This window comes from Argentina anserina, chromosome 1 (genome assembly GCF_933775445.1).
Source record: "Argentina anserina chromosome 1, drPotAnse1.1, whole genome shotgun sequence".
NCBI classification, from domain to species: Eukaryota; Viridiplantae; Streptophyta; class Magnoliopsida; order Rosales; family Rosaceae; genus Argentina; species Argentina anserina.
Genome location: NC_065872.1, coordinates 21,118,878 through 21,190,966, shown reverse-complemented (window position 1 = coordinate 21,190,966; position 72,089 = coordinate 21,118,878). Strand labels below are relative to the sequence as shown.

At 38.2% G+C, this 72,089-nt stretch overlaps 2 protein-coding genes across 2 annotated transcripts; one reads left to right on the top strand and one right to left on the bottom strand.

Moving 5' to 3' along the window:
* Positions 1-27,727: 27,727 nt before the first annotated feature.
* On the top strand, positions 27,728-29,747 carry LOC126803807 (uncharacterized). Its single transcript, XM_050531544.1, has 3 exons — positions 27,728-28,391; positions 28,668-28,944; positions 29,258-29,747. Exons 1-3 carry the CDS (start codon positions 27,728-27,730, stop codon positions 29,745-29,747), a joined length of 1,431 nt encoding a protein of 476 aa, XP_050387501.1.
* Positions 29,748-53,251: 23,504 nt separating this feature from the next.
* LOC126797895 (probable methyltransferase At1g29790) lies at positions 53,252-54,424 on the bottom strand. The gene has a single exon (XM_050524656.1). The coding sequence runs from the start codon at positions 54,422-54,424 to the stop codon at positions 53,252-53,254; it is 1,173 nt and encodes a 390-aa protein (XP_050380613.1).
* Positions 54,425-72,089: the final 17,665 nt, after the last annotated feature.

Here is a 72,089-nt window from a genome sequence, read left to right as displayed (position 1 = left end):
GCCCGTTGCAGTCAGGCCATCGCTCTTGGATGATATTGATAGATCACCAAATATGCAACCTAGGCTCTGATACCAACTGTCACAACCCCGAAATTTCGAATGATGAAAATTCGAATTCGTAGCCATGATAACTCTAAAACAATCTCAAATATAATGAAATAATCTTAGAGCAACAGTGTATCGAAACTGAGTTGACAGTACGACTCAGTCAACTTATATACATAACCAGTTTATACCTCAGTATTAAAACATGAGAACTGAAATTCCCACTCCAACAATTGAAAACCACACTCTAATCCTATTAGTTTATAATATCACACCCCTACACAGTTTTTACTTCCTAAAATGCCCTTTTCAGATTTTCTTTGTTCCTCACTTTCTTTCCAGTGATACCCGACTCTTTATTTGTAGCCTGTCACAACCTCCTCCTCCACAAAAGATATTTGCATCAAATATTAAGACTCCGAATCTGAACTCACTGAGAGTGCAGCTTGCAAAATATTTTGAAGCCAACCCGAAGTTCTGAATGTCAGATTCACGAAACTTACCTAATCTATATCAAATTCTACATTAAGGTTAGATTTGATTGATTATATAATGTGTGGTTCATACTTCTTTAATTTCTATGAGCTTTGTCAAATTTGATTATTTTATGATGTTAGAATGGTTCTCTTCAATTTTGTTAGAATGAGTTATACCAAAATTTGATTCTACACTAATGTTTTTCTTCAAATTTGATTCCTTTTTATACCATTCTTCTATATAATCCCTTATATTTCTTTGAAATATTGAGATTGCATATCTAATTATGACCTCTTGGTCTTTGCAGATTCCTAGCAAAAGGTGAAATTCATTTTTTTTTTGGAATGGAAGAGAACTTGCAGAAGATTGCTAATATGGTGGCATAGGATGACATGGAAGAAGACTTACATTGTTATCATTCTTTTAGTACTATTAAAGGCCTCGTCAATGCTAAGTTTAATTTTTTTGTTGATTTAATTGTCTGTGTTCATGTTTATTTTCTATTGGGAGCACTACTAGTTAATTTACTGGAATAAAAACATAGTAGCTTTGGTGAGGATCAGATAATGTTAGTAACTACAGTATGAAAGTTAGACTAATCTCTTCTTTGCAACAACCAAGTGAGAATAACAAATGGCCTAAATTTTTAGTATCATATATTTAATTGGCTAGTACCCTAACTATAACTCTGGTTATTTATGATTTAGGGAATGAAGAAATGTCTGATGTTTTTAATGAATTCACTTTATTATCAACTAAAGTAATTGAAAAACAAGAAGACCTCATCAGGGATGTTAAGAATATTAGGTTGATGCAGGGGTATGTCATGGTAATCAAAAGATCAAAAGCCAATTATTATGTTGTTATGGGTTGTGATAGAGGTGGTAGTTATCGAACAAAATTTGCAATTGAGAATAGGAAAAATAATTCATCTTCTCGTCTGATTAATTATCGTTTTAAAATTCTGGGAAGAAGGATAACTGATGGGGGGTGGAAGGTCGAGATAATTAGCTTGTTACACAACCATGAGCCTTCTAGTGACATGGCTGGACATCCTTATTCTCGTCGATTTACTGAAAAGGAAGCCTTACAAGTTAAACAAATGAGTAGAGCTGGCATAAAACCTCGTCAAATTCTCTCTTCACTCCGACAATATAATCCTAGACTTCTAGCTGTTTCTAGAAATGTTTATAGTAAGACAGCTCAATTTAGGAAGGAGAACCTAGGTGGTCGTTCAATTATTCAAGCATTATTGGAGGACCTTGGTGGGGCTGGTTTTACTTATAATGTCAAGCATGATTATCATGGTAATTTGACCCATTTGTTCTTTGCTCATCCCAGTTCTATTGAGTTGACTAAGTGCTACCCTAATGTCTTTGTGATGGATTGTACTTATAAGACAAATAAGTACAAGATGCCACTACTTGAGATTATAGGAGTGTCTAGCTTCAACACATCATTTTACTCTTGCTTTATCTTCATGCAAAAAAAGGAACAAGAGGATTACGAGTGGGCTCTTGAAATGTTCAGTAAGCTGTTGGGTTTGGGTAATCAACCTTTGGCAATAATAACCGATAGGGAGTTAGCTTTGATGAAAGTCGTAGAAGTTGTGTTCCCTATGACTTCTCATCTCTTGTGCGTATGGCATATTGAGAAAAATATAGTTGCATATTGTAAGGGTCAGTTTAAAGAAGATAAAGATTGAGTTGCTTTTATGTCTTAATGGTCTGCCTTGGTGAAATCTTGGAATGTATCAACATACAATGAAGTCTGGACTGACTTTCAAATTCAGTATGGAGGTTATGCTTTAGTTTTCGCTTATATTGCAAGTACTAGGATCCCTTGGAAAGAGAGATTTATATATGCATGGACGGGGCAGACTTCACATTTTGGTAATAATGTGACTTCTATAGCAGAAGGGGCTCATGCAACCATAAAGAGATATCTACAAGTTTCACCTGGTGGTATCCATGAAGTGAAGGAAAATATTTGTCTTGCTATTGAAAATCAGTTTCAGGAAATTAAAACTCAACTTGCAAGTGAAAAGATTCGTGTTCCTCAAAACCTTTGCATCCCATTCTTTGAAGAGACAAATAATAAGGTCTCTTTTTATGCATTGTACAAGCTGCATAAACAAAATCTTTTAGCAAATAACAAAGATTATTCATCTCAATGTAAGGGACAATTTTGTAAAACCATGGGTCTTCCTTGTGTGCACATGATTAAGGAGATGGATAACACAATGTTGCCTTTAAACCAGATTCAGATGCAATGGATGATTGATGCAAGATCAATCAGTATTGATAAACATGCAAGCTTGGATCACGAAGATGCTCTCACCAGCCTTTTATCCAACATTAAAGAGAAGTATGACAAACAACCACTTGCGCAAAAGGAGAATACCATAAGGCAACTTTCTCATATTGTTGATGCATCTTGCCCCTTAATTTTTAAACCTACTATCTAACCTCATAAAGGTCGTCCAGTAGGATCAACAAAAAAAAGGCTGCTAATTCTTCAAAGCGAGAACCCTCATACTTTGAAATAGTGGAGAAGACACCTAGGAAATGTGGAGTTTTTGGTGATACTGGTCATTACCGTAACAAGTGCCAATCCATCAACAAGTCTATTGCACCAAATGTGGGAAATATTGCTTAGTTTTTGCACCAGTTGTTTTTGATGTATATGGATAGTAAGTATCTATTAATCTGTTATCATATTATATTATGTTTTTTTCATTGTTTTAGAGTCTGCTTTCTGTATTTAACTTGTATCTAACATACTATCTTTATTTGGCACTATGTCAATTGCTCTATCTAACGTACTACCTTATTCAATTGTAAATATAAGAGTTTTTATTACTTTATATATTCTCTGTATAAATCTACATTCAGTGTGCTCATAAGTGCTTTTATGAGTGGGGTTTAAGTGTTGGTTCAAATTAAATTGTCTTATGTGTTCATTTGTCTAGTACACATGCTTTATTTTTTGTTTTGCAGACTTATTTTGACCTAAAGTAGTTATGTGCAGAGGAGGAGGCACTGATTTGTTTTGAATGAAGACAACTTGGTTTAGAACTTTTTCTTATGCTGAAATGAAGACATGACTTCTTTTGTATCTCTCACAACATATAAGAGTGTAAAAAGACTTATTATTGATGATAAGGGATATAATGACTGATAATGATATATATATATATATATATAAGACTTGTTTTTAACTTTTTATGTATATTTAGTTGTCTGTTTTAATTTGTAATTTTGTTTATAATTTAGATAGTGCAGATCTGGAAAAATGTAGATTTGTCATGCATGATAGCAAAAAGAGGAACTTCTGTGTAATGATCTACAGGTTGAAACGTACGTCAACAATATTCAAAATAATGTGTAAATTTGAGAAGAAGAAAAAAGAAAGGAAGAACATTCAGGAAGAAAGAAAGGAAGAGATTGAAGGAGAAGAAAATGTAGAAGGGCATTTTAGAAAGTAAAAATTGTTTGTGGGTATGATATTATAAAATAATATGATTGGAGTGTGGTTTTCAATTGTTGGAGTGCGAATTTCAGTTCCCTAAAATAAACGGAAATGTAAAATTCACTTAATACTCACCACAAATAGAAGGTAGAAATCTTCAGACATCTCTAGAATAAGCCCTCTGAATATGCTAATCCCGACATGCATAACTATCCCGTACACCATCGAATTGGTGCACCAGGATTGTAAACACAAACCCGGTAAGCTTTACAACTCGTATGAGTAAACCAACAGTATAACATATATCTCACAAAAAAAACTAATAACATTTAAAGTTAAGCGTACTCATGAGACACTGGAAGGCCCCTCTGGTTGTCTAATAATATTTGAAAATATTTGTACTCATAAGACATTGGACAACCCATCTGTTTACCCAATATTAATTAAAAACACGGGTACTCATGAGACCCAGGTACTCATATGTTACCCCTCATGCAGTACGTTGACAGACACTGGGTAACCCATTTTTTACCCAATATCACTCAAAATATGGGTACTCATGAGACTGAGGCAACCCATATGTTACTCCTCATTCAGTAAACTGACACACAGACTAGAGCTCTAACTGATCGTAACTGACACCCGACTAAGACTTGGTTCCGATTACTGCCAACAACGTCCGAAGACCAGAAAAACGTTTTAACAAAAATCAATGTTAAAACCATGTACAATATAACAATCAACACCTATTTATTATACTACAACCAAGCCACTCTTGCACATCAATATAAATATAGTCACCCGAATACAAACTCATTTGGAAATTAAAACCGTAACATTATATAATATAGCAACCCATATATATATATCGTATTTACCATTTTTATACACATACACAACCCACTATATTATATACATGTCATAGTTGAATTTTTTTAAGAAATCGTAAATATGAGTGACCACCATGGGTAGACTCGTTACAGTGAGATTTACTCACCTTATTTCCTGCGTGCAACTTGCACGACACCGAAAGTGTTTCTCTCACTCGTTTAGTCAGTCACCTAATAACATGATAAAGTGCTTAGAAAAACGATACGTAAAATTACAGGCAACGATTCATTACCGTTGAAACACTGTTCATAAACTTACTGTTCATGGAACAATGGTCAAAAAATTACTGTTCATGAAACACTGTTTCCCTCATGCGCCGTCCTTCGGCAGCAGCGTATGGTTCTCACGCGCCACCTCAGTCCCCGCGCGTGGTGCTCACACACCACCTCTATCCACCGTACGTGGTGCTCACACGCCACTTCAGTCCCCGCGCGTGGTGCTCACGTGCAAGCTCATTCCACAGCGCGTGGTACTCACACGCCACTCCAACCATCGCGCGTGAGCTTGCTTTGCGAACACCAATTTCACCTCTCTTCTCACTTGCTTACTCCGACGGCCTAACACCGTCTCTCCGCTGCCCCACTTCCCCCCACGCGCGCCCTAAGCGGTGGCATGTGCACCACCGACTCCTCCGTCCAAACTTCCTCAAATCCACACACATCTAACATCAAAAATGTAGATCACAAGGAGGGAGACATAATAGTACCTGCGTTGCAACCCAGATCACCGGAAATTGGTCGGAAAGTCGCCAGAAAGCTTCGGTAGCTCCAAGCTTGTCTCTGACATTAAAACCTCCGATTTTGATCTCCAAATTAGTGCTAAACCTAGCTAAGTGTTTGAATTCAAGGATCCATCGCTCAAAACTCACCGGCGACGAAGCTTGAATCGGCGGTGGAATTTGCAGAAATTGTCCATCGTCGGCGTGGCTTATCGGCGGCGATGGGGATGCGTCACGTCTGAGGATTGGAGTAGTCGACCGTGCGGTGGTCATGGGACCAGCAGTGAAGGCCACGGTTGCCCGTGGCGAGAATCGGCAGAGGTGAATTGATGAGGGATGGTCGGGGGGAGGGTTAGAGTGCTGCGGGGGGGGGGGGGGGTGGTTTCCTCTTTGGGAAATTAGGTTTTCCCCAAAATCTCCTTTTATACATTTCAAAATTTGGAACCCAACTTCTGTTGATAATAACTTTCATATACAACGTCTGATTAAGGTGCGCAAAACATGTATCCACAAGCTCTACCACTTCCATGAAGAAAGTTTTCAGCATATTGATAGAGCGTTGGTTAAAACGTCTATAATAAACCCTGCAAAACATCATTGTTAGTATAGAATAAGCAGGGATCGTTCAGTCCGGGGAATTGAAGGGAACTCTAAACTTTTAGTGTTAAAAAATAATTGGGGGTTTGAGATTGATTATTAACTACTAAAATAAAACATAAATTATTATTTACATGATCTTAGGGAATGCATCTAAGTACTAAATTCATATGCACATATCTGAAAATTATCTAAAAGTATGAGAAAGATGATTAGAACACAACAATAGAAATACAAACTCATTAATTATAGAAAACCATCAATTCGGCAAAGATCCAAAAATATAATAAAACAATCTGAAAATTTTGATTCTTAATATATAACAATAATCCCACACAAACATCATACTACAATCTTTATAGACAAAGTATTGTAAAAAAATCAAAACGAACAAACCCGTGGAGATGAGTTGCGAGAATCACACGTTGTAGGAACCTTGGAGGTATGTCTTCAATGGTGATTTCGGTGGAGATAAATTTGTATATGGGGGAGAATGACTTGTTGTTTTGGTGAAGGATGTTTGAGGTAGTATTTTGGTAGAGTTTTGGCTCTTGAATGCAAAGGAGAAGTGTTTTTATTTGAGAGATGAAACCATGTATATATAGAGGAAAAAATGAGGGTTTGAAATTGCTTTTTTCTTCCTATAATAATGCCATGCTTTAATCCCTTAAATCATGGAAAGTTTTTTCCCTAAAACATGCCATGCTTTAATTCCCTAAAACATGTCATGCTTTAATCCCTAAAACATGACATGCTTTAATCCCTAAAACATGTCATGTTTTATTCCCTAAAACATGTCATGTTTTATTCCCTAAAACATGTCATGTTTTATGCATTTAATGATCATTTTTAATTGTTGCATGACTTGGCTCCATCTATTTTTCTTTAATTATCTCTTCAATCAAATCTGAAAATAAGAAAATAAAATCATACGTAAGAGATAATTAGTTTCAAAACCTAACAAGGATTCCTAGTCAAACTACGACTCTAGACCAATTATGCGTTTTTAACTCATGTAAGCACAAAAATGCATCCAATACCGCCCAAGACTCTTACTGCGACTTAATGACTCAATAGTACAACAATAAGGGCTAAGCAAAGTAAAAATTGAGGTAAAAAAATGTTAAGAACGTCGCACAAAGTGCTCCTATCAACTACCCCACACTTGGCTTTTGCTAGTCCCTTAGCAAAATAAAACTAAATAAGACACTATTTCCCTTAAATGATTGTCTCAGAATCTCAAAACACATAGTTTTCAAGTTTAAGCATTTGAATGTAAGTAATTAAATTCCAAGTTTCATAAACATGCTTCATAGTATGAATTAGTCAGATACGAGACAATAAGTATTTAACATGTTTAGTCAATCCAATCCTCCTCACAAGGCATACTCTCTTCTTTTCACTCAGATTCATGGTTATCATTCACACATAAGTATATGCAAGAGAAAGGATATTAAGGCATCAAATAACTTTCATATTTCAACAAATGAAAGCACTTTGTGAATAACATAGGAAAACCTCATTTAATAACTAAGTGCACAAATGGACTAAAACCATATGCTCAACTCTTGTGATCATCTCCACAAACCAAGATTTGCTCATTTTAAGAATCATTAGGATAATTAGATAAGGTAAATGTTTAGGCGTAGCTAAAGGAATGGAATATCAAGGAATCACAAAGGTAATCCTATAGACTGAGCAGAGTAAACATCATCCTTATGACACCACACACCATCAGGGGCCGAATATAACAAGTTGGGCACAATCATCCTTCTAACCACAAAGTGAACATGGACAAAGGTCAAGTAAAAATTTTTAGACCTTCAATTACAACTCAACTCCAAATCACAAATGAAAGACAACATAACATTTTTTCTTTTCTTGCCGAGTTCATCATTCTTTTTTTTTTCTTTTTCTTGTTTTTTTTTTCGGCAATGCTGCTTAAAAGCTTATTGATTTTTTTTTTCAAATGTCTTCCACCCCACACTTATTTCATGTATCATCACAACATCATCTCAATAAGAATTCTGCGAAATCTATAGGACAAGGTAGAGGCTAGGAAGCACGGACACGCTGACAAGGGTCCGTATTGCGTGTCTGACACGGACACGGACATGGACACGCTCGGACACGCGCGGACACGCGAACTCAATTTGGACACGGCCCGGACACGCGAGTGTCGGAATCGGACATGCGAGTGTCCAAATTGAACACGCGAGTGTCCGAATTGGACACGCGGACACGCACAAACTCATAATAAAATTGAAAGTGCTTATGGTGAGAATCGAACCTTGGTCATCCAAGGCACCCAACAACTCCTCAACCATTACAACAGATTCAATTTTTGTTATATTTATGCACACTTTAATATATATAATGAGAGAAACTCATGATAAAAATAAGAATGCTTGTGGTGGGATTAGAACCTTGGTCATCCAAATGATCCAACAAATCCTCAACCATTCCAACATATTCAGTTTTTGTTATATTTATGCACATTTTAATATATATACATCTAAATACTTTCAAATTTTTAAATTATTTTTTAATATATATATATATATATTAAAATAATTTTAATTGACGTGTCCACCACGTGTCCGTGTCCAAAAAAATTTCTATATGCCGTGTCTACGTATCGAATCGTGTCCAATACGGACACTCGTGTCCGTGTCCGTGCTACATAGGGTAGAGGTAACTATACTACGCATGGAGATAACATAAGTGATGAATAAAAGGCTCAATGTAGGCTCAAATGTGATTCAACTAAGGGGTCCCAAACATGGCACATATAAGGATACATGATTGTTTGGCTAAAGTGGTGGTATTCCTAGAAATGATCCATAAATCATTTTCAAAATCAGAGCATTTTATGACTTAAAAGTTTCAACAATCACAAAAGTGAGTTCTAGTAAATTCTAGAGTCCATTAAAAGCTATGACACATAGTTATTGAATATGCAAAGAAAAGTGAGGTTCATGAATAATCACGAAATTTCAAATTACATCTCATGAAAAAAAATTACAAATAGGCTAAAAAACTCATAGGTTGTTATGGACTTTAAGATGACCAAAACATGTATATCATAATCAATCAATCCAAATCTCACATGTTCATATCAAATCCACATCATTAATGAAACTTACAATTCAATTCTTATGAAATGCAAAACCATCATCTATGTATTTTAGAGACATAATCATCCTAGACTTTAGGGGCATCCTAAGAGTCAATAAAACAATAAATTTTTTTTAATTCATTTTCGGATTTTTTTTATATCATGACACAAACAATCAATGAACTTGCAACCCTACCCCACACTTAGAAAATTACATTGTCCTCAATGTAAGCTCAATAGTAAGAATGTAATTCACAAGCATAGAATAAGATCACATATCAACACATATACAATTCAACCATAAGAGTGAAGGGATTAGAAAATTCAAACTCCCGTAGACGACTCTTCCACAGATACGGTTGAAATGGGTTGCCTCCCATGTAGCGCTTGAGTTTTATAGTCTCTCAGCCTAGACTCTCTCATGTTCATTCTCATTTAGGCACATCTCTCACAATTATCTCCTCATGCGTGTGCTCCTCAAATGGCTCATAATAGGGCTTAAGTCGATGCTCATTCACGTTGAATGTCTGCCCTGTTTTATCATTTTGAATCTCAATTGCACCATGAGCAAACACGTTAGTAACAACAAATGGGTTAACCCAATGCGAACGAAGTTTCCCTGGAAACAACATAAGCCTCGAATGGAATAACATAACTTTTCTGGCCCACTTGGAACTTCTTTCCTCTAACATTGTTTTTCTTTTATTCTTCATTATTTTTTTCTCTTTTTTTATTTTTTATTAATTTTAAATATTTTTTTAATGTTACGAAATCTACAAGCGTAAAATATTACTAAGTCTAATTGATTTTATTCACACACAATCCTAACATTTAAGGTACGTGGAGCAGAGAAGCTAACTGTGCAATGGACTGAAATAGCCTCAGGTAAGAGTCATGCTTTATCTGATATACCTTAAAAGTTAGAATATTTTCTTTTGAAACTATATACATGTATTTATACCAATTTATTTTCTAAGTTATAAAGCGAGGTGGACGTGCGACCTAAGTATGTTGTCTAGACACAAACTCATTCTTTTGTTTCAGAAGGCTGGATAGCTAGATTCAGAGATAGTCGGAAGGCAGGACTCATTTGTTGGACACCACGGAGGCTACACCCTCGAAAGGATGTTTCCACTATCGACTCCATCACTGAGATGTATGTCAGTCTATGGGCCTCTGAGATCCAATTTTGTAAACCTTGAACCAGGGTAATGAAAATAGCATGCCCCTTACTTAGCTCGGAATAAATTTATGTGTTAGACTGCTCGCAAAGTGTTAATAAAAGCCGCTCTCAACTCCAAGTGACCTTAGCAAGGTACAAATGGAGGGTTAAGGCTAATATTAACAAAATGGACTTTACCTATTCCGTTCACTTTATAACTTATAATAAACTAAGCATAAATAAACATTTAGTTTCCTTAAAAATTATCTAAGTGTAACAAGTATCCTATATGCATACTACAACTAAATTAAAACATTTATCACAAAAAATATATTCAAAAAAAAGTTTAATTTTTTACTGTACGTATTTTAATGTTACCTATTGCTGTACACATACATTTATTTTTTACAATTTTTTTCGATTTACTATTTACTGTACACAAAATTTATTTTTACAAAAATAATTTTTTTTACTTTTTATTTTTACAATTTATAATTTACATTTTTACACTTTACAAAAAAAAAGTAAAAAAAAATGTACAGAGATTTACTTTTTTTTAGATGTAAAAAAAATTGTAATTATTTTTACTAAATATTACTATTCACAGGATTTTATTTTTACAAATATAAAATATAGTACAAAATTAACACTTCAAAGAATTGAGATTTTCTCAATTCCCCGGCAACGGCGCCAAAATGATAGAGCGTTAATCAAAACGTCTATAATAAACCCTGTAAAACATCATTGTTAGTATAAAATAAGCAGGGATCGTTCAGTCCGGGGAATTGAAGGGAACTCTAAACTTTTAGTGTTAACAAATAATTGGGGGTTTGAGATTGATTATTAACTACTAAAATAAAACATAAATTATTATTTACATGATGGACTTCTCTTTAACAAACTTAAACCAAATTTACCATTACACCACATATTTACAAGTTCGAACCTATCATGCATTCTAATTCGACCAATTACATACTTTTTAGACACCAATACAATTAGAGCCTTAGGGGATCATCTAATCGTGCAAGATTTCAATTAACATTTAGATTGACTTAGGGCCTAATCTAAATTTTCATGCAATCGAATTCAATAACACTTAGAGTAGAAATCAAATAAGATTATATTTAAGCACCAAATCTTTGTTGGAGACATGTTTCATGTATGGCGTCACCCACCATGGTTTCACATGCAAATTTCCAGAATTTTTACCACTTTTAATCAACACAAATCAAACCTACTTAGGGCATGATTTGATTTGTGTCAATATGGTTGATGAATATAGCACTCAAACACAATCTTAGGGAATGCATCCAAGCACTAAATTCATTTGCACATATCTGAAAATTATCTAAAAGTATGAGAAAGATGATTAGAACACAACAATAGAAATACAAACTCATTAATTATAGAAAACCATCAATTCGGCAAAGATCCAAAAATCTAATAAAACAATCTGAAAATTTCGATTCTTAATACATAACAATAATCCCACACAAACATCATACTACAATCTTTATAGACAAAGTATTGTAAAAAAATCAAAACGAACAAACCCGTGGAGATGAGTTGCGAGAATCACACGTTGTAGGATCCTTGGAGGTATGTCTTCAATGGTGATTTCGGTGGAGATAAATTTGTATATGGGGGAGAATGACTTGTTGTTTTGGTGAAGGATGTTTGAGGTAGTATTTTGGTAGAGTTTTGGCTCTTGAATGCAAAGGAGAAGTGTTTTTATTTGAGAGATGAAACCATGTATATATAGAGGAAAAAATGAGGGTTTGAAATTGCTTTTTTCTTCCTATAATAATGCCATGCTTTAATCCCTTAAATCATGGAAAGTTTTATTCCCTAAAACATGCCATGTTTTAATTCCCTAAAACATGTCATGCTTTAATCCCTAAAACATGGAAAGTTTTAATCCCTAAAACATGTCATGCTTTAATCCCTAAAACATGGAAAGTTTTATTCCCTAACACATGCCATGTTTTAATCCCTAAAACATGACATGCTTTAATTCCTAAAACATGCCATGTTTTATTCCCTAAAACATATCATGTTTTATGCATTTAATGATCATCTTGAATTGTTGCATGACTTGGCTCCATCTCTTTTTCTTTAATTATCTCTTCAATTAAATCTGAAAATAAGAAAATAAAATCATAAGTAAGAGATAATTAGTTTCAAAACCTAACAAGGATTCCTAGTCAAACTAGGACTCTAGACCAATTATGCGTTTTTAACTTATGTAAGGACAAAAATGCATCCAATACCGCTCAAGACTCTTACTACGACTTAATGACTCAATAGTACAACAATACGAGCTAAGCAAAGTACAAATTGAGGTAAAAAGATGTTAAGAACGTCGCATAAAGTGCTCCTATCACATATTTTGTTTTTCCATTGAATACAAATACGGTCATACTTACAGAACATTCCCAACAAGCACAAGCTGAACCTGAAAACCAGTTCATTAGGGGAGACAAATGTGACAAAACTGCAGGAATTAGCGAATCATTATCTATGCTGTTTCCTCCAATTTAAAATAAAATCTTTAATGTAAGGATATTTGCTTCTATTTTCATAACCGTATATTCAATCTTTTGAAGGCAATAACTTTAAAAATATTTTGTTGGTGTTTTTAAATACCTATTATTGCAACAAGTTAGGCAAAATCGAATTGATAAAAAATACCTGACCAACTTAATTTTGCTTTTACTTGATTTGTTTACATTCTCCTTGAAATTAAGAAATGAATACACTATCATACTGAAATAACAACACGAAGTAAACTGGAACCAAGATACTCGATACCAACCTTCTTTCTTTGAAATGAACTGATAGTTTCTTTGCATTTATAAATATACTAATGATCACTACAACAAAGCTCACTAGAAACTGACTTTGAATATACAAAGTTCGTCAACACAATTTACAAAAAAAAAATTACAAAACAGACTATACCTGCCGCAGCAGCACGCAGCTACCTACCTAGTATATATTGCATATTGCAATTTTGTGAGCATGTTTCCCTGATTTTGTTACTGTTCATATACCACTGTTTATATAAATTGGGCACTACATTTATAATTATGGGATATATGCCAATCCGAAAAATGGTTCGTGAAGCTTTGCTCCGAATTTTTATTCGTTGAAGTTTGAACAATGTTGGTCTTAACCATTAAAACATCAAAGTTCATATCTAAACCAAAACAATTATTGGAAATTAATTGGTAGCGGATTATGCTCAAAAATAATAATATGTGGAAGGAAAAACATTATTACCCAATTAGTGTGCCTTTGTCAAAGTAACTGACAGAGGCTATTAGGGAATTAACATTTGTATTCATGGATCTAAATTACGTAACGTATCAATCAGTGTATATTCTCTTGTAATCTTTCCCTATATAAAATGGACTCCATAATAATATGAGTAGACCAATTTAGTTTTACTTTTGCACGTTATGAGCTATTTAGCTTTATTCTAAGTTTTTAGCAATAAAAAACCCTATTTTTTTCGGCCGTCGCTAAGCATTGCTAGTAGCAGCATTGCTCGGTGCCGGTAGGCTCCAAACCGGAACCCACGTGCTCCTCTGCTAGTGCTATTCCCCTCTAAAGATCCACACTGATGCTGGTGCCCTGAACCTGACCAATTTATTCACCTCGATGCCGCAACCTAGATTTGTGACAACCTAGATAGGCGATTCTCTCCACTAGCACTCCACCATTGCAGATCGGCGACTCATATCAATCCCCGGCAACGTAGCCCAACACCGACGTCAACATTGCCACCTGTAGACCAGCCCCGACGAGCCCAGATCGGCAACGACTCTCCCGATCGGTGAAATTCCGACGCGATTTCAAGGTGCAGCAAACCTGACCCATACCTGTTTTGCAGCATATTTTGACCGGACTCGTGTTGTAGCAGTGCTCGGCCCAGATCCGATTCTAATCGGAAAAAAAAAAAGAAATTTTTTATTGTTTCTAGTAAATTTAGGTGAGTTTTCATAATCTTACTGCCTACTAGCTTAAAGTTATCATTTTTTTATTGTTTTGGGAAATTTAAGTGGTACATGTGTTGTTTTTGAGTTTTTGATTTTTTACATATTTACTGTTATGTTATAGTAATTATTTATATCGTGTCAGTAGATATGCATGCTTATATTATGTCTTACCATATTATTACTTGATATGATCACTAAATACATATTAAGCATGTTATGTTACAAAAACAATTGTTTTTTTTTCGTTTATGTGGCATAATTAATAATTTTGTTGCACTATAATGACATGCTCCAGAGTTGATTATATGCATGTTAATTATCTTGGTTTTTACCGTTAAATGTTATTATTTTAGCATGATCTAATATTATTTATTTGCCATGATAATGAAAATTCATGTGTTTTACAAACTTTTTTAAATCAAATACGTGATAATATATCTTCACAAAAGCATCGAAGGAAAATGTGACCACTATGAATTTTGGTCTTTAAATCTAATTCACATTCTTGGAAATTTAATTATCGTGGATGTCTTAATGACTGCGTAATTTTAATATATATTCACTCTTGTTTTTGTAGATAACTGATCCAACTCAACTTGAATTTGCAATATTGGACTCAGAAAGAATTGAGTACCACCGTTGGGTTTCTAATGTTGAAACCACATTTGTGGAAAAAGATTACAATACCACCATTTACCCTCCCACTGAAAAAGAAAATAAACCTTATGTGAAAGTTTAAAGCCAATGCCCTAATGTTTATGAGGCGACATATTGACCAAAACTTAGTATGGGAGTACTTCCAGTTGAAAACACTCAAAGAATTGTGGGATGCCCTAAAGGGATGTTTTTGGATTATTCATGACACTTTACTTCCAAAATTGACTGTCAAGTGGAATGAAATCCGCTTGCTTCACTACAAAAGGGTCAATGACTTCATCAAGGACATTTTGCGCTTGAAAGCATGTCTCACTTTCTGTGACAAGGAAATCACAGATGGTGATATGATCCGAAAAAGTCTTTCCACTTTCTTGACATCAGCACTTGTATTAGCGAATCAGTATAGGTTGGAGTATGACAACAAAAGAATCACTACATTTCATAAGCTGATCACCATGCTACAAGTAGCTGAATGGCATGATTAGGTTCTTTTATACAATAATGTCAGACCTGTTGAGACAAAAAAAATTCCCGAAGCTAACTATAGCAAGCTAAAAGATGGAGAGAACCCCAAAGAACAGGGGACTGGACGTGTTGACCCTTTCCCACGAGGAGACAATGCACCACATGGAAAATGACATGGAGGTCATGGTATGGGCAGTGAAGGCTCACCCAATGTATGGCGCAAAAATGATGGTGCTGGTCATAGTGGCCATGGTAGTGTTGGACCTAGTAGTCATAAAATGTGCAAAAGTCACCTTGAAACCTTCAGCAAAAAATGAAAGAGTTGGTAATGCGCTCGTCCTTTCTTCCTAGATGCTTTGAATATCCTTGTACCTGAACCTTGCTATAGGTGTGGTTTATTGGCCATTGGTACTCAAACTACCAGGCAAGCAACAGAGTCGCGGCCAATTATGAGAGGTATAGGGAGTCTATGGAACAAGAGGCTCACTAATTTAAAGAAGAAGGCTATGACCCAATGTCAACCACACAATCGCTGACGGTGATGGCAACATGAACCCTGCCCACTCAACAGATGTTCTAGATTCTGATTGATCTGTGTTATTTATTATTCAAAGAAAATTATGAAGGCGTAATACCTTATTTTGAATAATGGTTTGTTGGATAAAATTGTTATGATACCTTAATTTTATTATTGTTGACTTTTTAATAAATTTCAGATTTTATTCTAAAGCAAAGAGTTTAATCGATTTTATTTTCTGGAAAGTATTTGTGAGAATAGAATCAAAAACATGAATATTTCCTCTAATGAATGTGACTGGAAACACATTTTTAGAAAAACTTACATGCCACGTTTAGTGAACTACACCTCACTACCATTGAGATCAATGGTACAAAAAAAAAAGTTAAATTTCCACTCTTACCAAGAATATAATGTGATTTTTGTGGACTTATACATCTAGAAAAGCGGACCATTAAAGTACTGTGATTTTGGTGTATGCTTAGACAAACTGGTCACATGTAATGTTATATTTGCAAAACTCCTAGCACATACGAAAGGATTTAAGGGCTCACCACCCTAATAATCATAGGCATTGGTTATGCGCACTAACATGCCTATCTCTACATGGAGTTATGCAATATTGCACGCAGCCTTATTCGTTTCAGACCTACTGCTAGCTGACCAATGTATAGCATACCAGTTAGTTACTGGATATAGATCTGACATTTTAAACTTACGAATAGTTAGTTGTCTAGTGCATGTGCCTATTGCGCCTATGGGTCTTTACAAATGATTAGGTGTTTATGTTGGATATGAATCACCAACAATAATCATCCACTACAAAGAAACCTTGACTGACGATCTTTCAACCGCTAAATTTACGGAGTCATTTTGATGAGATAGTCTTCCCATCATTAGGGGGAGATCAAAAAAAAGATTTTCTAAGAAATCAAGATGGATTGCAAGTGAAACTGTAATACTTAAAGGAAATGTTAATGGTAAATGCGCCAACCCCCTATAATGCAACAACACGCGTCCTTCAAGATTCAAGTAAGATCAAAGGAGAATGTGACATAATTGTTTACCACATCATTGTCTAATATTGCATTTGAGAAATATATGAAAATATGGAATCACGAAGGATTTCTAAGCTCCCTTGATTGATGTAAAAATCAGGGGAAGTTGTAGATTTCAGGAGGAGTCTAACACATATTAGTGCATTGTGCTCTTTTTTCCCTTTGACCAAATTTTATTTTATCTCATTGGGTTTTGTTACTTGACAAGGTTTTTGATGAGATAACAGTTCATGCACTACTTCACCTTTGACTTGGCACAATGGGCAGTGTTGAAGGAAAAATATTATTACCCAATTAATGTGCCTGTGTCAAAATAACTGATGGAAGGAATTAGAGAATTAGCTTTTGTATTTATAGAATCTAAATTATGTAACGTATCAATCAGTGTATATTGTCATTAAACTGATTGATACATTCCCTTGTAATCTTTCCCCTATATAAAAGGGACTCCATGATAATACGAGTAGACCAATTTAGTTTTACTTATACATTATCTTATTTTTTTCGTTGAAGCTTTTAGCTCCGAAACTAACATGTACTTCTTTCCCTTTTTAGGATGTTAAACTTGCTTAACAAGCTCGATTTGAAGCTCTTGGACTCATCATGCCTCGGATATCACAGTTGGATTTGTGATGTCAGGAACCACATGACTGCCCAAGGAATCTTAGTAGCGATCCAGGAGCCAAATGGTGATGTGGTTGCTTATGGTTAGAAAGCGCCAGAAACTTATGGGTAGCGCTTCAAGAACATTTTTGAAATATTCGTGACTCCCTCCTTCCAGATTTAGAGGTTCAATGGACTAGTCTCCCCTCCTGTGACTTCAAATCATTATGGAATTCAGTTCGGAAGCCCTTCGCATCAAATCTTTGATTCACTTCTATGGAAAAACTATCACATAAGCTCAACTGATTGAGAAGACTCTCCACCTTCCCATTCTCCGCATTGATGTCAAGGAACTATCGGATTGATGTTAATGCAAGATGGATCACAAGGTTGCATGAGCTCATTACAGCTATGTCAATTGCTGAGAAACACGACAACATCCTTGTGAGGAATTATAACTCGCGTCCTGTTGGAATCAAAGCTATTCCAGAGGCGAATTATAATGGCGGGCCCAAAAGAGGTTGCCGCGAGCGAAACCCTAAGGCTAAGGAGAATAATCAGCGGACCATGGTGGATATGCTACAGGACATTATGGCACTACGACTGCTGCTGGTCTGACAGATCGTTCAACTCGTGCCAATGCACCTCGCGCTAGTGCGCCTCAATCAAGGGACTTTCCTCACAATTATATGTGTTACTGATGTGGAGCATCTGATCATTGGGCCAAATTTTGCAATGCTCCTAAGAATTTTGCAAAGGCATACACTGCATATAGAAATGTCAGAAAAGCTCATCTCGTGGAATATGAAGACCCTAGTATCAAGTTGAATGTTGAAGACTTCAACACTAGCAATAAGCGAAGGGACATGTGCTGCTGATTATGCTTAGTATTATTATATTCCAAGGACATTTGTAATGGCATTTGCCATAACCATTTTTTTCATTTGTTGGTTTGGGTTGGAGTAGATCTCATTTGGCAAGAAACTTTGGTGTATTTTGTTGGTTTTAATTAGGAATACAATTTTAGTTTTTATTCGATATTGAATTATATTACTGTCGCGTTATTATCCACACGAAAGGCTGCATACGCTAAGCTCCTAGCCAAACTTCTTCGTTTACGGGCTCACCACCCGGATCATCCTATAAGTCAATACGCCTTGACTATGTTGGAGAGTTTACATCAAAGTCTTTCGATGATTATTGCATGTCCATTGGAATAGATGTTGAGTACCTTGCTCCTCATGTACACACCCAAAATGGTCTCATAGAAGCCGCAATTAAGAGACTTCAATTGGTTGCTAGAACATTGATAATGTGTGCCAATGTTCCGATTACTACTTTGGGTTATGCAATATTGCATGCAGCTGTACTAATCCACTTGAGGCCCACTATACTCAATCTTTTATGCGTTACAATTGGTGATAGGGTACGAGCCTAATGTCTTGCACTTACGCATATTTGAGTGTCTAGTTTACGTATTAATTGCGCCGCCACAACGCAGAAAAATGGGCCCTCAACGTCGAATGGATATTTATGTTGGATATGAATCAACGACAATAATTCACTATATAGATACCTTGACAGGCGATCTCTTTACCGCTAGATTCGCAGATTGTCACTTTAATGAGACATTACTAAATGTAGTAGACTCTATGCTTGATGCATTTGCTAACATTGCTAAAGTGACGAGATCACACATAATTGTTGCAAATGTGCCTGCAAGGATTGACGTCCCTGACAAAGGACATGCAGTTGCTGGAGTAGGTGCCAATGTGGCAACCAGGCCACGGGTAACACTAGAATGCGTGGGAGACCTACAAGTTCGACGGATTCTCGCCCAAGGAAAAAAACGAGCTTGGCACAACATGGTCCATTAATCATCGACATGCAAAATCCCTCTCATGAGAATATTTTAGATTATGGTTATGTCCAAGAGACATCATTAGGGGACGCCTCAACACCAGAACCTCAGAATATAGAGATCTATGTTAACTACACTAGTATACATGGGACGTGGGATAGAAATTTCATCATAATTGATGATATATTCACATACTCTGTCGCATGTGAGATTATTAATTCAGATGATATCGAACCTCGCTCGGTTGAAGAATGCCAACTTAGAGTAGATTGACCAAAATGGAGAAATGCGATCCAGGCTGGATTGGATTCACTAGCGAAGAGGAAGGTCTTTGGGCCCGTTGCACCAACACCTCTTAACATAAAATCAGTTGGATATAAATGGGTCTTTGTTAGAGAGCATAATGAGAGAAATGAGATTGTATGGTATAAAGCTCGCCTTCTCGCGCAAGGCTTCTCACAACGCCCTAGAATCGATTACGAGGAGACTTATTCTCTCGTAATGGACATGATAACGTTCCACTACCTTGTATGTTCGGTAATGAAAAAACAAACTAAATATACATCTAATGGACGTGGTCACTGCGTAGATACTAAATTATATATGAAGGTTCCTATTTGACTTCAAATACCTAAATCAAGTAGCTCTAGACCAAAGAGCGCATATTCAATTAGATTGAGACGCTCACTATATGGATTGAAACAACCTGGACGTATATGGTATAACCATCTAAGTGAATACTTGATAGGGAAGGGATATGTGAATAACGAGTTGTGCCCTTGTGTTTTTATTAAGAAGACAAGTTCAGGGTTTGCTATTGTTGCTGTTTATGTTAATGACATGAACTTGATTGGAACTCTAAATGAATTAGAGGAAACCGCAAAGCAACTCAAATCTGAATTTAAGATGAAAGATCTTGGGAAAACATGATTTTGTCTCGGTTTAGAACTTGAGCAACATACTGATTGAATATTCGTTCACCAATTGATTTATACAGAAAAATGCTCAAGCGCTTTAATGATGATAAAGTCAAACCTGTTTGCATTCCCATGGTCTCTCGGAGTCTTGACCCCAAAAAAGAGCCGTTTCGTCCTTAGGATGACGACGAAGACGTGTTAGGGACAGAAGTGCCCTACCTAAGTGTAATAGGGGCATTATTGTACTTAGCACAATGCACAAGACCAAATATCTTATTTGCAGTGAATTTGTTAGGTAGATATAGCTCTGCACCAATGCAACGCCATTTGACTAGTGTAAAAACCATCTTTTGCTATCTAAAGGGTACAATAGATATGGGCTTATTCTATCCCTACAAAGAGAAAACAAATGATGATTTGATAAAGTCGGGCTCATCATATTTTATAAGTGGCTCTAGCACTTTTGTATCCGTCTGAAATGATGTCCAACATCCCTCCTCCTTAAAATGAAACCTGAATGATGTTTTGATCAGGTTTGCTGACACTGGGTATCTCTCTGACCCGTATAAAGGTCATTCCCAGACAGATTATGTATTCACTATGGGAAACACTGCGACATCTTGGAGGTCTACTAAACACACCCTTGTTGCTACTTTCTTGAATCATGCAGAGATCATAGCTATTCATGAAGCTGTTCGTGAATGTATATGGCTGAGGTCTATAAGTAGGCATGTCCGGGGCACATTTGGTTTGAAGTCTACCACATATGAACCTACATGCATTTATGAAGATAATGTTGCTTGCATTGAACAAATGAAGCAAGGTTACATCAAAGGTGACAATACCAAACATATATCGATCGCTTAAATTCTTTGATAGTCAGCAACAACAAACATTCCTGAAGATCAAAGTGAATCAATTTCGATATGAGGACAATGTGGTAGACATATTTACTAAGTCATTGCCTAAATCCACATTCGAGAAGCTAAGCATGTGAAATGTATAGGAGTATGGAAGGGGGAGATACAAACATGAGGGGGAGGATTTGATGTCCACATGCTATGAGTCAAAATGTGAAGGGAGTGTTGTGCTCTTTTTCCCCTTCGACCGAGGTTATTTTTATCCCACAAGGTTTTTGTTACTTGGCAAGGTTTTTGATCAGGCAACGAGAGAAGTACCACATTTGGTGTCATTACCTCAAAATTTGAACAATACAATTCAAATTCAATGTTGTGAATTCAAATAACTCTAAAATAACCTCAATTATATTGAAATCATTTTACAATAACAGTGTAACAAAACTGAGTTTAACACGAATCATACATCACCAATGTTTACAAAATAGTAACATAATCTGGATAATGTAAAATTCGCTCAAGTCTTCACCAAACAAAAGGAGAACTGCTTAGCGGTCCTCAAACAAGAAGCTCCTGATGCTTGCTAATCCCCACATGCAAGTCTATCCCATACCCCATTGACTGGTGCACCAAGATTGTAAACACAAACAAGGTAAGCTTAACAACTCGTATGAATAAACCACAGTTATATAATTTCATCATTAATCTCACCAACAAGTGTCATAACTACTTCATATGAGAAAATTAAACTTCATTTCCCCAATGCAATAAGAGACGATAACAATTAACTATTTTTAAAATAAGTGCACTCATGAGACCCAGATAACTCACTACGTTACCCCTCATGTCGTGCACGACAGACAGACTAGAGCTCTAACTAATCGTAACAAATCACCTGGCCACAGGCTTTGTTATGACCGAATCTTTTACGATTCGTTGCGAATAGTTTTATCTGTTACTCGGAACGAGAGTCGTACTACGTGTGACGACTCTAAAAATTGACTTTTCGATGCGTGAGTTTTTTGAGAAAACTTCCTTCATGAAAGTCGTAGATCTCGTCGATACGAATTCGTGGACACATGGCACGCCTAAATCGGAGTTCGTATGTAGGAGATACGAATCAAGAACGTATTTAGGCATTTTTGGAAATAGGTATAAATAGGGGTAAAAATCAGAATTTGGGAAAAAGACTGAAAATGTCGGGTCGGGTACTGTTCACTCAAACAAAACCCAGAAATTTTCCAACTGGCTGATCTCCGCCGTCTGGCCACCGATTGGCATGTCACAGGTTCCGTTCGAACCGCCTCACCATTTCCAGTCGATCGGTACTGAAATCACCGGACGCTGACCACCGTGCGGGGAGCTACAACGATCGGAAACCCAGTGGAGTTGGCGACGCCATCTCCAGCAACTTCGGAGCTCGGGGTTGCTTCTACCCAACCTAAATCCTTCCTCTCGTTCTGATTCCATGCTGTTTGTAGTCCAGATCGAGCCGCAAATCAGAGTTTCTGAGAATCTCATTCCTGAATAATTATTGAAGTAATTATTATCCTAGAAATTTAATTTTAGTTGTCGAATATTTATTTTTGTTAGTTATTTAGAAATGAGGTTTCCAGAAAACTATAATTGTTGAGAAATTACCGAAAATGGGATTTTCGGGAAAATGTGGGTTTTAATTTATTTTTCTTGATTATTTACAATGTGATTTCTATTTATTTTCTTGGAAATGAATTTGAGACATATATATGTAATGCCTATGGGATATTCGGAAAGTGGTTGACTAATTATTCGGGAATGAGATTCTCAGAAATTTGTTGTGTATATATGTGAGATTTATACGTACGGTTGGGAACTGTACTCGCTCTATCTATTCTTATCCGGTATCCTCTCCTTTAACTATTTAAAAGGGGCACGATCAACGGATAAGAATGATTTTCTATTTTATTCCGGTATCCTCTCCTTTAATCTTTTCAAGGGGATCAACGGAATCATATGTCATTCTATCCGGTATCCTCTCTTGTAGCAACATCAAAGGGGGCATGATCAACGAATATGAATGATATCTATTTTTGTGACTATGTTAGCATACTATATCACTTTTCCGCCTGGAGGGCGATGCCGCCCGAGAGGTGAGGTTACGTGATATCACTTTTCCACCTGAGAGGCGATGCCGCCCCGGGAGGCGAGGTTACATAGCCGGAAATGAGATGATGATTCAATACCCTCTCCGTGAACGTGACGTGATGGTACTGAAAACTTGAGATTGTTTAGGCATATTGTATGACGTTGTCATTTATTTTGGCTAGCAAGGCTAGCTCACTATTTATTGATTATCCTATTTGACTAGCGGGGCTAGTCCATTTCCGGATATTTACTATATTGTTGCGAGTAATGGGACCAGTCGGCTTCTAGCTATCCTTAATTATTGGATAGTATTATTTTGACTAGCGGGGCTAGTTTACAGTTATGATCTGACAGTATTATTTTGACTAGCGGGGCTGGTCCACATTATACGGCCTGGTATTATTTGGACTAGCGGGGCTAGTTTACTTTACGGCCTGAGATATCTTTTCCGCTAGTCTAGTTTATATTATTGAATTATTAGGTTGACTAGCGGGGCTAGTCCAGTTCTATTTTCGAGTTATTGGTAGACTAGCGGGCTAGTCTACTTTTTATATATTTTTTCGAATATTTATCCGAGATTGGAAATCTCGTAATATGATTAGATAATTCGGGCATTTTAGTAATTATTTCGGGAATTATATTTTACGTAAATAACGACTTTGGTGGTCGTAAAGTGGGTTGGGTGGTTGTGGTAAGAGGAGCGGAAAGCTCCAGGGATCGATCGATGTTTTGTGTCCTAACGTCTCATAGCGTAACAGACGTCTTTATGAATGTTATAGGTTGAGAATTATTATTGTTGATGCTTGAATTTGTTTAAATGTTGTGGAGGCCGTTTTGATTGGAGGAGCAGATGGCTCCAGGTGTTGGGGTGGTTTTGTGATTATTAGTAGTGTTGTTTTGTGTAGGTGGGGCACGTTATTTTCAGGGGAGAATATGCCGAAATTTCGGTATGCCTCTTTTGATAGTAGCCCCGGCACGACTCGACATAGATGTAGGCTATTTTAGTAAATCTCTTTTTGATAGTGGTCCTATTGGTTGAATGTTATACTTCACCAATGGATCGATGTGGCGCCATTAATTATTTGAAATTGAATTTTAAGCTGAGAACTCTTAGGAGAAAATGTTCACATTGACTCGAGAGGTATTTCGAGGTTTAGCTTGTCTATGGTGTGGGCTAATGGAGGTGCTACATATTTCGATATGTATTACCGTATCCGTATTTGGTGACACCTTTTCATTGGATCGTAGGGTGGTGGGAGCGCTTATGGATTCAGGTATGACCTGAGAGGTCATGATTTGCATGGACGGTTGTCCTTTTAATTAGGGGCTAAAAGATCTTAAGAAGTAGGCGACGAGTTAATTTATACTTGATTATTCCTCGTGAGACGAGATGATAAGGATGACTTTCCTTCTGTATGGTCGTTTCAGAAGATTTACGTGAGGAGAATCAATAATGGAGGTTGACATTGTCGAAGTTAGAAGTCAGGGAATTTAGGACTTTCAGAGCTCAATATACATAAGGCTATTAATGTGAGACGTCCTTATGTACTGCAATAATTGTAGTACTTTGATCCTCGAATTTCAAAGGACTTGCTCCAAGAATGGATATGAGCTATATCTCTGCAGTTATGGAGGAACTCAATTGGGCAAGTGGAGGAAGAGAGAGGATCATGGATATCAAACATCCACATTTGAGTGGAGAGCGAGTGTATATGGAAGTGTTGTCTACCTTCCGAGAGTAATGAAATGTGGTGGTGAGCATAATTTAGAATTTGAGGTGCAAATTTTCTGTAAATAGTATTGCAGTAACGGTAGTAAAAGCAGAGCATATAGATGCAAGTCGCATTTCTCTGCCTGATACGAGTGAAACTTGTGCATACAAGTGTTCGCTCAAGTAGCTATAGTTGTGAGAAGCATTTTCTAGAGTTCTGATGATAACCATTGGTTTTGTCAAACAGTTGGAGAAATCCAAGAAAAAGGATTTTGCACATTTCCAGCGGCATTGGAAGAGGGGAGTAGTACCATGAGTGGTACACATTCTGATATATAGAACAATAGTCGTATTCTGAGATGTATGTTAATGGGTCATAGTGTGGTGGGATCACTTACTGATTTAGTTGTGACCCGGGGGGGTCATGAATGTTGTGACCCGGGAGGTCATGATCCTCATGGACTTGTGTCCTTTCCAATAGGGGTTAACAAATCGTGAGAATTTGACTAGTGAGTTAATTTATAATTTTAGCGATTCCTCGTAGGACGAGGTGCTAAGGGTAATTTTCCTGCTATCTTGTCACTTCGGAAAAGCTCATAAGGGAGTTCGATATTTTCCACCGAGGCCTTATTTATCTGAATTAATTTCTTGGCGCTTAGGCGGTGAGTTTTTGCGATTTATCAACAAGTCATCAGGGTTTTTGTTATCAGTTGGGTTTAGAAGATTTAATCCCTAAACGACGACCAACTTATAATTCTATTTATTTTACCGTCGTGTATGTGTGGTTAGAGAGGAAAAAGGGAAGAGAGGCTACTTGGGGGATGCAAGGTTAGATGAGTCAATACTACCCTATCCTCTTAAGTAGATAAAATTTCAAGGGCGAAATTTTTCTAAGGAGAGGAGAATTGTTACGACCCGAATCTTTTATGATTCGTTGCAAATAGTTTTATCTTTTACTCGGAACGAGAGTCGTACTACGTGTGACGACTCTCAAAGTTGATTTTTTGATGCATGAGTTTTTCGGGAAAACTTCCTTCACGAAAGTCGTAGAGCTCGTTGATACGAATTCGTGGACACGCGGCACTCCTAAATCGGAGTTCGTATGTAAGAGTTACAAATCAAGAAAGTATTTGGGCATTTTTGGAAATAGGTATAAATACGGGTAAAAATCAGAATTTGGGAAAAAGGCTGAAAATGTCAGGTCGGGTACTGTTCACCCGATGAAAACCCAGAAATTTTCCGACCGGCCGATCTCCGCCGTCCAACCTTGGTTCCATTCGAACCGCTTCACCATTTCCCGTCGATCGGAACTGAAATCACCCGACGCCGACCACCGTGCGGGGAGCTGCAACGATCGGAAACCCCGGTGGAGTTGGCGCCGCCGCCTCCGGCGACATCGGAGGTCGGGGTTGCTTCTATCCGACCTAAATCCTTCCTCTGGTCCTGATTCTATGCCGCTTGTAGTCCAGATCGAGCCGCAAATCGGAGTTTCGAAAGTCAACCCTCTGTCGGCATCTTAACATTTTCCGGCCATGTATGAAAGTTATCTATCTTGATGTGATCTACAACTTTAAGGTTGGTGTCGTACGTTTTCGATCATCTTAGTGGCGGATAATGTTCTCGTACATATGATTTTAACTGTGCAGGGTGATGAAGATAAGATGTGAATGTTTGTTGTCCAAAGCTTGAGAAAAACACTAATGGCGACCACACTCACTGTTGGAGAATGTTGGGGTAAAAATAGTAAAAATCAGATTGGTTTACTTTACCTTAATTACCATATGCTATATTCTTATTACTCATAATAATAATTATTATTAATGATAATTATTAGTATTGTGATAATGATTATATCTATCCATTGATAGAATTGTGGGGATGGAACAAACCAAAGAAACGTGTCTCCTGGGAACGTAAGAACGCGATTTCTGGGTTTCAACCAAAGTGAATGAAGCTTTGCTACTGATTCGTCATACCCTTTCAAAGCAGATGCTCAATTAATTTTCTCCTCTCTTATTTCCTCAATATTTCTGAGAAACACAAAGTAGAATTTTCCAGGGATTCAATTGAAGTGCGTAATTGAATTCGATAGTTGTATCCAGCAAGACAGACGTCCAAAGATCTACAAGCATAAGTGTAGGGGCGAATTTCTGTTTTAGGAGATTGCAACAAGCAAGCCTCTATCAAAATCAACAAGTCAGTTTCTTTGTTTTTAATCTTTTTTATTTCAGTTTAATTGAAATTGATATTACTGTATTCATAGAATTGAAATTGTGTTCTTCAAATTCATTTTATAGTTGTAATATTACTGTATTTGTAGAATTGGAATTGGGTTCTTCAAACTCAATTTACTGTTGTAATTAGAAGTATAAATTAAAGGATATTTTATACAACATCTGGTGTTGACTAAGTTGATTTCATTACTTACTGAACCTTTGTTCTAACAATCTAAAACAAAAATTATATTTGTTGAAATGGATCAACCTGCTGTTGTTGGTGTTAAGAACCACATTGAGAAGCCTTTTGTGTTCAAAGGTGTGGATTTCAAAAGATGGCAGCAAAAGATGTTGTTTTATCTAACAACGTTGAACTTGGCACAAGTGATTACATCTGAGGCTCCTGAATTGCCAGCAGAGGGTGATATCCCTGATGCAACTATGAAAGCTGTTGACGCTTGGGAGCACAACAAATTTATGTGTAAGAATTACATCCTATATGCATTAGATGATTCTTTGTATGATGTTTATTCTACATTCAAAACTGCAAAAGAGCTGTGGGATTCTTTGGATAAGAAATACAAGTCTGAAGTTGCAAGTGCCAAGAAATTTGTTGTTGGAAAATTTCTGAATTGTAAGATGAATGATGCCAAGTCTGTGGTGAAGCAAGTGGAAGAACTCCAAATTACTGGTCATGAATTAGTTGCTGAAGGTATGGGACTCAATGAGACTTTTCTTGTTGCTTCCATTATTGAAAAGTTGCCTCCCTCTTGGAAGGATTTTAAGATTTATCTCAAGCACCTATCTGAAGAGATGAACCTTGAGCAATTGATTCTTAAGCTTCGTGTGGAGGAAGAGAATCAAAAGAATGAAAAATCGGATTGGTCCTCAATGGAAGCAAAAGCCAATGTGATTGAAGGCAGTACTTCTAGGTCCAAGTTTTCTCACAATCAGAAGAAGGGAAAAGCTAATGCCAAGAGAGCACTTACTGCCCCAAAAGCTGTTATGTTCAAATAGAAAATTCAAGGTGCATGTTGGGTGTGCGGGATGCCTAGTCATAAAGTTATAGATTGTCGCCACAAGAAGGACAATCCAGCTGAAAATAAAAATCAGGCAAACATGGCAGAAGACCAATTTGTTGCTATTGTATCTGAAGTAAATTTGATGACCAATAGCAATGATTGATGGATTGACACAGGTGCATCAAGGCATGTGTGTGCTGAAGGAAGCATGTTTGCAACATATGTGCAAGGATCTGGTGGAGAGAACTGTTATATGGGAAACTCTAGCACTGCTGCAGTTGAAGGAAAAGGAAAAGTGATACTGAAACTCACTTCTGGAAAAGAACTTGCACTCACCAATGTGTTCCATGTTCCTGAGATTAGAAAGAATCTGGTTTCTGGTTCTCTTCTTATCAACAAAGTCTTTAAGTTAGTGTTTGAATCTGATAAGTTTGTACTCACCAAGGGTGGGATGTATGTAGGAAAAGGTTATCTTTCTGAGGGGTTGTTCAAACTCAATGTAATTCCTACTACTGATATTAATAATAATAATAATAATAATAATAATAATAATAATACAGGCAATAGCACTGCTTCTATTTACTTCCTTGATTCAGTTGATTTATGGCATGAAAGATTAGGTAATGTGAATTATCATTCTCTAAACAGGATGATAAACTTGGGTTTGTTACCAAAATGCAAGCCTAAGTTTGAATGCATATCAAATAGCAGAAATAATGCTGATAAGCATAAATGTGAAGTCTGTATTGAATTAAAAATATGCAAGGCACTTTTACAAATCTGTTGAAAAATCCAACGAAATGCTTGGACTGATTCATAGTGATCTTTGTGACTTCCAATCAACTCCAAGTAGATATGGAAAGAATTATTATATTACTTTCATCGATGATTGTAGCAAATTTTGCTATGTCTATTTAATAACAAGTAAAGATGAAGCTTTAAGTATGTTTAAGATATATAAAGCTAAAGTTGAAAATCAATTAGACAAGAAGATAAAAATACTGAGATCAGATCGTGGTGGAGAATACATTTCAAATGAATTCTCTGAATTTTGTTCTACACATGGAATTATTCATCAAACAACAACACCTTACACTCCAATTCAAAATAGAGTTGCTGAGCGTAAGAACATAACTCTCAAAGAAATGATGAATTCCATGTTGAACAGTTCAGGTGCTCCACAAAGTTTATGGGGTGAAGCTCTATTATATGTAAACTCAATATTGAATAAAAATTCTCTTAAAAGGAATGATTAGTCCCCATATGAAATCTCGAAAGGAAGGCCACCTTCATATAAAACCATGAAAGTGTGGGGTTGTCTTGCAAAAGTGAGAGTTCCTCCTCTAAAAATGCTAACGGTTGGACCTAAAACAATAGACTGTGTATATATTGGACCTGCAATTAATAGTGCAGCAAATAGATTTTTAGTTCACAAATCTGGAAATGAAGAAGTTCTTGTGAACACGATTCTGGAGTCCAATGAAGCTCAATTATTTGAGGATATATTTCCATATAAAGATAGATTAAGTACTCCAAAGAAAAGAATACATGAAGATTCAAATACACAGAAAGATAATAACAATGCTTATACGTCAAAGGTTCAAAACCAAGAATTAGAACCAAGAAGAATCAAAAGAGCAAGGGTTGCAAAAGACTTTGGTCCGGATTTTGTGGCTCTTACTGAACAAGAATCTCAAACATATAAGGCTGCAATGACATCTACAGAAGCACCTTATTGGAAGGAAGCAATCCAAAGTGAAGTGGAATCCATTATGAATAACCATACATGGGAGTTGGTTGATTTACCACCTGGATGTACACCAATTGGTTATAAATGGATATTCAAAAAGAAATTAAAACCAGATGGTTCCATAGATAAATATAAAGCAAGACTAGTCGCAAAAGGTTTTCGACAAAAAGAAGATCTTGATTTCTTTGACACCTATGTTCCGGTCACTCGAATTACTTCCATTCTAATATTAATAGCAATTGCTGCTATATATGATCTTAAAATACACCAGATGGATGTCAAGATGGTATTCTTAAATGGAGAATTAGAGGAAGAAATCTATATGGAACAACCCGAAGGCTTCAATGTTAAAGGGCAAGAGAAGAAAGTCTGTAAATTTGTTAAATCGTTATATGGACTTAAACAAGCCCCAAAATAATGGCATGAGAAGTTTGATTATACAATGATGTCTGCTGGATTCAAAATAAACGAGTGTGATAAATGTGTTTATATCAAGCAAACTAAAAATGCTTGCATCATTGTATGTTTATACGTGGATGACATATTGATAATAGGAACTAACAAGGACATTATCAACTCCACAAAGAAGATGCTCAGTTCTAAATTTGAAATGAAAGATATGGGATTAGCATATTTAATACTTGGAGTGAGAATTAAAAGAGATAGTAATGGCTATACACTCATTCAATCTCATTATGTGGAGAAAGTACTAAAGAAATTTGGACACTATGATGATAAGACGATGATGACTCCATTTGATCCAACATGTAAGCTTGCAAAGAATAATGGTGAAAGTGTGTCTCAATTAGAATACACACAAATAATAGGAAGCTTGATGTACATTAAGAATTGTACAAGACCGGATTTGGCTTATTCTATAACTCGATTAAGTCGATATTCAAGCAATCCTAATAAAGAAAATTGGCATGCTTTGATAAGAGTACTAAGGTACTTCAAGTATACAATGAACTACGGTCTACATTATACAAAATATCCTCATGTTTTGGATGGATATAGTGATGCAAATTGGATTTCGGGTAGCACAGAAAGTAAGTCCATAAGTGGTTATGTGTTTACACTTGGTGGAGGAGCCGTGTCATGGAAGTCATCCAAACAAACTTGTATAGCACGATCTACAATGGAATCATAATTCTTTGCTATGGATATAGCTGCCGAAGAAGCCGAATGGCTTAGAAATTTTGTTGAAGATATTCCATTGTGGCCTAAGCCTCTAACACCCCTTTGTATTTCATTGTGATAATATGGCTGCCTTACATAGAGCCAAAAACAAAATATACAATGGGAAATCTAGGCATATAAGGCAAAGAAATGCTATAATACGACAATTGCTCTCCAATTGAGTAATAGCATTGGACTACATCAAATCAAAGGAAAATTTAGCCGATCCTTTGACCAAAGGCCTACCTAAAGAGCAAGTCGTATTTACATCGAGGGGAATGGGTCTCAAGCCAATAAAATGAGTCATTACTTGGCGGAAACCTAACCTAGCAACATTGGAGATCCCATGGTCTAGATTCAATAGGCAAACTAGTTAAGAAAGATTCAGAAGCATGACACACATGTGCCTATTCCTATGATGTAACAATGTGTGTAATCCGTTGACGATTAAGGGATGAATATTAATTTATTTAATAATGCTAATAACATTCTAAAGTGGGATAGAACGGACTATTCTTAATAAGCATTACCTATATGAGAGTGATGTGGGTCGCATCCCTGAGAATTGATCTGGCTAAATTCTCTAGAGCTCTCATGAAGTCGGGATTTGTTCATGACCAAAATGAGCACAACCGTATAAATTTGAAATGTGAAGATGATATATGTGTGAAACTTGTTGTCTCGTATTACTACCATATAGTGAACAGTTCAAGATGAAAAATTTCACTATTTCACTAGGTAATAACGATAAGTTATCACTAGGAATGGTTCAAGTCTAAAAGACACCATTTTCTACGCATATTGATTCTATTTTCTCTGAAATGACGTTGAGTTATGACGACTAATATGTAGCTTATTTTTTATTCAAATGTGGGGTATTTTATGATTTGAATAGAAATTGTGGGGTATTGTTGGACAATGTTAGGGTAAAAATGGTAAAAATCAGATTGGTTTACTTTACCTTAATTACCATATGCTATATTCTTATTACTCATAATAATTATTATTATTAATGATAATTATTAGTATTGTGATAATGATTATATCTATCCATTTATAGAATTGTGGGGATGGAACAAACCAAACAAACGTGTCTTCTGGGAACGGAAGAACACGACTTCTGGGTTTCAACCAAAGTGAATGAAGGTTTGCTACTGATTCGTCATACCCTTTCAAAGTATCGCCAATCCTTTATATAAGGATGACAAACTCAAGCAGATGGTCAATTAATTTTCGCCTCTCTCTTCTTTCCTCAATATTTCTGAGAAACACAATGTAGAATTTACCAGGGATTCAATTGAAGTGCTTCGATTGAATTCAATAGTTGTATCCTGCAAGACAGACGTCCAAAGATCTACAAGCACAAGTGTAGGGGCGAATTTCTATTTTAAGAGATTGCAACAAACAAGCGTCTATCAAAATCAACAAGTCAGTTTCTTTGTTTTCAATCTTTTTTATTTCAGTTTAATTGAAATTGTGTTCTTCAAATTCATTTTATAGTTGTATTACTGTATATATAGAATTGGAATTGGGTTCTTCAAACTCAATTTACTACTGTAATTAGAAGTATAAATCAAAGGCTATTTATTACAACATCTGGTGTTGATTAACTGGATTCCATTACTTACTGAACCTTTGTTCTAACACTCACAACTTCCATAACAATTCAGGTTGTGGTTGCATTGGCAGCTCTAATCAACAACACTATTACAATAACTCCACCACACAACGGTGGATCACAGTTGTGTGAAGTAGGACATAACTGTTGTTATGACGGTATTGTCTGATTAAAACATTCATACAACATGTTAAATTCAGTTGTGTGACTCTCGGTAAAATGCTCGATAGCTACTTGTCAGCACGTTCGGCAGCTGCTCGACAAAATTCCCCGGCAAGTGGCTTTCAGACAACAAATATAGATCACAATATTTGTTGTGTGTTCCTTATTAGACAACTAATTACTTTACGTGATTTTTACAATTTTGTCTGTAATGAAATCATACAACAAATTGTTTTTTTTTCTCTTCTTTTCTTGTGTGTTTTTTCATTCCAACAACAATTGTTTGCTCCAATATTTAGTTGTAGGAGAGTTCACTGGTACAACAAAACTTGCTTTTGCCAATAGTTGCGTATTCTCACTCATGCAACAAAGACTTAGAATTTATTTTGGATTTACTAATGCAGGAGCTGCTGTGTTCATATTGTAAAAGAAAAAAAATAAAAAAAAATTCCAAAAGTTGTGATCATACTTATATACCAAATGACCCATGATACCATATCTTTCAACTGATTCAAGTACTCATGTAATATTCCGAATTTTCGAGTTCTATTTCTTGTGATTTCTCGTAAATTAATATGCTTGGTAATTCGAGTAAATTCACATTCTAAACCATCTCGTTGTTGTCATTACGAAATGGAAGTGTTTTCGGAAATTAAAAGTTGAAAACAGTGGCTCAAGAGTTGACTTTTAATCTATCGCTCATCTCTGAAAACTTTATCCACGAAAGTCGTAGAGCTCGTCAATATGAGTTCATACACATATGACACGCCTACATCGGACTTTGTATTTGAAAGTTATTAGCAACAGAAGTTTGGTTTTCGTTTTTGGAAAGAGTACAAAAGGGCTTTTTTGGAAACACTAATTTTCTAAATCAGAAACCCAAACTCACAGCTTTCTCTCTTTCCCCGACGTCATTGTTCACCCAAATCATCTCTGATTCCGTTGCCACTGGTCCCAATGGAACCGCACAACCGAGCCGCGTCCACCGGTGGTAGTGGCAACCCACAACGCGCCACGTTTCAGCTGCTCCCGAGAACACACAGCTACAGCATCGTCGAACCCGATGTCGCCGGCGAGGTTGGGGCACGAGGCGGCTGTCGCAGGTCTTTCCTCGTCCTTGTAGACGCGAATCCACCGGTAGAGGCGTTCGAATCGAGCTGTTTCACCTCCGATCTTCAACCTCTAATCTGGGTTTCTTGCCGCGACATTTCCGACAGTTTCCGGCCATTTTAATGCTACCTATAGGTATGAACATGTCCTACTCCTTGTGATATGTGTTTTTGATGTTGGAAGTTTTGTGGTTTGATGAAGTTTTGGGTGGATGAGAGTGTGGTATGCGTGCTACCGCCTAGGGCGGCGCGTGGGAGGAGGTGTGGTGGCAGAGAGTATGTTTTAGGCCCTAGGATTGTTGAAGGTAGAAATTCTATGGTTTTGATGGCTGCAAGTGAGGTCACGCGCGGTTGCCTTGGGCGGCGCGTGAGCGCCACGCTAGGTTGTCTGAGAGGAGCGCATGAGCTCCACACGCGGCTATTTGAGGGCGACGCGTGAGCCCCACGCATGGCCGTCTAGAGCGGTGTGTGAACAGTGTTTTTATTGTAATTATTATTCTCCGGTATTTTTTATATTGGTCATCTCCGATAGTTTTATTGTTTTCAATTAATTGTAACGGATGAGACCGGAAGGGAAGAAAATGTACATTTCGGTAAATTGGAAGATTATTGTGACAGATGGGGCTGGAAGGGAAGAAAATGTACCTTCAGGTATAATGAATTATTGGTGTCACTTGTTATATGTTGTTGTGTAAGAGTCGCTTGGTTTTAGTACATAAACATGTGTGGATCGGTTTTATTGACATGGTTTTAACATTGAGTCTTGTCAAAACGTTTTCTGGTCTTCGGACTTGGTGATGGCATTTAAATCGGGAACCAAGCCTTTGGCCGGGGGTTAGTTATGATCAGTTAGAGCTCTAGTCTATCTGCCGTTGTACCGCATGAGGGGTAACCAAATGGGATACATGGGTCTCATGAGTACACATGTTGAAAAAATGTTAATTGTTACGTTTTCTTTGTTTTGTGATGTATGTTTAAATAGTGGTTTACTCATACGAGCTGTAAAGCTTACCAGATTTGTGTTAACAATCCTGGTGCACCAAATCGATGGTGTAGGAGATAGTTCTACAAGTGGGCTTACACAGAGGATTTTTTGAGGGATCCCCTCATTCGTTTTTGGTGAGGATCGAGTGAATATTACATTTTCCAATTGTTTTGCTGCTGTGTATATAAATTTGGTGATGTATTATTGAAATCTACTGATTCGTACTCTGAACTCAGTTTTCAATACACTATTGCAGTAAGATGATTTTAATATATTTGAGATTATTTTAGAGTTTTTCATGGCTTCGAATTCGAATTTTTATCATTCGAATTTTAGGGCTGTGACAACTCATACATTGAAACATCCAAATATACAACTCAAAATGCTCACAAATAAATCTGATGAGGAGGTGTTGGAAGTCTTTAGGAAAGTGGAGGTTAACCTTCCTCTGTTGGAGTGCATCAAGAAAATCCCCAAGTATGCGAAATTTTTAAAGGAGCTTTGCACTTCAAGAAGGAAGACTAGGGAGGAGAAGGTAGTGAAGATGAATGAGACAGTTTCAGCTGTCATCCAAAGGAAGCTACCCACTAAGATGAAGGACCCCGGAAGTTTCTCTGTCCCATGCAAAATTGGTAACACGTTATTTAACAATGTTATGCTTGATCTAGGTGCTTCAATAAATGGTATGCCATATAATGTTTATCAATCACTAGGATTAGGACCTTTAAAGAATGATAACGTGATTATTCAATTAGCTGATTGATCTAACAAGTACCCTAAGGGGTATGTTGAGGATGTCCTTGTGCAGGTCAGTCACCTTATTTTCCCTGCAGATTTTTATGTGCTTGACATGGAGGTATCACCCTTGGAGACAACTCCACTGCTTTTGGGGAGACCGTTCATGAGAACTGCTAGGACATGTATTGATGTAGCCAATGGGAGTTTATCAATGGAATTCGATGGAGATGTTATCAGTTTCAATATTTTTGAGGCTATGAAATACCCAGTTTCTGACCTTAACTCGTGCTTTGCTATTGATGTTGTTGAATCTATTGCATAGGTTATGTCAGAAACGTTGGAAGCATAGCAATTAGCTATGGAGCAAGGGGCCGGATTTGACAAGCATGGGGACCATGTCCCAAGAGAGGAGTGGGCTGATCTTGAGCCCAAGATTTTCGAAATTCTTTGTGAGCTTGAAGCTCAACCGTTCAAAAGGTATCCCTCTTTCTTGTCAATTCCCATTTCCACTAACAAATTGTTACCATCTGTGGTTCAGGCCCCAAAGTTAGATTTGAAGGAGCTTCCAGATCATTTGAAGTATGTGTATCTTGGAAAGGATGATACTCTACCAGTTATTGTGTCATCAACGCTGAGTGAGCAGCAAGAAGCTAGATTGATTGATGTGCTTAAGAGGAACAAGACCGCTATTGGATGGACTTTGGCGGATATCAAGGGAATCAGCCCTACAACTTATGTTCATAGGATACTGTTAGAGGATGGCGCCAAGCCTACACGTGATGCTCAAAGGAGATTGCACCCACCAATGATGAAAATTGTGAAAGATGAGGTGATCAAGCTGCTTGCCTGTGGAGTGATCTATCCTATTTCGGACAGTCGGTGGATTTCACCAGTGCAAGTTGTGCCTAAGAAGAGTGGGGTAACTGTTGTGAAAAATGAAGCAAATGAGTTAGTACCCCAGAGGTTGGTGACCGGTCATAGGATGTGCATTGATTATAGGAAGCTGAATGCTACAACACGCAAGGATCACATGCATTTGCCGTTCATGGACCAGATGTTGGAAAGATTAGCCCGGCACAAGTTCTTTTGTTTTCTAGATGGGTATAGTGGCTACAACCAGATATGCATTCATCCGGAAGATCAAGAGAAGACGACATTTACATGTCCATTTGGCACTTTTGCCTATCGACGCATGCCCTTTGGGTTGTGCAACGCACCAGGTACGTTTCAGCGATGTATGCTTGCTATTTTCTCTGACTTTATCGAAAATATCATTGAAGTTTTTATGGATGACTTTAGTGTTTATGGTAAAGACTTTGATGCATGTTTAGAGAATTTAGAGTTAATATTGGAAAGGTGTGTAAAAACTAACCTTGTGCTTAATTGGGAAAAATGCCATTTCATGGTTAATCAAGGGATAGTTTTAGGACATATTGTATCTGCTAAGGGTATTCAGGTAGACAAGGCTAAGGTTGATATTGTGCATCACTTACCCTCTCCCACAACTGTGAGAGAGGTTCGTTCCTTCCTTGGTCATGCAGGATTTTATAGGAGATTCATCAAGGATTTTTCCATGGTGGCGAGACCTATGTGTACCCTATTGCAGAAGGATATGCCGTTCATATGGGATGATGCATGTGAGAAAGCGTTTGTGAAGTTGAAGGAGTTGTTGACTAGTGCACCCATCATTTGTCCTCCGGATTGGAACCTGCCCTTTGAGTTGATGTGCGATGCTTCGGATTATGCAGTTGGGGCGGTGTTGGGCCAAAGAAGAGAAAAGAAACCTGTAGTGATCTACTATGCGTCTAGAACTCTTAATGGGGCCCAGATGAATCATTCGACTACGGAAAAAGAACTTTTGGCTGTAATATTTGCTTTAGAAAAATTTCGATCATATCTTTTGCATTCTAAAGTTGTTGTGTATTCTGACCATGCAGTCTTAAGGTATTTGATGACAAAGAAGGATGCTAAGCCCAGATTGATCCGGTGGATACTGTTGATTCAAGAGTTTGACCTTGAGATTCGAGACAAGAAGGGAAGTGAGAATGTGGTGGCTGATCATTTGAGTAGGATCGTGCGAGATGAGGAAAGAGAGCCACTACGTGAGACTTTCCCAGATGAGCAACTCTTTGGGATAGAGGTAAGTGTGCCTTGGTATGCCGATATTGTCAATTATTTAGTTACTAAGGCTAAATTGAAGAAAATGGCTAGATACTATATTTGGGATGAACCGTATTTATGGAAACAATGTAGTGATCAAGTCATTAGGAGATGTGTCCCAGAGAATGAGCATAGGTCGATTCTTAACTTCTGTCATAGTGAGGCATGTGGAGGTCATTTTGGGCCTCGTAGAACAGCTTTAAAGGTGTTGGAATGTGGTTTCTATTGGCCTTCTATTTTCAAGGATGCTTATTTGTTTTGTGTTTTTTGTGATAGGTGTGAACGGACTGGTAATATTGGTAAGAGAGATCAAATACCCTTATCCCCCATTATAATTGTCGAAATTTTTGATGTGTGGGGCATTGATTTCATGGGTCCATTTCCTTCATCTAGAGGTTTCTTGTATATCTTGTTAGCTGTTGATTATGTGTCGAAGTGGGTGGAAGCAAAGGCCACCCGAACTAATGATTTGAAAGTGGTTGCAGGTTTCTTGAGAACTAACATATTTTGCAGGTTTGGAGTACCAAGAGTTTTGATAAGTGATGGAGGTTCTCATTTCTGCAACCGGACTATTGAGGCATTGCTTAAGAAGTATGGAGTAACCCACAAGGTTTCGACACCATATCATCCTCAAACAAGTGGCATGGCAGAAGTGTCCAACAGAGAGATCAAGGGAATTCTGGAGAAAACTGTAGGTCCAACAAGGAAGGATTGGAGTGATCGATTAGATGATGCATTATGGGCCTACAGGACTGCGTACAAGACGCCTATTGGGATGTCACCATTCAGATTGGTGTATGGCAAGGCATGTCACCTTCCAGTGGAGTTAGAGCACAGAGCATGGTGGGCGGTGAAGACATTCAACATGGACAAGGATGCAGCCGGTCTTCATAGGAAATTGCAGCTCAATGAGCTTGAGGAGATACGAAATGACGCCTATGATGCTGCATGGATTTACAAGAAGAAAACGAGAGCTTATCATGACAAGATGATTCGTGGGAAAGAGTTTGTAGTTGGTCAAAAAGTTCTTCTATTCCATTCTAGACTTCAACTTTTTCTCGGCAAATTACGTTCTCGTTGGGTTGGTCCATTTGTTGTTACTAATGTGTTTGCTCATGGTGCTATTGAAATTAAAAATGATAAAACAGGTCAGACGTTCAAGGTGAATGGGCATCGACTTAAGCCCTACTATGAACCTTTTGAGGAGCACACATATGAGGAGACGAGTGTGAGAGATGCGCCAAAAGATGTATGAGCATGAGAGAGTCTAGGCTAAGAGACTTTAAAACTCAAGCGCTGCATGGGAGGCAACCCATTTCAAACGTACCTGTGGAGGAGTCGTCTACGGGAGTTTGCATTTTCTTATCCCTTCACTCTTATGGTTGAATTGTATATGTGTTGATGTGTGATCTTAGTTTACACTTATGAATTACATTCTGATTATTGAGCTTACATTGAGGACAATGTAATTTTCTAAGTGTGGGGTAGGGTTGCATGATCATTGTTTGCTGATTTTTGCTTTGATTTCATGATATAAATGAAAAAGAAAGAAAAAATTCGAAAAAAATGTTAGAAAATTCGAAAAAATGTGTTGTTTTGAGTCTTAGGATGCCCCTAAAGTCTAGGATGATTATGTCTCTAAATGCATAGATGATGGTTTTGCATCATGTGAGATTTGGTATGAACATGTGAGATTTTGATTGAATGTAATATGGCATACATGTATGGTTAGTCTAAGTTCATAACAACCTGTGAGTTTTTGAGCCTATATATGCTTTCTTCTTGAGTGATAATATGAAATTTCGCGGTTGTTTTGTGAACCTCATTATTCTTTGCATATTCAATGACTATGTGCCATAGCTTTTAATGGACTCTTGAATTTACTAGAACTCATCTTTTGAGATTGTTGAAAACTTTAAGTCATAAAATGCTCTGATTTTGAAAGGGATTTATGGATCATTTCTAGGAATACCACTACTTTAGCCCAACAGCCATGTATCCCTATATGTGCCCTGTTTGGGACCTCTTAGTTGAACCCCATTTGAGCCTACATTGAGCATTTCTTCATCACCTATGTTATCTCAATGCTTAGTATAGTTACCTCTACCTTGTCCTATAGACTTGGCAGTACTTTTGTTGAGATGATGTTGTGATGATGTATGAAATAAGTGTGGGGTGGAAGACATGAGAAAAAAATGAACAAAGAGCTTTTAAGCAAATGCTGAAAAAAAAAATGAATGAAAAAGAAAAAAATGATAAATTCGGCAATACATGAAAAGGAAAGAAAAGATGTTGTCTTCCATGTGTCATTTGGAGTTGAGTTGTAAATGAATGTCTAAAAATGTTTATTTGACCTTTGTCCATGTTCACTTTGTGGTTAAAATGATGTTTGGTTCCAACTTGTTAAATTTGGCCCTTGATGGTGTGTGGTGTCATAAGGATGGTGTTTACTCTGCTAAGTCTATAGGATTACCTTTGTAATTCCTTGATATTCCATGCCTTTAGCTAAGCCTAAACATTCACCTTGTATAATGATCCTAATGATTCTTAAAATGAGCAAATCTTGGTTTGTGGAGATGATCACAAGAGTTGAGCATATGGTTTTGGTCCATTTGTACACGTAGTTGTTAAATGAGGTTTTCCTAATGTTATTCACAAAGTGCTTTCATTTGATGAAATATGCAAGCTATTTGATGCTTTATTATCCTTTCTCTTGCATAAACTTTTGTGTGAATCATAACCATGAATCTAAGTGAAAAAAAAAGAGTATGCCTTGTGAGGAGGATTGGATTGACTAAACATGTTTTGTGCCTATTGTCTCATTTCTTACTTATTCATACTATGAAGCATGTTTATGAAACTTGGAATTTATGTGTTTACATGTAAATGCTTAAACTTGAAAGTTATGTGTTTTGAGATTCTGAGACAATCATTTAGGGGCAATAGTGTTTTGTATAGTTTTGTTTTGTTTTGCTAAGGGACTAGCAAAAGCCAAGTGTGGGGTAGTTGATAGGAGCACTTTATGCTACGTTCTTAATATGTTTTTACGTCCATTTATACTTTGCTTAACCCTTATCGTTGTAATATCGAGTCATTGAGTCACAATAGGAGTCTTGGATGGTTATGGATGTGTTTTTGTGCTTAAACGAGTTAAAAACGAAAAATTGGTCTAGAGTCCTAGTTTGAGTAGGAATCCTTACAGGACTAGGAAACCTAGTTGAATTAGGAGTCTTCATCTTTCTACGTTTTGGTCGCATTGGCGATATCTTGAGAGTCATGTTTGCATTAGGAATCCTTGTTAGACTAGGAAACGTACCATTTTGGAAAGTCCTACTTGAACTCAAACTCTTATTACGAAACTTTCCTAAATGAACTTCCTTGTTCTAGTAACTTCCTTATTCTAGTAAGTTTCCTTTTTGCAAATTAGAAACTTTCCTAATCTAGTTGAGCTCATCTATTACAAGTGTCTTTTTAAGACAACAATTGTCTAGATTAAGACATGAATTTCGAATGAATTATCTTTTACTTATGTTTTTCTTTTCTTATTTTCAGATTTGAAGAGATAATTCAAGGAGGGAATTAAGGAGGCCGTGTACTACATGGAGAAGGAGTCCTATGCCGAGCTACCATTCAGGTTTTAAAGGGAATTAATTTCGAGTTTTAAGAGATAATACACGGCTTGAGAAAAAGAAGGAAGTTGTGTGCAACAAGGAAGCTCTCATGCCGTCCAAATTCATCAAGGAAAAAGAGATCAGCCGTGCCTATTCAAATCAGCAAAGGATAAGGAGTTTGGGCCAAGACGCAAGGGCAGCCATTCGATCCCATTAAAAAGTAGAAATCCCAGCCGTGCATACATGGATCAGCCCATCCTAAACCCTAGCAGCCCCTCCTCTCCTCCTTCCTCTATATATAGCTCGGCCTCCCTTCAGAAAATCCATCTCCATTCTCTCACAAAGCTAGCCGAATTGCTGCCTAAATCCATCCAGAAAATTCAAGCCAAAAACCTTCATCCATCATCACCAAACCGTGCTCATCTTCCTCCTCTCCCAAATCGAATCCATTCTTAGCAAATCCTAGAAGGTTTCTAAAGTGTGATTCATCCATGGCTTGTAATTTTTCTTTTGGTTTTCTGCAATTTTCGATTTCATTGTATGAATTCTTGGATGTGATTTTCGGTTTTATATATGAAGAACATAAATTCAGACTTCTTTGGTTTTATGTTTTGATTGTATGAATTCATGAGATTTGTATGTTTGCTGTGTATAATGACATAGGGGCAGTAGGTTTCGAAATAATTTTAGGTTTTATTTCAATTAATTCTTTGAACTTGTGCATCTAAATCAATGTTTGAGGAAGCCAAGGCCATGGTTCTCCTAAGGTTGCGATTTCATTCACCAAAGTGTTCTTTGATTGAATATGCGCTTCGTGTTTCAATTATTGATACTTGTTTAGGGTTGTGATAGTTCTAGAAATTTGCATGCTTAATCAAGATGAGTGACGCCATGCTTGCTTACATGTCTCCAATTCGACTTAATGTGCTTATATGCTACTTTGTGTTTAACTAGTACGCTTCGTTATGTTGAACTCTCTTTACCATATGTTTAGGATTGAATGCTTCGTTGATTCTAAATAACTAAGAAGTCTTAACGATTAGATGAACCGCTTCGGACTCTAATTAGAATTGGAATTGAAATGGACTTAGAAAGAATCGAAATAATTTGCTGCCTATATGTTGTTCTACACGTGTTATACATGTTTCTTGAGTGAAATTCGTGTTTTGGTTATGTGATGAATGGTTGATCAATTGTATATAAGTAATTTAGGATTTATTTTAAGTTGTAGTTTTAGAATCCAAATCAAATCCCCCAATAACATGATAAGTGTTGAGGCCCTTTTGATTCCCCGAACTGAACGATCCCTGCTTATTCTATACTAACGATGATGTTTTTCAGGGTATTTTATAGACGTTCTAACAAAACGCTCTATCATCTCTCTTCCCGATTCTCTCTCTCTCTCCCTCAAATCGCCTCTGGCGATCTCACCAACCAGATGTCTGTGGCTCTCGCCACCGGCCTCAAAAGCTCTACAAGCTCGACCGCAGCAAACCCCGAGCAAGACGCGACCTTCTTCGCCGCCGTCAAGTTCACACGACAACCCGAGGCCCATACGACTTCCTCCGCCGTCCAAGCTTCTCCTCCGACGATGCCAGTGCACGAGGCTAGCACGTCTCCACCGCTCCTCACCCCCGGTGCCACCTGGGATCGGAGTAGGACTCGAAATCGCGCCACTCCTCATCCTCCACAAAATCGAGCACAGTCGGCGATCCAAACTTCTCCGGTGACATTTCGGAGGTTCTAAAGTTCAATCTAGGTAAGGGTTTGTGTTAATTGATGTTTGAGATTGATTGTGTGTGGATTTGTGGTGATTTGTGGAGAATCGGAGGAGGGGAGACTTGTACCGCCGCCTTAGGCGGCGCGTGAAGGAAGTTGACGGGTGCAAGAGGTGGCCTTAGGGCGTAGAAGGGTATAGTAGAAGGAAAGAAAAGGTTTTGGGCGGCAGTGGGCAAGCCACGCGCGTCGGTTTGAGCGGCGCGTGAGCTCCACGCGCTGCCACTGTGGGGGGCGCGTGAACAATAACTTCCGAACAGTAAATTTTTGTAAAAAGTGATTTCTGTGTGGTAAATGTAAAAAGTAATTATGTACAGTAATTGTAAAAGTAATTTACGTACAGTAATTATAAAAGTAAATTTTAAAAGGTAAATCTGTGATTAGTATTGACTTACAGTATTTACTATGAATAGTACATTGGTGTACAGGAATATGTAAAAACAGTATGTACTTGTATAGTAATACGTGAATAGTATTTACGTGAACAGTAATTTCGTAAAAAATAACCGAAAATTACTGAACATTAAAACATTATTTCTGTTTCGGCATTTGAGGTTTTACATAACATTTCTAATCACATCTTATCCAATCTATGTGATCGACAAAACAAGAAAAGGATTTCTTTCGGTGTTATGGAAATTACGCTCAGGAAAATAAGGTGAGTAAAATCTCACAGTGACGAATCTATCCTTAACGGAGATTCATAATTACGGTTATTTTAAAAGATTGAACTATGATATGTATATGATATAGTGGGTTGTGTATGTGTATAATTGGTAAAATCGATACATATATATGGGTTGCTATATTATATACTGTCATATTCCTGTTTTCAAATAAGTTCATTTATAGCATTGATATTTATTCTAGTTGAGCATGAGTCACTTGGTTTTTGTACAATAACATGTGAGGATTGTTTTGTACGTGGTTTTAACTTAAGTTATGTTAAAACGTTTTCTGTCTTCGGACCTGTTGACATGTCGGGACCTAACCTTGGCCGGGTGACAGTTACAATTCAGTTAGAGCTCTAGTCTGTCTACCGTGTACTGCATGAGCCATGAGGGGTAACAGATGGGTTATCAGCTTATGAGTACCCATATTTTTGAGATATTAGGTAACAGATGAGTTGCCCAATGCCCGACGGTGTACTGCATGAGGGGTAACAGATGAGTACCTGGGTCTCATGAGTGCCCGTATTATAAATGTAATTGGGTAAAGAGATGGTTTGCCTGATTTCTCATGAGCACTTATATTTTCAGATATTATTAGACAACCAGATGGGCCGTCTTGTGACTCATGAGTACATTTATAATTTATTGTTTTCAGTATTTACTCTCGTATTACTATGCATGATATATTGTTGTTACTCATACGAGCTGCAAAGCTTACCGGGTTTCTGTTTGGAATCCCGGTGCACCTATTTGATGGTGTAGGGGATATTTCCGCAGGTGTGGACTGGCAGAATTGATGGACTACTCTGTAGACTTCGAAGTTTCTTTATTTTATTTTGTAGTGGGAATTGAGAGGATTTTTACATTTCCATTTGATATAATGCTTGAATTATAAATTGATTTTGTAATAATCAATTTGACTGAGATGTTTTATGAACTCAGTAATGATACGCTGTGACGATAAGATTATTTCGATTTATTGAGATTTTTTTAGAATTTTTCGAGGCTTCTGTTTTGAGTTTAACACTTGAAATTCGGGGTCGTGACAGCTAGGACATCATACATATGAATTCTTTTTGTGGGATTCCATGTGCCTAGTTGATACAAATTGGAGGCCTGAAATTAACTCTCTACCTTTGATCCAGTGGCGGATTTAGAATTGGATCCTTGAGGTTGGTTGAACTTAATTGGATCATTGAGGATGGCTGAACTTAATTATAAAAAATAGTGGAGAATTTCAACGGAGCGAAAGAATTTTACTAATTGAAATCAAAATAAACGAGACATTTCATTGAAACCATGAGCATTTTTTTTTCGATTGCTTTGGTTTGGACTCAAATTTGTTATTTTAGTCTAATATAAAACTATAACCATTAAAAAAGAATACTCATATATATAAGATAAAACAGTGTACATAGTTAAAATCTAACACAAATACATATTTGAATAAATAAGCAACATACTAGCTAGTAATTAACCTAGCTAGCATTCTAGGAGAAGAGATACTTGAATGAAAACACGCTATAAAGGAATAAGAGTAGCGTTTAGAAAAGAAACAAATGAGGTAGCGTTTAGAAAAGAAACAAATAAGTAGCGTTAGTTAGTTGGGGATACTTGGCTTAGGAGAGTCCCAAAATCAAAAGATTTAAAACCATGTTTTTTTTCCTTAACTTGAGCTTGGGGATGCTTGAGTCACCCTAAAAATAGGCTAGATCCGCCCCTGCTTTGATCAGACATGATTATTCATTAATATTAATCAAATATATAAAATCCTTGCGATCGTCCTATGATTTGAGCAACGGATAATAAGTAGGTCGAAAAGTAGTTGGTGGTCGTAGAAGCTTTTCGCATGTAGCCATGACAATGCCATAACATATAGGAAAAATTTATATTAAGAAGACGTCATATAGAAAAAATTTATATAAAGAAGACCTAGACAATAAGTCTCAACCAGATTGATGTATCTGATGATAAATCCTAATGCCTTACATTAAAATACCATCCATATTAATCATGTGCACAATAGTAACTCCTGAGCCAAATTATTATTGCTGCTTTTTCTTCCCACGTACCCCTTTTTCTGAAGTAAAAAGGGAGCTCTGGACGGCTTTCCCTTTCGTTTGTGAAGTGAGCTTTGAGGTTTGGCAGCAATTCTCCTTTTCGTTTGCTTGTTGGGACTATTCTGGTCACCAAGCAATGGAGTAGCCCATGAGGAACAGCCTGACATGCTCGATAACGCCACCACCTGAAATTTCGATAATTCAATATTTGGTTCACTTGCAACAATGGAGTTCAGTTCAAGTCTGTTTATATGTATCTAAAATGAAAACACATCTCTATATATAAGTTGCATATATGTAGAGAAAACAACTGCATGCTAGTTTAGCTGATCCCTCTCAAGCAAACGATTGGATTCACCACTCGATAGATTATTTGTACCTTGTGAATCATGCAGCGGATGAAATGCTTCATGGTGAAAATGGGCCATAATGAATCTCTCCACGGCCCACTTGAGTCAAAGCAAATCTCTACACGGCTTAATCGGACTTTGATTAAATCTAGCCATGCAAAGTTGGGGCTTCAACCAGATTGTGGCACGAAGCAATTGGGCTGCGAGTAAATATCCGCAGCGTAACTTGTTGTAGTCAAATCAAAGATAAGTAAGAAGGAGTTAAATAAGTAGTTGACGGCCCACCCACGATATTAAGGATGAGGCGTCGAGGATCCGCTAATGCAAAACTTGCGGTGGAAGTTAACCGTGACGTGCACAAGGTATTGAAGTGCGAATATAAATAGCGCCAGAGCTAAATGTAGAAGGGGAAGAAAACATTAGATTAGCAGCCACAACGATTTACATCTGAGAGCACCAAACCCAAAAGCTCCTTATTCTCAAACACTTGACCTAGTAGACTGGCAATTACATTATATCCCCGACGAGATCTTTCATTCCTGTTCAACTTGATCTTAAGTTGGTGAAGGAATACCTTCGCGAATTTTTTTGCACCAACCCCAAATGCGGGAGAGGCTTCAAAGCTATAACCAGAGACTGGTTCGACTTGTAAGGCTGCAAACATCACAACAGTCACGTCGATCAGCACGTACACTACAATAGGTAAAAAAGTAAACAGATATATAGAAATTACTAGCTAAAAGTATTACTTAAGAGATATTGGCATGCATGTACCAGATGTAGAATGCGAATATGAAAACAAACAAGAATGCAGACACGTGTACAAATAAAATGTGATTTATTTATAATCAAGCGCGGGGTTACAATCTTTGTGAACTCCTCTGATTCTATCTCCGTGTATGACTTGGCTCAAGGGTGACGTGTACTTGATCTTGAAAATTTGAGTTTGATTTGGATTTGGATTTGGATTTGATGAAGGACGAGCGATTTGGCCGCTTGATGATTCTTCGTGGGCTTGAGTTTGGATTTGGATTTGATGAAGAACGAGCGATTTGGCCGCTTGATGATTCTTCGTGGACTTGAGTTTGGATTGGATTTGGATTTGATGAAGAACGAGCGATTTGGCCGCTTGATGATTCTTCGTGGACTTGAGGTTGGATTTGGATTTGATGAAGAATGAGCGATTTGGCCGCTTGATGATTCTTCATGGATTTGATGATCTTCGTGGACTTGATGATCTTCGTGGAGTTGAGAGACTTCGGGATTTGTCGAGAGTGATCTTGCTCAAATGATTTTCTCTCTTCTTCTCCTCAAGTCTAAAATCCTCCCTCTCTTCATGTTGAAAGGGGTATTTATAGTGTCAAGGTTTCTATTTTGTAGAATATTTTAATGACACTAAATTAATAAATTCTTTAATTGTATAATTAAATCAATATGTATTTTCTGATTAATTTAAAATTAGTTATTCTCATAACTAAATTAAACAGAAAATAATTGATTTAATTATAACCATTAAGGAATTTATTAATTTAATCAAATATCCGATTACCATTTTGAATCGTCAATGACAATCAATTTTCCGATTTACGTCGGAATCACGTAGCTTCGATTACGATCATCCGTTTATGTGCTGACACGAGTTTTATGCGGATCCGCACCAACTTTGTTGACTTTTGGGCCACGTGTGCAATTTTTTCGGGCTCTTGGTCGATTTAATCATTTAACGAATATAATTTACTTCATTAAATTTCATGTGTCTACAAATGCCCCTACTTCAAGTCGTGCTGCAGACATGTCGTTGTCACGTGCCGAAAGCGTAGCTTGAAGTACGCACTTTGATTTGAAGAATTTGTGGACTCATTTTTTTTTACGGTTTCTTTCATGATAAAGACTCTGACAATAAGACAGCTAATTTATGATTTGGCCATGGTGACGAATCTAGTTTTTCATAATTCTATCTGTGATGGACACTTTGTTTATGTTCCACTGCTGTCTGCTTTCATCATTTTGATTATTATTGCTAGCGTATAAAGTTATGCAGAAGAACTTTGCTGGCGTGCTCACTTTCCAACCCAACTTCCAATTTCTATGCATAAAGAACTTGTAGCCGTAAGCATCATTCCTTTTTTTTGGTGGATATTATGATTTCTTATTCCTTGAATCCAACTCCACCAGTATCAATTCAATGATCAAGCTGCACTACACGGTCTCTTTACAATTTATAGCACCAAGCCACCAATGATTCCATTTACTGAAAGATAGCACCAAGCCACCAATGATTCCACTACCTCTATTTTTTTTTTAGTCATCCGCTCCAAGCAACTCTTTAAATAACTTTAAATCAGTGGACAGTAGTGTACCATATCTACAAGTGCACGGATTGCACTCTCCGAAGAATATGTTTTGGGTCTCCTCTTCTGGTATTGGCGGTGGTGGAGGCGAGAAGTCTAAGCACAATCCTTGAATAACTTGTTCATATGATGAAGCAGACATGTCTTGAGAGGTGAGCTGGTGGTACTCCACAAGTTGATGAAGGCATCGGTTTTCTCTAATCAGATTTGCGTTCTCATTTTCTAATCTTGATTTCTTAGCTAGCAGTGCCTCCAATTGAAGCCTCACCAAATCATCTTCCTCAGGTCTCAATCTTTCAGCCTTTAGCTTCTGCTCTTTACTCAGAGATGCTTCAGAGGAGTCAGTCTCACTTGCAGCTGCAAGAGCAGTCCTCTCTGCAATAACCTTGGCAACAGGAGCATGAACATTGGAAACTTGAGCAACACGACCAGAACAATATGCCTTTTGACTTCCAGAGCTCAAATCTTGCCCACCATCATTGCCAGAACCCTTACCAACACCACTTGAAGATGGTTTTGGGAATATGTCTAAAGTTGGATTCTTAAAGCCTCTTGTTGCAGCTGCATCCACACTGATTCCGACTTCTAACTGATTTGATTTGGAAGGTGGATCATCCTTCTTTGACTTGCCGATTACCATCTTACATTTTTTTTTCTTCCTGTCATAATCAAAAGGTACTTCATGACAAGCAAATTCGGACACTACTTGTCACAACTCATGTCACACTACCTACCACACTGCTTTCTATGAATATGTTGTAATAAGAAGAAATGCAAAGAAGAAGAAGAAGAAAATGACTAGAATAATGAACTTTTGTTTATTGTTATGTGATCTTGAACTTCTCAAATCAACTAATACGATCCAAATATAGACACTCATGTTGTCGTATAGATTACCTCCAGTTACACTACTTGTCACATTACCTATCACACAACCTATACACTAGTTATCTGTGTGTCACACTGCCTATTACAATATCTATCACGCTACTTGTCATAATAGAAAGTTAGTGTGGCTGGTAGTGTGATAGGTAATGTGACGGGTAGATCGGAGCCATGGTACCAAATCTGAAACACAAGAAGGGATGAAAGATAGAAGGGGTTGAAATTTGGATTTCTGATGCCTCTATGTTTCTGTCTCCCATACCTCCCCCCCCCCCCCCCCCCGCCGTCATCGCATTCACCAGAATACAAAGATTCCATGATGTACTCATGGATCGATGAAGAGGTTGGACGACCTCGCCCTTTGATCTGGATCGTCGACGTTTTGAAGGCTCCTCGACCTCCGCCTAATGTCTCTGACATAACCCTTGCCTTTGCCCAGCGCCGCCAATGTTTAATCTTTCAACGATAACCCACTAATGTCGGAAGCTTAAAACGGCGTCAGAACCAGCAAAGCCGTCTGGCGGTGCTCCTTCCTACCCTAATACAACACCTCGTTGCAACTTAGCTCTGTTGAGAATTTTTTATTCTTGATTAATTTGGAATGAGAATGCTGATCTATCTTTGAGAAAGTAATGGTTAGAGGCTTAGAGCTAGGGTTTGTGATTTTTTTTCAATCTTTGAGAACAGGAAGACAGAATATCGAAGACGATAAACGTTTGACTAGGCTATTACGTATTGACACATAAAGTCAGAACCAAAAAAGTACAAAGAGAAAAATAGGCTATTTTGACTAGGCTATTAAGTATTGACACATAAAGTCAGAAAAAAAAAAGTACAGAGAGAAAAATAGTAGGAAGTAAAAGAGATGCTCAGATTTGAACTGTAAACCCCTCAGTTGCCAAATGACATACTTAACCAACTCTACTGCTGATGTAATTGTTTACTTGGCTACTTGTTTTTTGACTTAATATAATTAGTATATATGATATATAAAAATAATATATATCGTCACCGACATAATAGGAGCATAAATTGTGACGTTCCTAATGATTCTATGTCATATTCTTGCTCTTTATTATCTCTTATTTCGTGTGTTTTAGTTTATTCTATTAGAGTAAGTGTTTTGGAAGAGCTTAACTCGAATATGTGTGATTTTATAATGAAAACGTGTTAAGTATTAGAAATCCATATTGAGATATGATTTCTTGCTAGACTACGACTCTACTTTCCTATTTTCGTTCTTTCCTCATTTCTAGCTTCCTTATTCTTTTTAGGAAAGACAAATCCAAGAGGATTCAAGATAAGGATTCCCATCCGAAGTTGGACACTTGCATAGAGTTGGAGAAGGATTTCCAAGGTGTAATTGAAGATATTTTCATGCATAATAAATTAGAATATCAAGAAGGATGAAGATATACAAGAGAAGCCCAATCCTTATCAAAATTAGAAAATCTATCAAAAATCGTAGTCCAACTTCGACGGACTCTCCAGGACAGCTTAGGACGAGTCAGAAGCATAGAGTTGGAGAAATATTTCTAAGGTGTAATTGAAGATATTTTCGTGCATAATAAATTAGAATATCAAGGAGGCTGAAGATATATAAGAGAAGTCCAATTCTTATCGAAATCAGAAAAATCTATCAAACATTGTAGTCCAACTTCGACGGACTCCCCAGGACAGCTGAGGATGACTGAGATAACTTTCCATATATGGATGGATATCTCTAGAAGTCTAGTTTCCCTAGGATTTAGAATCACATCAATATCTATTTTATAGGGGAAGTTATGACGGGAACATTGCACGAAGGTCGAGTGGGCTCGGCTGAATTATCTCAACCATTGATTTTCATTTAATCTAAGGGTTGTGAGGAGAAGTTGGTGCCATGTTTTCTATTATATATAGAGGCACAAATCAACATTAGAGGATCATCAATCCTTGCGCCAAGTACTAGCTAAAGGTCTGCCGAAACACATACTCATCACAAAGAACCATAGTTCTGAATTCATCCAGCACTTCACCATTCTTTTGCTCCAAAACTCGAAGCCTAGGATGCCAATTCCCTTCAAGATCTCGTGCTACATTTCTGTGAAGCCTCGGAGGATATCTTATAGTGTATACGATGAACTTATGGTTTAGATTTCAATTTCTATTGTTCTTATTCTTGGATGATTTCTATTTTGGTTTTGTTAAGTTTACTATGATTGTGTCTATGAGATTATATGTAACTTCCAAATTATATATTTATGAATGAATTCAGTTTTGATCTATGATTTTGGGTTTATGTCGTGAGTTGTATTTGATTGACTTAGAGATTGTTTAGTTATTGTGTTTGCTCGGAGTATAACATGATATATAGGTTGTTCGATTAAAGACTTGTGTAATAAACATGACTCTCTTTACTTGCTGCTCTGAGTACGTAAGTTAGGTTGATTGTGTTAGATTTTAAGTAAGGCTTGAGGCAATGTTTGTATGTGTTAAGTGTCTATGTGATAGGATAACCTCATAGGACCCTAATTGCAAGATTGAATCTTGTTTTCATTTCTCTTATGTTATTTGTTTTGGTGATTTCTTGTGTGTTGGTTGATTGATCACATGTACATAGTAGTTTAGGTTTTATTTTATGTTTAATGATTGAATCCAAAACTTATAAATTCTTAAAACCAATATGTGAGTTTGATGTTATGTGGTTCTGTGATTCATCCCTGGTTTGGATCCCCTGCTAGTATGATACCCTTGTTTCTCTATGTTACTAATGATTGTTCTACAAGGTTAATATTGATGAGCAATTCTAATGCTTCCGTCACCACTGGCACAGGCCAAATGCCGGCCCTGCTGATAACTGCGAAGTACATCTATAAAGTTTCTCATAATCCGAACATATTATACATTTGGCCATATTATTAGACTTTCCCAAATCCCAATTACAGTGTACGTGTGTTTCTAATGAACAAATTAGAGGGGAGCCTATATGTTGGAGCCTGGAGGGTATGTGTGAAGTATGGTTGCTCTCTACCGATCATCTCGTAATCGTTGAGGTCCGCAATGGCTCAACCTCAGGGGAAAAAACTATAGGCCGATTAATGTCTAACTTGAAACGATGATTTGCTTTTTTTCTTTGAGAAATACTTGAAACGATGATGAAGAAGTATTGAATAATTAATGACCATTCGTCACTGAATTTCGCCTTAGAATTTGGCTGGCAGAAAAAGAAGAAATTAAGTAAACGAAAGAACGTTGTTGGGTGTGATATAATTTCTATTTCAAACTAAGAAAGAGAAAACGCAAAAATGGCGGCAAGAAAGAACATATAAGAGAAGCTAATAATCAGTTATTACTAATTAGTGTATGATATTAATCACCACGAGTTCTTCAATGGCTTCTCCAACAAAGCCGAAAGGTACATCTCCCTAAGCTCAGGGCCTCGATCAAGCTTCCTTCCAACAACCCACTTCAACTTGTTGAATCCTATGCTCTCGATCAACGGTTTATAAGTCTCTTCAAATTGCTCACCCACACAGAAAAAATGGTCCAGCCAGAACAATCCCCCAGGCCTAAGCACTCTGTATACATCAAACAAAGCAAAATGAAGCAACGTCGTCGGAATCCAGTTACTGAGAACGTGCATCGAGTGTATGATGTCCAAGGTGTTGTCGAAGAACGGCAGCCTCTGCGAAATGCTTATGTAGAGAGGAATCACACCTCTCGACGCAATGAAGTTGTTGAAAGGGCCGTTCAAGTTCATCGACGTTGTTACTATTGTTATGTTCCTCTCTATCATTCTCACGGCGAACGTGGCCACTCCGCCGCCAACGTCGAGGCCTATTCGAATACTACCGCGGGGTTTTGTGGCCAAGACTTCGTCTATGCCGAAGTGAAGGCCGCCTCCTTTAGGGCTTGCCCAGCGAGACTTCTCGTTCCCTTGGAGGTCGAAGCAGTCTTTGCAGTCGGAGAAGCCTTTATCGTTTCGTTTTCTGTTGACGAGGCAGTTGTAGTTCTTGCATGTGTAGGCTGTCCACACCACTGAGGAGTCGGACGGCGTGGTCCATAGGCTAGTGGGGAGTGGGTAGGGCTCGGTGTACTCCGGTTGGGAGGCCGGCCGGCACCGGCGCCGAGGCAAGGGCTCGCAGCCTTTGAGGAGGAGCTTTTGGGCTAGGAGCTCGTCGTCAGGACACGAACCGTCGACTTTGTATGACATGTAGCGGCGGAGGTCGTCAGGGAAGAGTGTGCATGCTTTTCCAACTGGAGGGTAAATGGTGTCGGAATCGAAGTTGGGGTTGAACCCGAACGGGAGTTCGTGTCCCGAGGCAAATGCAAGGAACTCGGTTGGGAGGTCGGATTCTATGGTGGTGGTTTCCTCGACGGTGTTAGCTGTAGTGGTGGAGAGGGGTTTGTAAGAACAGGAGGAAAAGGACGAGGAAATGAACAAAGTGGTGAGGTTTGTTAAGAGGAGAAGGAGAAGGAAGAAGAGGTTATTTGAGGAATGCGACTTGAATATATCATGAGGGGAATCCATGGATTTGTGCTTCATTATTTTGGAGAGGTCTCTTAGAGATGAAGGTATACTAGAGATTGAGTAGGAACAAGGAAATCGACTAGTGTTGGGTATATATGCTTTGAGATTTACACCAGTAATCAACTAGCGTTTATTTATGTAATAAAGTAATATACTTAATCCATATAGATATTAGATAGTCCATTCTAGTGCATGTGGATCTGAGAATCTGCATTCAAAATAATAATAACAATGGTGTTGGGATAGAGATCCGCACAAGAAGGCACAAGAAGGTAAAACTTGTCAGATCTCTAAAGTCAAAACTAATGTACACGAGTTAGGACATTGAATCAGATTCAAAGTAATTGAACATCATATCATATATAGATGAACTTATTACGATGAACATGCAGCTTCAATAAGCACGTGGAACTCCTTATATTTTGCGTCAAATCAGCTCTTCCACATAGTGAATCGAATTCAAAGAAATCTACTGATAGGAGGAGAACGTGTGACTTCTTAATATATATATATATATATATATGTCATATTTTTATTCTTTGTTACTTCTTATTTAGTGTGTTTTAGTTTCTTTTGTAGATATATGTGTTCAGGAAGAGCTTAACTCGATTATGAGTGAATTGATGATGAAATTGTGTTAAGTGTTAAGAATCCTTGTTGAGATATGATTCTTTATTCGAGTAGGATTCATCATTTCCTATTTCCTTGTTTCTAACGTACTTATTCTTATTAAGAAAAGCAAATTCATGTTGGAGAAGGAAAGACAATCCTGGTTGTGCAAGGAAAAAGGAGAGATTGACATCAGTTTCCTAATAGGACAAGAGAGGTCGTGCGGTATAGATGGATTCCTATTGGGAGTTAGAGTTCAAATCCAAGATGGAGATTAATTTCCAAGGGGTATATGAAAAGATTTTCGTGCTTATAAATCAGAATTATCAAGGAGAAGAAGATATGCATTTAAAATCTCAATCTATGCAAGAATCAGAAATCTGTCAGGATTCGTATTCCAACTTAGACGGACTCTCCTGGACAGCTCAGATCGAATTAGAAAACGTGCCATATATGAATAGAAAGCTCTACGAATCTATTTTCTGTAGGATTTTGAATCGCATCATTATCTGTTTTCTAAAAGGAGTTATGACCGAATATTTACTTGGAGGTCCAGTGGGTTCGGCAGAATTATCTCATCCATTGATTTGCTTTTGATCCAAGGGTTATGAGGGAAAGTTGGGGCCTTGTTTCCTATATATAGAGGCACGAATCTACATCAGAAATTATAATCAATCCTTGCACCAAGTACTAGCCAAAGCTCTACCCAAACACATTCATCTTCCCAAGAACCCTAGTTCCAAAATCAGCCATCCTTCACCATCTTTTCTGTCCAAAGCTTAGAAGCTTAGGATATCCATTCCATTGAGATTTCATGTACCTTCTTGTGAAGCCTTGGAGAAATAACTTAAACTGTATACGATGATCTTCATCTCTTGTTTTCCGTTTTCTAAGTTCTTGTTCTTGGATGATTTCTTTTTAGGTTTTGTTAAGATTTATTATGATCTTGTCTATGAGATTGTTTTGGATTTTCGAATTGTGTATTAATACAAGGGTTTTCGATTTCTATAAATGATTTTAGGTTTTATGCCGTGTGTGTTTTTGCTTATACTTAGAGAATTTTCAGTGTGTTCTTATATTGCATGTGTTCTTACATTTGTTTTATTCACTGATTATTTGCTTAGGTTGTTATGTATGCCTGACAACTTAGCATGACTATCTAGGTTTCAGTTTGGACTTGTGCTATGAACATAGTATATCTACTTGTTACTCAATAGTTCTTGTTAGGATTAATGTGTTATATTTCTTGTGAGGCCGGCACCAAACTTGAATGTGTTAAGTGTCAATGTGATAGGATAACCTCGAAGGATTCTAATTGCATGATCGATTCTAGGTTGCTAGAGATACTTTCGGCATGAACATGATTGAGATTGGAATTCTTTGCGACTATTCATACATTATTTATTTTGGTGATTGCTTATGTGTTGGTTGGTTGATCACATGTATATATTAGTTTAGGTTTTATATTTTCTGTTTTTATACAATCCTAAACTTATATCAAAATCTCTTATATCTCTTTGTCAATTCGTTGTTAAATTTTTGTGATTCTTGCCCTAGGTGGATCCCCAGTTTGTGAACGATACCCTCTTACTTTATACTACTAACGATGCTTACAAGGTTATTATTGATATCGAGTAATCGAACTGATCATATGCGTCTTGCAATTTGATTTTAATATATAGAAATACTAATTTTAGCGAACTACCTCCAGTCTACACAGAAACCAGAGAAATGCAGGCTGATATTTCACAAGAATTTGAGGATGATTATGCACACCTCATAACTGAAAAGATAGTGTTCCCTTCTGAAACTACATGGTGTACGTTCCAAATACAGTTAAAAAAAATTCATTGCTACACCAAGCACAATGGTCATATTGTTATTCAAGTAACTTTTCTTTGATATCAAACTTCTAAATCGAAGTGTGAAAGAATATAGCTTCTCACATGATCATAGAGCCAAAAAAAAATGAAAAACTTGACTGATGATGATAAACCTAATATCAACATCACCACATTGTAGATCCTTACCAATAACATCTAAGGAGCACCTTCACTGCAATTTATTTACCTAAAATTAGTCTTCTAACCATCAGTATTTGTATCAAATAGAACTTCCTAAGCTGCTGTGTATAGAAGCACCTTAAGGGAAAAATTCCATTTTTTATCACAAATTTCTTAGTCAATGTGCTAAAAATTGTGCTTAATCACTACATGAAAAATTATCAGTTTCATCTTACATAAAGGGTTGATGGTTTTCAAACTTACCAGAAAAGTATCGTCACTTTCTCCAGAAACTTTTAGCACCCCATTTTATATAACACTGTAGAACGATAATCTGAAAACCAACAAGAGAATGCAGACACGTGTACAAATAAATGTAATTTATTGAATATCAAGCGCGGGGTTACAATCTTTGGTGAACTCCTCTGATTCTATCTCCGTATGTGATTTGTCTCAAGGGTGACATGCACTTGATCTTGAGGATTTGAGTTTGATTTGGATTTGACTTGATGAAGAACGAGCGATTTGGCCGCTTGATGATTCTTCGTGGACTTGAGTTTGGATTGGATTTGGATTTGATGAAGAACGAGCGATTTGGCCGCTTGATGATTCTTCGTGGACTTGAGGTTGGATTTGGATTTGATGAAGAATGAGCGATTTGGCCGCTTGATGATTCTTCGTGGACTTGAGGTTGAATTTGGATTTGATGAAGAATGAGCGATTTGGTGGCTTGACGATTCTTCGTGGATTTGATGATCTTTGTGGACTTGAGAGACTTCGGGATTTGTCGAGAGTGATTCTTGCTCAAGTGATTTCTCTCCTTCTTCTCCAAGTCCCAAAAAAATCCCCTCTTCTCTTCATGTTGAAGGGCTATTTATAGTGTCAAAGTTTCTATTTTGTATAATATTTTAATGACACTAAAATAATAAATTCTTTAATTGTATAATTAAATCAATATGTATTTTCCGATTAATTTAAAATTAGTTATTCTCATAACTAAATTAAACAGAAAATAATTGATTTAATTATGACCGTTAAGGAATTTATTAATTTAATCAAATGTCCGATTACCATTTCGAATCGTCAATGACATTCAATTTTCTGATGCAATTCGGAATCACGTAGCTTTGATTACGATCATCCGTTTATGTGCTGACACGGGTTTTATTCGGATCTGCATCAACTTTGTTGACTTTTGGGCCACGTGTGCAATTTTGTCGGGTCCTTGGTCGATTTAATTATTTAATGAAGATGATTTACTTCATTAAATTTCATGTGTCTACAAATGCCCCCACTTCAAGTCGAGCTGCAGACATATCGTCGTCACGTACCGGAAGCGCAACTTGAAGTATGCACTTGATCTTGATAATTTGTGGAGCTAACTTCCGAGGCTCCGCAAATTTTGTAGTAATTTTTCCATCATATGTTTTAATCAGATGAATTTAATTTTGAAAATATTTTCATCCACCGAAAACATGTTTGAAAGAATAAATTGAGTTGTCGAACAAATTAAAAGTAGCGTGCTCACTTTCCAACCCGACTTCTCTTTCTTTCTTTTTTTTCATTTTTTTTTTGTTTTCACTCTTGTCGGCCTCACTCTTGGTGTTATCAATTACCTCTTTTTATAGACACACATGGAATGCTTTTTTTTTTTTTTTTTTTTTTTTTTTTTTCATCAACTTTCAAGACGCCACCTCATATTCCTTGTCTTTATTATTTACTTCATGTCTATCAATCTTGATCAGCATCTTTTTCTTTTCACGTTTTTTTCTTCTGCCAGGATATTGCTTCCGTATAACTTTTGCCGCTTTACTTGAGTGTAGCAGCTCCTCCCATGAGTTTCATCATTACTTAGCATGTACACCACCGAAAGCACTTCATTCATTTTAATTTTTTTTCTTGGGTGGTGGTGGATAAAGTCATCATTATGTTCACTCTCCATCCATTCCAACGTGCTTCCCTTAATTTCCTATCTCCTTGATGACTTTTTTTTTTCTCTTTATAAAGGTTTCTTGCCATTGCTTAGAGGAACACACTCCGGGCTTACTCTTTAAAATCTATATGAAATTTTGGATGGAGAATATGTTCAATCTCTTTGGTCTTGAGATCAACATGATTGCCCTGCTTCTTGCAAGTTTTGCTTTGTTGAACGCTATATCTATGATGTACATTGCATTGCTTGCTGCTTGTATTAATTTGAATCGGCAGATTATACGTAAGTTATGGCCAGTATTTGTCTTCCTGTTTGCATCCATTCTCATTCATGAGTATTTTTCCATCTGGAAGAGTACTTGGCCACCTAAACATCCTGATGCAAATCCACGTTGCCATGATTGCTACACAACCTTAACCGTGTATTTCAGTTACTGCAAGTACTGCTGGTTAGGAGTTAATGTTGATGATCCCCGAATGCTGATTAGCCATTTTATGGTCTTCATGTTTGCTTGTTTCAAACTTTGTGCTGATCATTTGTCAAGCTGGCCTGCCGTGTAGCTGACAGTTGCAATTGTCTAACTCTCTTAGCAGGATCAAACTTTGGATATGCGGAAACTATTGGGACCAAGTAGCTGCCGCCAAACGTTGAACGTTGAAGGGCAAGTGCACCTAGAGTTGCTTGAGCTTGAGAGATCACAGTATCCATCCTTCTCCAGAGCAGCAAGGTCCTCACGGGCCTCAGAGAATGGTATTGATGAAAAGGTGAAAACAAATCACATCTCCTCAGCTAATAACTTCTTCATTGGAGCTCCACCTGCTTGCACCGAAGACCTCCACCCCAACTCAAAGGTCAACGGCTCTTCCCCTGTTGAGCCTCGGACATGACCGAGAGGCTGCTCTGCCGTGGCTGGAACCCGGCCCTCCGGCGCTGATTTGTGAAGACTGCAGCGGAACGAATCCGGATTCGTCGTCGGTGAGCACATACACGTCTTGAGGGGGATGGAGCGGAGTGGAGGATTTCTCCCCTGGATGGTGGCAGTTGGTCATGACCTCCACATGATACTATGATTATTGGCTCAGACAGAACCAGGATGAGGATGGCTTCTATGCTAATGATCAGGATGACTATGACGATGTAACCGATTTGCTTCCTGAGACCTTTGATCTTGTGTTGGAGAGGACTTCTCTAATTTTGAAGCAGCTCAATTTGAAGAGTTCCTCTAGTCAACTCAGACTGAAGATAAAAATGCAAAGGTAGATGCGAGTGCTGCAGTTCTGAAGAATGTAAAGCATTAGAAGATAGACGTCCCCAGCTGGTGGAGCCAAGGAAGTATGCAGAGAGATGTGATTCGGTCTGATGAAGAGAGAGATGAGGAAGAGGATGAATGAACAATTATGAATGAACCCGGGTGAGTAATTTCAATGATTGAATCATTGATTGATTGTGTGCGGGCGTGCTTTAGTGCACTTGGTTCCTCTTTTTTTTTGGTCTGATTTTTTTGACTTTTGTTTGACCGATTTTGACTTTTTTTTTTTGGACTGATTTTGAGTTTTTTTTTTCATGGACTGATATTGATTTTTTTTGTAGGATTTTGACAACAAATTTGAGCGTTGCGGTCAATCTAACCAACCGACTCTTTTCGAAACGCGTTGATTTCTGACAGATTTGAAGAACGTAAACGACCTAATCGCTTCACTGCTCTCAATTCATAGACTTGACGGCAGTCAACAAAAGTAGATTAGGCTTTATGCATCACATTCAACATGGAGGTTTTCAAGAGTTTGAAAAACGTAAACGACTTGTTGATCCGGAACAGAAGAAGTGCCAAATCCGAGAGATTCCAGAACTGAGAGCCGATTTTGAAGAACGTCGGAGCAGCTTCAAGTGAAAAAGAAGAAGTGTCAAATCCGAGTGATTCCAAAACTGAGAGCCAGCTTTGAAGAACGTCGGAACAGCTTCAAGTCAAAGAACAAGTGTCAAATCCGAGAGATTCCAGAACTGAGAGCCAGCTTTGAAGAACGTCGGAACAACTTCAAGTCCAAGAAGAAGTGCCAAATCCGAGAGATTCCAGAACTGAGAGTCAGCTTTAAAGAACGTCGGAGCAGCTTCAAGTTTAAAGAAGAAGTGTCAAATCCGAGAGATTCCAGAACCGAGAGCCAGCTTTGAAGAACGTCGGAACAGCTTCAAGTCAAAGAACAAGTGTCAAATCCGAGAGATTCCAGAATTGAGAGCCAGCTTTGAAGAATGTCGGAACAGCTTCAAGTCAAAGAACAAGTGTCCAATCCGAGAGACTCCATAACTGACTGCAACAGAGATTGAAGAGGCAAAGAAGTTGCGAGCCAGTTTTGAAGTACATCGTAGCCGCTTCAAGGGTTTGACCTGGATGTGATAACTGACTTGAATGATCAAGACTTGCTCCTCCTTTTTTTTTTCTTCAATCATCTTGTAATCAATCGATTTTGAAATAAGAATTTGTATGATTGGCAGACAAACCCTTATTTTTATTTTGATGTGACTGAACTTAAGATTGTTATTCTTAAGCTGCCTACGTATCCTTCTAAAGAAAGAATCAAGTCATCACGTAGTTCAAGGGTTATTTTTTTTTTCTTATGCAGTTTAGGCTCGTGCAGACTTGGAGCATACTTTGTTTTTTTTTTGTTTTTTTTTGTGTCTTGTGCAGTTTAGGCTCGTGCGGACTTGGATCATTTTCTTTTGTTTTCAAGCATAATACTTCTTCAAGAACTTGCCGTTGATGGGACCGATCCTCAAACCGTCTTCCGCCACAATTTTGTAAGCTCCATTGGTGTAAACTTCTCTGACGACGTAAGGGCCATCCCACTTTGACTTGAATTTGGAGCCAGACTTATGCGTCATAATGATGGGTCTTCGAACAGCAAGGACTAAATCATCAACTTGAAATGACCGTGGTCGAACACCTTTGTTGAAGGCGTGTGACATCCGAGCTTGGTAGCATTCCAGGTGTTGTTGTGCGTCAAGCCTCTTCTCGTCCAAAGCTTCTAACTCTTGCAGGCGCAACTTGACATTTTCTTCATTTGTGAGACCTTCTTGCAAAGCGATTCTCAATGACGGGATTTCTTTCTCTAATGGTAACACGGCTTCGACACCAAAGACGAGAGAATAAGGTGTAGCATTTGTGGCTGTCCGATACGTCGTTCTGTAAGCCCAGAGAGCTTCGCCCAATTTCTCATGCCAATCCCTCTGCTTCTTGCTGACAGTTTTCTTCAAAATGTTACATAGCGTTTTATTGAATGCTTCTGCCAATCCATTTGCCGGAGCGTTATACATCGAAGAGAAGTGGAGCCTGAAGTTAAATTTCTTGCTCAACTTTTCGGTTGTGGTATTCGAGAAGTACTTGGCGTTGTCCGTGATGATGCATCGTGGTATGCCGTAGCGTTGTATAATGCTTCCAGTAATGAAGTCCACAACATTTTCTTTCTTTATTTCTTTCAGCGGTATAGCTTCTGCCCACTTTGAGAAGGAATCTGTGGCTGCCAGAATGTACATATGACCAGCCGATGATTTCGGAGTGATGGGTCCAATTGCATCCATTCCCCAGACATCGAACGGGTGCGAAGCAATTGTCGGATGCAACGGCTCAGGTGGCTGATGAATGAAGTTGGCATGAAACTGACAAGCTTGGCATTTTTGTGCATACTCCATACAATCCTTGACCATAGCAGGCCAATAATACCCTAGTCGTCTTACTTGGAAATGTAACTTTGGCCCTGACTGATGTGCTCCACACACTCCAGAATGAACCTCTTCCATGGCTTTCACCGCTTCATCCTTTCCCAAGCATCGAAGGAGTACTCCGTCAAACGATTTTCGATATAAAATTTCTTTGTAGTAGAGGAAGCGCGGTGCTCGTCGCTTGATGCTCCACTTTTGCTTCGAATCTTCGGGAAGCTTGTTGTGCTCAAGATAGTCGATAAAAGGATGTCTCCAGTCTTCAACATCAATGGTGTGAACTGACACTACATGAGAACTGGCACACTGGAGTGAAGGTTTTGTTGTCACGACCCACCTTTGGCAAATTGGGATGTCCAAAATTTCGTCTCCAGACAATGCCAAGGTCGCCGCCAAGTTTGCCAATGCGTCTGCCATTTGATTTTCTTTCCGTGGCACATGTATGAGTGTAACATTATCAAAGCCCTTCAAGAGTTGTGTGGCAAGTTGGAAATAAGGTACCAAATCTTCCTTTTTGACCTCGTAATTAGTGAGCAGTTGATCAATCACCAATTTTGAGTCTCCATATACTTCGAGACTTTGGATTTCAATCTCTAACGCTGTTTGCAATCCCATGATCAAGGCTTGGTACTCTGCGACATTGTTGGAGCACAATTCCCTAAGGGTGAAAGAATAAGGCAATATCTGCTTTTGTGGAGAGACGAAGATAACACCAGCCCCTGCTCCGTCTGCCCTAGATGAGCCGTCGAAAAACATCTTCCAAGTAGGGAGGACCTCTGCAAGGAAGACTTCCTCATCCGGGAATTCATCTGAGATTTCCCAATCCGCTGGAATAGGGTGGTCTGCCAAGAAGTCGGCTAACGCCTGCCCTTTCACTGCTTTAGCGGGAACATATACGATGTCGTATTGGTTCAATAGTAACGCCCACTTAGCCATGCGTCCGGTTAGAACTGGTTTCGATAATATAAACTTAAATGGATCGGCTCGTGCCACCAAATGCATTGTGTAAGCTTGCATGTAATGCCTCAACTTTTGAATGGCGAAGACGAGTGCAAGACACATCTTCTCTATCGGCGGATAATTTAACTCAGGTCCGGTGAGGGTCCGACTTAAGTAGTACAAGGCTTTCTCCTTTTTGGCTTCATTTTCTTGGGCAAGAAGGGCCCCAAGTGATCTCTCTTGGGCCGCGATGTAAAGGATAAGAGGTTTCCCGGCGATAGGTGCACCCAACACCGGAGGATTCGCCAAGTATTTCTTTATGCTCTTAAAGGCATTGCGACAAGATTCATCCCATACAAATGGAACATCTTTCTTCATGAGTCGACTGAATGGTTGGCAGCGGCCTGCCAGGTTCGATATGAACCGTCTGATGAAGGCAAGTCGTCCTTGGAGGCTTTTTAACTCGTGCAAATTTCTTGGCTCTGGCATTTCCTGGATGGCTTTAATTTTGGATTGGTCTACCTCGATGCCTCGGTGCTTCACGATGAATCCAAGAAATTTTCCGGAACTGACACCGAATGCACACTTCAAAGGATTCATTTTTAACTGGTATTTGCGTAACCTGTCGAATACTCTTCGTAGATCTTGCAGGTGATCAATTCTTTTCTTTGTTTTGACAACCAAATCATCAACATAGCATTCTACATACTTGTGCAGCATGTCACCGAAAATTTTTTGCATAGCGCGTTGGTACGTTGCACCGGCATTTTTTAACCCGAATGGCATGACCTTATAGCAATAAATTCCTTTGGGAGTTCGAAATGCAGTGAGTTCCTCATCCTCTAAGGCCATCCTTATCTGGTTGTAACCTGATGATCCGTCCATGAATGACAAAACCTCATGCCCGGTTGTCGCATCCACCATGAGCTCTATGATTGGTAGAGGGAAATCATCTTTTGGACATGCCTCGTTTAAATCACGAAAATCTACACAAACGCGGATTTGTCCGTTCTTCTTCTTGACAGGAACAATGTTTGCGATCCACTTGGGATACTGAACCTCTCTAATGAAGCCTGCGGCAATCAACTTATCAACTTCTGCTTCAATTTGAGGAATAAGTTCTGTTCGAAAACGTCTTTGTGTTTGCTTGGTCGGCCGAGCCTCTGGTTTGACAGCAAGTCGATGAACTGCTACTTTTGGATCTAGGCCGGGCATTTCTTTGTACGTCCAAGCAAATACATCTTTGTACTCGAGCAACAGATCAAGATGTTCTTTTTCTTCCACAGAACTTAAAGACGCACTCACAAAAATAGGTCTTGGGTCTTCTCTTGTTCCCAAGTTAATCTCCTTAAGTTCGTCCATGGTGGCTTGCCCCCCGTCTTCAAGTTCGGAGGAGTTTCGTCTACTTCAATTTCAAAATCTTCATGATCGTCTTCCTCTACGGCATCTGCTTCTGCCACCGTGATATGATAAGAGGTTTGGACAATGTCATCCTCATCACCATTACTGAGGCCGCTATCTCCTTTTTGGTCAGTGAATATGATGGTATGTTGCTTCACTTTGAGTTGATCCGTGGAATCCACTTCCAACACACAATGTCTCTTCATGCGTGACGGGATAAGACTTCGGATTTCTTTGCTCTCCACTCGGCTACAAGTCATTTTCCTCTTACATATCTATCGTTCCTTAGGTGCTTGGATCGTTTCCAATACAGGCTTTCGCGGAATGCCGTTTGACTGTCTCATATCTTTGTCTGAACTTGACATCCTTTTGAATACGGAAGACCGAGTGGTTGTACTACCGATGCGATTGAAGACTGAACCTCTACTTGCTGCTATGTTTACACGGTCAAAAACTGACACCCTTGTGGTTGATCCTTCAATAGGTTCTGATGTTGTTCTTCGGGGATCTGGACGAATGCGATCGAACGACGAAATGCGAAGGGTTGACTGAACCTCTTGACTATTTTCCTCAACTACCTCTACACTGATATGTTGCACATTGGCTTGCTCCGCCCTTCTTCTTCCTGAAATTCTGATTTGCTTGCTCGAAGCGAAACCGAGACCAGCTTTAGAAGAATCAAATGTCGCCCCTTGCTCTCTTAACTTCTTTTGTGGCTCATCGAGCTCATGCGCCATCTTTGCTGCAGCTTGATCGTCATTTTTGCTTGATGAACCAAAATTGTATCCGGCCTTTTCTAAAAGCTTGTATGCGTTAGGATCGAACCCTTCACTCGTTCGTTTCTCGGGCAACAATCCATGTTCCGTCTTACCTTGAATTGGTTTGACAAACCCCTTTAGTGGCTGCTTTGTAGGATTTCGGTTGCTCACTTTTATCAATGGCAATGTTGATTCCTCTCTCAACAACTTCACATCATCCTTTTCTAATTTTCGTGGACACTCTTGTGACTTTGTCCCCACAAATGGAGATTCCCCCTCCCTTCGTCTAGACTTCGGAACATAGCGAAGGACCGGAAATGCCTGGCTGGATTTTCTTTCCACATACGATGTTTCTGCTTCAGATGAGACTTTTTGCGATACTTCACCATGAAGCTCAATGTCTTTTGATTTGACACCATTCTCCCTAACTCTAGCGGCTTTCCCCGTAGAGGGTACTCCGACCGGAATGACTTCTTTCATTGATTCCTCATCTGTGTAGAATTTAGAATCCGCAAAGTATGATTCAGCTTCTGTGAATGGTTTGGTATCTCCTACAACGGTTTTCACACCTCCGCGATAGAACTTGAAGCATTGGTGTAAAGTGGATGGCACGATGCCATTTTCATGCACCCATGGTCGTTCCAACAACAAGTTGTACGAGGTCTTTGCATCGATGACATGAAACAAGGTGTTTGATTTTAGCTCTCCGATGTCCATGTTTAGTCTGATCATTCCTATCGCTCTTTGTCCTCCTTGGTTGAAACCTTGAATCATGAGACGACTCCTTGATAACTCATCCACATTGATGCTGAGTTGAGACATGGTTGACTTAGGCATGATATTTACTGCTGACCCTCCGTCTATGAGCATGCGATTCAACTTCCGCTCCCGCATGTACCCTGTCACAAAAAGAGGCCGATTGTGTGGCTTAGAGCCCAATTGGAGATCATCGTCTGTGAAGTGAATGTTATCACAATATGCATCACACGCGCCACATTCGTTCATGCTTGTGGAGTGTTTTCCTACGTCGATGAGCATTTCCACAAGTGCGCATCTCGTTGATTTTGGCAATTGCATCAAGTCAGAGGGGCTAAGTTGGAAAGGTAGACTCTCCAATTGTTTCGACGCCTCATTTTTCTTTAACACTTGGCTTGCGCCTATTTCTCTTGCTTCAAACTTTTCGTCTCCTTCGGAGCTAACTTCACAACTTGTGGCCATTGAAGTGACATTCGGTTGTTTCGTCTCCAAATGTCCTCGTCCATTCTCCTCCCGTCGTGGAGGTGATTTCTTCTGACTTGGTCGGGCAATTGGTGAATTTGACATCATACCTTTGCGAGTTCTTCTTCGGGTGACCAATATCCATCCTTCATCATCGGCATTAGAGGCAACTTGAAGGATAGGTGTGGAAGCAGGACATTCTTTAACTTCTTTGGTCTTCTTATGTCCACGCGCCTCCTTTGTGGAATAGAATGATGCTTTCATCGGGTGAAAAAGGAGTGGAACTGGCTCGAACGACCCGAATGTTACGGTAGTGCAATTAACTTCCGCAACATCATCAACGTCCAACTCAATCTTCCCTTGCCTGGCGAGGTTTATTATCAAATCCTTGAGAACAAAGCACTTCTCTATAGGGTGACTAACGAGGCGATGGTATTTGCAATACTTCGGATCGTTAACTCGATGCATTTCTTCTGGACGTTTGCACTCTGGAAGCTCTATTATCTTGTTCTCAAGCAGATCCTCTAACATGCCCGCCACATCAGAGTCTAGGAACGGGTACGTCTTCCGCTCCATCTCCTTCAACGTGCGTTTACTCCTATCGTAGGTTCGAGGAGGTTCCACCTTATTGAACTCTTTCTTATCCCGCGTAGAGATCTTAACTGGTGCAGTATTGATGACCATTGATTCTTTGGAAGGCTTCTTCACAACCTTGTCAAATCTGCTTCCGAAGACTTTGTCTTTTCGTTGGTCGATCAGGGTTTCATTCTTTCCCTTATGACTTGCCAAGCTTAGCTCCATGTCGTGGGCTCAAGTAGCCAACTCTTCGAAAGAACGAGGTTTGATTCCTTGCAAGATGTATAGCAAATCAAAGTGCATGCCTTGGATGCACATTTCAACGGCTGACACCTCTGATAGTCGGTCCTTGCAATCAAGGCTAAGTGAGCGCCATCTATTGATGTAGCCGATCGCGGGTTCATCCTTCCGTTGCTTCGTGTTAGTTAGCTCCATCATGCTCACCGTCCGCCTTATACTATAGAATCGATTAAGGAACTCGCACTCCATTTGGTCCCAACTGTCAACATACTCCGGCTCTAAATCTGTATACCACTCGAAGGCATTTCCCTTCAACGAGCGAACAAACTGCTTGACAAGGTGATCGCCTTCTGTCCCGGCGTTACTGCAAGTCTCCACAAAGTGGGCGACGTGTTGCTTTGGGTTCCCTTTACCTTCAAATTGTTGGAAATTTGGTGGCTGATACCCCCGCGGCATCCTTAAGCTGTCGATCCTCTTAGTGTAAGGTTTGGAGTAAGTGAGAGAGTCATGAGAAGGACCTCCATATTGAGCCCGAATTGAGTTGGTGATGATGTCCTGCAATTGTTGGAGTGATAAGGAACCAAGCGATTCGTCGTTGTTCTTGGACGTTTCTCCCTTTCCGTTTACTTTGCTCCTGTCAGGCGACCCCTTGGTGGAGTTCTCATCATCATGATCTCCCAACTTGCTATAAAGCTCAGCGATTTGCACGTCCTTTTCTTCAACCGTTCGGGTGAGCTTTTCAACCATCTCCAACAGATTGGAGAGTTGTTCCTCGATTGTGGATGTCCCCGTCACCAAGACCTGCGCATTGTCAGAAGAGGATTCATGTGTCATAGAATGAAAGTTATCGTCATCTTCTTTGGGACTTCCATGGTGTGATGCCGTGCTTGATTCGTCATCAGAGAAAACGTCTTCTAGGATAGGGCCATCTTCTTTGGGACTTCCATAGTATGATGCCATGTTTGATTTGTCATCAAAGAAAACGTCTTCTAGGATAGGGCCATCACCGTGAACGTGTAGAAGAGATTGCTCACTTGGCTCCTTCTCCTTTGACACTTTCTTCTTCCCACTTTGAAAGGCATGCTCTATTGCTCCCAAGCTCTCCAAGGTGATGACTGGTTGACGAGGCTTACTAGCAAGTGCCATGAACGTCGTGGGTTGAGCTCTGGCCACGTTCCGGGTGACAAGGGCAATCGGTTCACTCTTTGATTTTGATGATGTTTGTTTGGACTTCCTGACCGGCTCGGCCTCTCCGCTTGACCTCGCGGTTGTGGACTTGGATTTCTTCGTTAGGACGGCTTGGTTGTTCTTGGAAACCATCGCACCAACGGATTGGAAGATTTCTTCGGAGAAGGAGATGAGAGGCCAAAAATGTCCCACTGGGCGTGCCAATTTGTAGAACGATAATCTGAAAACCAACAAGAGAATGCAGACACGTGTACAAATAAATGTAATTTATTGAATATCAAGCGCGGGGTTACAATCTTTGGTGAACTCCTCTGATTCTATCTCCGTATGTGATTTGTCTCAAGGGTGACATGCACTTGATCTTGAGGATTTGAGTTTGATTTGGATTTGACTTGATGAAGAACGAGCGATTTGGCCGCTTGATGATTCTTCGTGGACTTGAGTTTGGATTGGATTTGGATTTGATGAAGAACGAGCGATTTGGCCGCTTGATGATTCTTCGTGGACTTGAGGTTGGATTTGGATTTGATGAAGAATGAGCGATTTGGCCGCTTGATGATTCTTCGTGGACTTGAGGTTGAATTTGGATTTGATGAAGAATGAGCGATTTGGTGGCTTGACGATTCTTCGTGGATTTGATGATCTTTGTGGACTTGAGAGACTTCGGGATTTGTCGAGAGTGATTCTTGCTCAAGTGATTTCTCTCCTTCTTCTCCAAGTCCCAAAAAAATCCCCTCTTCTCTTCATGTTGAAGGGCTATTTATAGTGTCAAAGTTTCTATTTTGTATAATATTTTAATGACACTAAAATAATAAATTCTTTAATTGTATAATTAAATCAATATGTATTTTCCGATTAATTTAAAATTAGTTATTCTCATAACTAAATTAAACAGAAAATAATTGATTTAATTATGACCGTTAAGGAATTTATTAATTTAATCAAATGTCCGATTACCATTTCGAATCGTCAATGACATTCAATTTTCTGATGCAATTCGGAATCACGTAGCTTTGATTACGATCATCCGTTTATGTGCTGACACGGGTTTTATTCGGATCTGCATCAACTTTGTTGACTTTTGGGCCACGTGTGCAATTTTGTCGGGTCCTTGGTCGATTTAATTATTTAATGAAGATGATTTACTTCATTAAATTTCATGTGTCTACAAACACACCATGCTTTCGAAATCAGAATGAACAAGGACTCTGCCAGGCTGATATGTCCTTGACGAGATCTCGTAGCTAATCGATCTATAAGAACTTTGATATATACATTTTTATTCACAAACTCCTACATAAACAAAAAGGTCAACGATTTAGTTTTTAAAGATCCTCTTTAGACATCAACTACGGTTAAACATAAAGTCAGTACCATTAGCAAATGAAGCTAACATAAGAAGTAGTCATAAATTAGTAAGCTGCTGTCTGGAAGAAGCTGAAATTTCCTGATTTCTAATTAATAGATTTCATAATCACATCTTTTATAATTTAAAGAATTGCATATTCCATTCATTGAATCAGAAGTTCCTTCAAAACTCCAAGCAGGAAACAAACAAAATTAAATAAATAAACAAATCCAAGTAGAGGATGAATCATATGCTACGGATGTAAACAATGTGCTTAAACACTACATGAAATTTTCCCCAATCTTGAAGGTTCAACGATTCTCAAACTCACCAGGAAAGCAACATCAGTTTCTCGAGACGATTATATCCATCTGTTTCTCAACAAAATAAAAGGCTTGCAACTAGGAGTGGGCATAAAAAGCTGTAATCCCGATACCATTTCATAATAGTGGGATGAGACGTGGGATGAATAATTTCTATCATTTTTTGTCTTGTTCCTCATGTAAGTAAATAACTTCTAATCTTGACCGTTGGAATATCCATCATGTCTGTTGATTAAAATTTGTTAGGGTTATGTGTTAAGCCGCAAGGAACTCATTCCTTTGATCCTTTCCATTCTCATCGAGGCCGAAAATAGAACTCATCCTTCTCTGAGTTCTCTCCCATCTCGCTGGCCTCCTCCCTCCACTTCCACCTCCTTCGACCTTATCGCCGCCGTCTCCTCACTCCGACTGCCTTAGCCTCAACCCTGCTCAGTTTTCACTCCTCCCTCTCAACTTGACGATCAGGTCGTCACTTCCTCTCCTTTTCTGAGCTCTCAAAATCAAATAATTTAGGTAAGTTCATTCCGACTCAACTTGTTTGGGCGGCGCTTGAGCCTCACGTGCGGCTATTGTGGGCGGCGCGTGAATAGTGTTTCACGAACATCAATTTATGAACAGTGTTTCAGCGGTAATGAATCGTCACATGAGATTTTATGTATCGTTTTCTAAGCACGTTGTTATGCTATTATGTGACCGACGAAATGAGTGAGAGAATCACACTCGGTGTCGTTGAAGTTGCACGCATGAAATAAGGTGAGTAAATCTCACTATGACAAGTCTACCATTGACGGTGACTTATATGTTTGAATTATTAAAAAGAGTGAACTGTGACATTTATATAATATAGTGGGTTGTGTATGTGTACGAAAATGGTAAATACAATACATATATATGAGTTGATGTATTATATAATGTTACGGTTTTTATTTAAATTATGAGATTGTAATGTTTTTGATTAATTGTGGCGGATGAGACCGGAAGGGAGATAACGTACCTTTCGGTATAATGGATTATTGGAGTGACTATACATATATTGTTGTGCAAGAGTTGCTTGGTTGTAGTACAATAATATGTGTAGATTGTTATATTATACGTGGTTTTAACATTGAGTCTTGTTAAAATGTTTTCTGGTCTTCGGACGTTGTTGGCATTAAATCGGAACCAAGCCATTGCCGGGTGTCGGTTACGATCAGTTAGAGCTCTAGTATGTCTACCGGTGTACTACATGAGGGGTAACAGATGGGTTAGCTGGGTCTCATGAGTACCCATGTTTGGGAATGATATTGGGTAACAGTTGGGTTGCCCAGTGTCTGCCGGTGTACTACATGAGGAGTAACAGATGGGTACCTGGGTCTCATGAGTACCCATGTTTTTAAATGATATTGGGTAACATATGGGTTGCCCAATGTCTCCTAAGTACACTTGTCTTTAAA

Bases quoted from the DNA above. Each gene is read 5' to 3' on its own strand.
- LOC126803807 (XM_050531544.1), top strand. From the start codon at position 27,728: ATGGATCAACCTGCTGTTGTTGGTGTTAAGAACCACATTGAGAAGCCT. The intron at 28,392-28,667 runs GTACTTCTAGGT...GGATTGACACAG, and splicing joins AGCCAATGTGATTGAAGGCA to GTGCATCAAGGCATGTGTGT. The intron at 28,945-29,257 runs GTATGTAGGAAA...AAAATATGCAAG, and splicing joins GTACTCACCAAGGGTGGGAT to GCACTTTTACAAATCTGTTG.
- LOC126797895 (XM_050524656.1), bottom strand. From the start codon at position 54,424: ATGAAGCACAAATCCATGGATTCCCCTCATGATATATTCAAGTCGCAT.